Consider the following 69,977-nt stretch of genomic DNA (forward strand, 5'->3'; position numbering starts at 1 on the left):
ATAATTCAAAAATATTTGCATGTCGGGTTATGCGTTTGTAGGCATGAAGAGGAAGAGTTTCGTTGAGAACACTTTCTAGCCAACTAGGAATAGTAACCAATTCTGAAGAAATTGTCGAGAGTTCTCATAGAGCCAAACTTAAATTTAAAAATATGTAAGTTTTATTACTATTGCAGAAACAAGCTATACTTTGAGTATCTAACCTCATGATATTTACTATGCTATATGATTCTTTGTTTGTGATTGATTCTTCTAGACAAGCCCCGAGCACTGCCGTGCATACGATAGTTTACCGTACGACTTATGTACGATCCAAACCGAATCACCATTGAATTGCATCATTTTCTTGATCGGTATAGTTCAAAGTAAGTCCCGTACTAAAATCGGATACAGTGGTTTACCTTCGGATTTTTTTATGATCTAGACCGAATCACAGTTGGATTGCATCATTTTCTTGATTAGTGTCATTTAAAGTAAGCATCATACTAAAATCGGATGTGAACTGTGGTATGCACAATACTTTCGTTCAGGCCCCTGCCCCCCTATCACCTTTTTCTGGCTCCGTCGCTGTGCTGCTGCATATAAACATCAACAAATTCTGTGGTATAGGTTGGTGCATTCGCATGCATCTTTTGGGTTCAATAATTATTGTTTTACTGATAGATATCTGTATGAAACCTCACCATTCAGTGAAGTGGCATGTACTCTTTTTAAGAGTTGTTAGAATCTTATGCTTCGTTTCAAACTGATTGCCATGTTTTGTGCGTAGAGCACCATTTGGTTTTCTTTCTTTTGCTGCTCATCAACATCAAGTACAGCGTGTAAAAGCACATTTGGGGATCACCAATACTAGCACTCGGAGGAACCTGGCAATATATTGTAATAACTAAATCATTTCGAATAAATATAACCAGTTTGTAGATATGTGGACAAGTGTATCATGGCAAAGGAGGTGGTCGTGTGAGGAGGAGGCAGTGTGGTTGGGCTCACCGTCGATCTGGATCCCGTGCTGCTGGAGAGGTAGGAGAAGACAAGGCAATGTCCGCGATGACTGCTGTGATGGAGTAAGAAAGTGGTGTCGAGTTCGTACCGGGTGTGACGGATCTCAAGTTAGTTGCAGGCTATGGCACGCGTGCGGTTGCGGCCTGTTGGTTGTTGATCGCTGGTTCCGCTTCCTGCTAGTGCATTTGTGAGAGGGATTTGACTTTTTTCTTGCGAAACGAGGGATCTTTGACTTTGACTGCTGACATGGCAGGTGGGATTCCAAAACCAGTGACATGTCAGCATCAATACCACTTTGCTTCGGTTTTGGATGAAAATTTTCCGGTTTTGTGACATGCAGGACTAAATGTTGCCCAAAAATTCTTAAGGGACTAGATGTAGACTTTTGGTAAACTTAAGGGATCAAAAGCATACCTTTCTCTTTTCTTTTTTGATAGACGTATCATGCATGGAACATTCTCAGCTCATTTGGTGTTTCTAACTTCAAAGCTATCTACATCGTGTATGTCTGATTTTAAGTATTCATTCGTTGCACTGCTGGATCCATGCAGTCGGCTGTGTGGTGAAATGTCAGAACTAGCCTCAATCCCCTTCAGTTCCAAGAGCACGTGAGGCACCGATGATAGGAGCCTTCCCAACGAGCTGCTCCACCATGTGATGTCCTTCTGGTCAATGGTGGGGGCCATGCACACAAGTCTGCTCTCGACGAGGTGGCGCTATCTCCGGGCTTCTACGCCATTCATTTGCATCGATCACCAGAACTTCATGGATGGTGACAAGTTAGATAAGATCGGGGATCGCTTGCTCGTTGCTGCTCTTACGTGACAACACTGCTTCCTTGGATGAATCCCAGATCTTTGTCCATGAAGTTGATAGTATCATGTGTTGTGAGTGGATTCTTCATGTCATGATGCACAAAGTTCATCTCCTTCATGTTTCAGGACCCGTGTTTCTGGATAGCACAACCATGTTTTGTATACAACACCTCAAAATAGTCAGGCTCCAATCTCTCTTGTCGAGAGATGAGTTCTTTAGGTCGCTGAACTGCGACTGTCCAATCCTTGAGCATTTAGAGCTAGAGCATTGTTGTTTGGTGGACTTGATGGAGATCTCATCGAGGTCACTCAAGGTTCTACATATCATTAGCTACCTTATCACCAAGGTGTCCTGATTTGTGCTAGCAATCTTACCCATCTCTCTATCTTAGAATCATGATGTCATTTCTGTGCTATATTAACCAGGGATATGTTCTTTCTAGTAACAACTTCAGTTAGCCTGAGATATGACACATTTCAGTTTATGGAAAGCACAATACTTGGTCATGGTCTACTTCTGGGTCATGGTCTACTTATGGGTCATTGGTCTACTTGCTGGCCTCTCACATCCGACGCCTTGGAGTTGCAGACACCATTACCTGAGGTACAAACTAGTTTTCTTTTCATATCCATACGAGTCTAGGTGAATATATTTGCTTCCTTGGTTAGATTTTGTTATATAGTTTCTTCTCGGATGTAAATTCAAAGGATCTTCACTTTTTTCAGCTTACTTGTTTCCCCTCCTATATATGTGTATCTTAACAAGCTAGCTTAAAAGTATCGAATAATCAACTACTAAACTCACTGTCATCATTTTGATTTCATCAAAGTTCACATCTGAGAGAGGTTTGCAGACATGCCCGGTGTTCAGCAACCTGACAAGTCTGTTGTTGGGTGATTGGAGCCTAGCTGCTTACTTCTACCCGCCGCGTCGCCTCCTACATCGTTCGCCCAAGTTGAACGAGCTAAGTTTTAAACTCGAAATGGTAACCACCTGGAACCATCTCTAAATACCAATTGACCCGCTGGAACAGTAGGACCTCTTAGGCCCTTGCTAATATAGTACCTTAATGTTGACACTCTGCAGGAGAAATGTAGTACATGCAAGGGTGCTAAATCTGCTTTGTAGTCGACAAGAGAGCACCGTTGTCGGGCTCAGGCAACTACCCTTGTATCGAGAGAATCAAAATCCACTGCCATGAAGAAGATTCAAGGGCCAACTCGTTGGTGCAGGCGTTGCTACCGCTTTCCAGCGGTGTGAAAATCAGCATCGAGCATCGCCGATCTATGCTAATCAAGACCTTGTTTTGTTATGGGAACCTGCCACCTTGTTAGTGTTTTGTTAATTTGTTGGGACATAGTCTTTTGGAGACGCCGACATTAGTGAGAAGTGAGCCCAAGAGAAGAGCCACACTTATTATCAGAAAGTAGTGGCCAAATGAGTTTCAAGATCATGTCTGGATATTTTGTGCGCACACGTTGCAATCAAATTCGCTATATATGTGTGATGGTTGATTTGAGCTAGTTCATCAACGTAGTCTAGTTGAGTGTCCAATGTAGTTGTGTTCTAGCCAAATATTGGATTGTTTTTCTCATATATATACTGAGCTCAAAATAGTGGATGAAAGTGTTGTTGACGAAATGTCATGGCATCAGTTTTCACCTTGTGTTCTAGCCAAATTAACCGATCACTATTTCTACCATTTTAAATGAATCAATTCAAGGAGTTGATTTAAATATGCAGTGACATTGCAACCTTTCTCGTGATTGCTTGTATTTGTGATATTGGCACAACTCATTTGATTCAAACTAGACTATGTGAAGGATAATTTTTTTGTACTTTATTAGAGAGTTGTGCGAAGGATTATTGTAGATGGTATATGTTTTGGTTGTTTTCCGCATATCATTAGTTTTCTGGTCTAGCCCATCAAAATACCCAAAATCTCTCATGGAGCCGTGGACCACGCTTAGCATTCACCACCCCATAGAGAGGTTTCTCATTCAGCTCAAGACCAATTTTACTAGTGAATTCAAGAGAAATTGTTCTTCATCTCTCGTTTGGAATTGTCCTTTTGCATCAAGACGCTTAGCATTCTGTTTGGTTTGTGTGTTTATTATTATTTTAAAATATTTTAAATATTACATTAGTTATTTGTTTTAAATATCACTGAACATTTATAAAATGTTCATGTGGTTAAAAAAATTGTTCGTAGCATTCAAAAAGAATTATCAAGACATTTAAAAAACTGGTCATGCGTTCCAAAAAAATGTTCATGAAATTTTAAAAATGTTTAAGCAATGCAAAAAGTGTTTGCAAAATTAAAAAAATGTGTCACAACATTCTAAAAAAATCACGTGCTATTTGGAAAAGCTCATGTGTTTAAATAAACATTCATGAAATTTAAAAATTATATTTTTACAATTAAAAAAACAGTGTAGGTTGAAAAACGGTTTTGTTTCATTATAAAAATGTTCAATGCATACTTGAAAAATGTTTACTTGTACTTCAAAAATTGTTAAACGTATATATAAAATGTTTCAGATGTATAGGAAAAATGTACAATGTGTAAAAGTTAAACATCAAAACATAAATTCAAAAAAGGTTAATTACGAATTTATAAAATATTAAACTTGTCTAAAATGTCTCTAATATATATGAAAAATTTACAATGTGTTAAAAAAATGAGTTGAAAAAAATGAAAAAGGAAAAAGAAGAAATCAATTACCAGTGGACATCGAAGAAAAATTAAATAAAACAAAGAAACACTAAAAAATAAAATATTGTTTTAAAAGATAAATATAACCTATGCTAGCATCGAAAAAAGAGAAAAATGCAGAGAGAAAAAGCGATACATAGCTGAGAAAAAGCGCCTATAGCGTCGAATCGGGAACCGACGCTCATGCGAACGGAAGTGGGCTGTGGCCTATTAAACTTCACTCCTTCGCTTCACTTACTTGTCAGTTTTGTGGTGCTGCTGGTTCAGGATTTTGTGATTTTGAATATGTTCGTGAAATTAGAAAAGTTCATGGATTTATGAAATGTTGGTCGGTTTACAAAAAGTTCATGGATTTGAAAAAGCAAAATAAATTTGAAAAGGAAGTTCATAAAAATAAAAAATAAACACGTTTTTTGAAAAAATTTAACATTTTAAAAAAACTCATAATTATGAAAGAGTTCATGAATTTGAATTTTTTTCACAAAGTTTGAAAAATTTGATGAATTTGAGGAAAGTTCACAAAAAATGAAAACGTTTGTGAATTTGAAAAAAGTATCCACAGATTTGAGAAAAACATTCGTAAGTTTAAAAATATTTTAGTAAAAAGTTTGTGAGTTTGAAAAAAGTATGCAAATTTGAAAAAGTAAAAAATCAAAACTCAGAGTCATCATTTTGATTTGATCAAAGTTTACACTCGAGAGAGGTTTGCTGGCATGCTTGGTGTTCAACAACCTTTCTCATGCTTGTTTGTATTCTTGATATTGACACAACTCATTTGAGTCAAACTAGACTATGTGAAGGGTAAGTTTTTGTTCTTTATTAGAGAATTATGCGAAGGATCATTTGCAGATGTTATTTTTGGTTATTTTTTTGAATATCATTAGTTTTCTTTTCTAGCCCATCGAAATGCTCAAAATCCCTTCTGGAGTTGCAGTTTCAGCTCCAACTGGTGAACCTATGTTTCACATTCACCATCCCATGGAGAGGCTTGTCATTTAGCTCAAGACCAACTTTAACATGCCTTTCTTCTTCAAAGCCATAGCGGCTGCTGCTTCGAATATCTTGAAACCAAACAATCCAAAGATCTTCGACAATATTCACCCACAATGGCTTCTTGGTTTTCTAGTTTCAAAAGAGATCTATTCCTCTTTTCTTTCGGGTTGCGATGTCGATACCCCATGTCAGGGCATGTTTGGCCGTCGCGACAAGGTCATCCTTATCATCGCTCTCGCGCTTATGATTGTTGTTCCTCCTTGACAATCCGCGAGCGCTCTTGGATCTGGGAGACTCTGGTGGCTTTGGCCTTGGATGACTTGGGCGCTCCTCTATCTTTCCCCTCGTTGTACTTTTGCTTGTTGAGGACCACTTACATCCCGGTAGTGTAGTTTTTGGCAATGTCGAAGAGCTCTGGTGTCATCTGTGGGGACTTGCGCCTGATCTTTTGAGTCAACTCCGGGCATCGGAGCTCGGTAGAGAAGGTGGTGATCACGTCTGTGTCGTGCACTTTGGCCCATGAGTCCTTGACCCAAGAAAAGGGGGGGGGGGGGTCACTTCCTCTTTGCTAAGCTTTGGAAATGTGCTGCCCAACTTGAACACAAAGTTTTCTTCTGAATGTTGTTACATGGTTGTATAAATGTAGATATCTTCTTCACATAAAGCCATTCCATCATCAAAGCTTCAACCGTGCTGATATTGTGATAGTCAAGAGGGAACTCTTATTAATCTCTTCTGGAATTGTCCATTTGCACAAGATCAGTGGAAGAGAATTTTTCCAAATAAGCAGAGGGGACTTCTATCTAGAGTAAATTTTAGTTTTCACCCCCTACATTGATATTTCTGGCACTAATTACCTCATTTAACAACATTTCATCCGGGTTACCCTATTTAGCAAAAGGTATGCCAATTTTTACCTCTCTTTTCATGGGTATTGTTACCACCAAAGAGCTACTAGAAGGAAACTACCAACTCCACAACTATGTTGTCATGTACGCAACTACGTTCGCACTCAAACGGTAGTTTGGGAATAGTTTACTCTATTGGTTGCTAGGCAGACAGTAAACCAGGGAATTTAACTAAGTACTAACTTAAGAATAAAATAAGTAATAGCTAGTGGGGAGTATTATATAGTAGTATCTTAGCTAGGTGTCCCCGCAAAAAAAACTAGTATTTTAGGTGGTCTCATTTGTTGCCATGCATGACATATAATAATATACAATTTATTGTGATACAGTCTTATAATATGATACTCAACGCTTTCTTTATTCATTTAATTCTATATCACCTCATCAAAATTGCTTAGTTGGCATGCATGATACTAGCTAAAAGGAGAAATAGACTAAGGAGAATTAATGCAACATTTACTTGAGCAAAGGTGGTGTCTAGGTGATGGGTCTCTAGCACTCGGCGGCGTTTAGTGATGTTAATCTATCGACCACTAATACTAGCTAGGTAACCGCCTCTAGTTATTGCCCTCCTCCTCCACCACCCAATCTCTTCTTCTCCTTCTTCTTCTTCTTCTTCTTCTTCTTCTTCTTCTTCTTCTTCTTCTTCTTCTTCTTCTTCTTCTTCTTCTTCTTCTTCTTCTTCTTCTTCTTCTTCTTCTTCTTTAGAGAAAAGGCGACGGCCGAGCCCGAGAAAAGGCTCGAACCTAGCCCGGTTTTGAATTAACAAAGCCATCAATCGGCCAGGATTACAAACAGACAACTTACAAGAAAAACGGCAAAGATACAAGGTGCTAGAACAACTCACAACCTAACAGCAATACAGGCAAACGAAAAATAGAAGAGGGGTCCCAGCCTGAATTGTAAAGGCCAAACGTCTAGAACAACAGCTACACCGGCAACAGGGTGAGAACACAAGCAGCACCAGCGTCAGAGGCCAACGCCATCACCTACTCCTGCAGAGCCTGAAAGCATGCCATCCTAATCAACCTCCAAAGAAGACCACAATCCTCTCGCCCTGGCTCGAAGGGCGCCGAACCGTCGGAAGGTAGAAAGCTCACCGAGAGCGGCATGAACAGAACCAGCAGAGCATCCCAGACGTGAGGAACCAGAGCTTGAACCACACCCACAGGACTACCATGACCTCACCACCGGGCACAGCCAACTGCACATCCAAACGCGAGTTGAAGACGATACCACAGACGAAGACCGACGGAAGAGGATGAACATGAAGGCGCCACCATCCGCCCACAAACAAGTAGCAAGCGCCAACCTTGCAGCCATGCGCCCCGGACGACGCCTCCAAGAAGGGATGCGACGACAGCACGCCGCCGCTGTCCGCAAGGGGAGCTAGAGCTTTCACCACCAGGATGCAAAGCAGCGATTAGGAGGGGACCTCAACAAGGCCTCCAAGGAGGGAGTCGACGCCAATGGCGCCGTCAATGTCGTGGCCGCCGCCAATGACCAAGGGTTTCCCCCGGTCCCGCTCCACACCCCGCCCACACGGTCCCAGATCTGACCAGAAGGGCGCAAGCCAGCTGGGAGGGACGAAGGTCTTCATCAAAAGCAGGAACGCCGGCCGATGGGGCGTCCCGCCACCGTAGAACACGTCCGCCGCAACCTCGCCGCCCACACGCCAAAGTCACGGATTAGCACCCACAAGCGCCGCTCGCCGCAGAGACGACGATGTCCGCACAATCCGGGGTCGCCGCCTCGGCATCCAACCACCACACGCATCACATCTGCAGCCAGCCGACATCCCCGCCACACCCACCAGGAGCATCTCCGTAGACACCACGCGCCTCCCCGGAGAACAAAATCACGTCTGCAGCGTCCCCAAAGGCCAGATCCGGCAAAAGTCGATGGCCAGCAGCCGCCAGGGCCCTGGATCCGGCGACTCCAGAACGACCGCGGCAAGCCTAAACAGGCGCAAGGCCGCCACCCTGGCCCAGAGTGAGGCAGCCGGATCTAGCAGCCAGCCGCCGTCAGAGCCACCACCAGCACCGGATCCGGCGGATGGGGCGGTGCCAGGGACAGTCGACGAGGGAGAGCGCCGATGCAGAAAAGGGGAGAGGCGAAACCCACAGCGGCGACCAGGGAGGAGGGGCGGGCTAACCGACGCAGATGGCGCGAGTGGACGTCTCGCCGCCGCCAACCACCGCGCGAGCCAGGCCCGGCGAAGGCCGACGGCGGCGGTGGGGGAGGGAGACCAGGGGAGTGGGCTTGTGGCGGCGGGCTAGGGTTTCGCCCCTGAGTGAACCAGGGAGGGCGACCAGGGAGGAGGGGCAGGCTAACCGACGCAGATGGCGCGAGTGGACGCCCCGCCGCCGCCAACCACCGTGCGAGCCAGGCCCGGCGAAGGCCGACGGCGGCAGTGGGGGAGGGAGACCAGGGGAGTGGGCTTGTGGCGGCGGGCTAGGGTTTCGCCCCTGAGTGAACCAGGGAGGGCGACCAGGGAGGAGGGGCGGGCTAACCGACGCAGATGGCGCGAGTGGACGCCCCGCCGCCGCCAACCACCGCGCGAGCTAGGCCCGGCGAAGGCCGACGGCGGCGGTGGGGGAGGGAGACCAGGGGAGTGGGCTTGTGGCGGCGGGCTAGGGTTTCGCCCCCGAGTGAACCAGGAAGGACGACGCGGGGGGGGGGGGGGGGGGGGGGGAGGGGGGTATCTTCTTCTTCTTCTTAATTTTTTTCGAGAGTATGCCAATGGCGTACTGTTGTAAATTGCTTTCTCTCTTCTTCTTAATTTGACTGTTGCCAATCTTCACTCAAAAGAAAAAAAAGACTGTTGCCAATCGAACATGCAGTGTTTTGGCTAGTTTTAGCATAGTAACCAAGTTGTGACTACAAATATTTCTCCCAGCAGCTAGAGTCTTGACCTGCTTAACCATGTTCAAAATTTGTGACGGCTCAGCACGGTCTATCAGTCAACATGTTTATCTAGTGTTGTGTAGTCCAACACTCCAACTACTAGCCGCCCATGTGATCACTGACGCCTGAGGTTTTTCAAAAGAGTAGGCAGTGATATATGCTTAAAGATATTATTTGACCCTCGATTCTGTGCAAATATGGTGAGCTACATAATAGTTAGGCACTTAATACCTTTCAGTGCTATTTTCTCCTAGTCACTGTCATACAATTAAGTTGCAGACTCCAACTTGATTACCCGCCGAATACTAGTAGAACACAGTACGGTATCTATGCTAGCTACTGAAAAGAGTCAAAGCTCAATTTTGAACAGGAAGAAACACGTGCATGCATTAGTCACAGTGGATACTAGCTAAGCTTGGATGCTAGTTAAGCTAGAAGTAATGTTGGACTTCCCAAACTGTTACTACTAGCTAGCTTGCCCGTGTGGACCGTGCTGGTATAACAGTTAGTCATACATAGCTTGGTACCCTGCACTCACTCTCTCTATATATTCTAGCTATCCATGTTAAGTGTCCTTACCTCCTTCCTGTGTTTTCTATGTGCGGCGCTGAGGACGGTTCTAATTTACGATGCTACATGATATATATATGTGAGACACTAACCAGCTAGCAGGTAGTATACATACACTCATGAGCTCACAACCCTCTTTGCCGAGACATATTGAGGTATGTATGCATGCTAGCTAGATCTTCTTTCTAAAGTTAGCGCTGTGGATTAATTAATTTTAACTTGCCAGGTCTCCTATCTGCACGCTAAGTTGCTTCACGATTTGTGATTTTTTTTTCTCTTGGCATATATATCAGTAATATTGTCATGTCAGCTGCATGATATGGTACCTTGTTTTTTCCTTTTTATTTTTTACTCCAAGTCAATATTTGTAAGCCAAGCTAGCTAGATTTGTAGAAACATCCATATGTTATGTTCGGTTAGGCCCTGGGTGCTGTCCATCTTTTCAAAAAAGTAAGTTATATATGCTTGGTTATTCACTGAGTATATAAAAATGAAATTTGTTCTCAAGTAAATTTAAGCATCATGGTTATATAAGAAGTTTATTCAATTCTAAGTGTATAAAAGGACTTCTAGTCGTACAAGAAGTTTAACGAAAATGATAAGTACCTGACGTCAGGTACTTGCACATGGCAAAACAAACGATTTTTATGGCAATTTTAGTTGATGCGTGGATGTCCATTTTTCTTACAAGCACAGCAATTTTCCTAGCAAAAAGATAAACTAAGACAGATTTGCCATGCTTGCCCACTAAACTTGCCATCCTCAACAAATATAAAATGTCACAAAAAACGTTCCTTTTGCCATGTGCACGTACCTGACATCGGGTACTTTATCAGATTCCAAGTTTAATCGATTTGTTCTCAAGTAAATTTAAGCATCATATATAGTTCTATAAGCATCATGCATGGTGTACAATATATACTCTAACATCTTAACAGTCCATTTATGTGACGTCCATAAAAGGACTCCTAGTCAATCCAACTCATAGAGATGTGCCTAACAAAATGAAGGGGAGGGAGTAACTCATACTAATGTTCTTGCAGGCCAAATAACAACATGGACTTAACAAGTCTTACCGCAGTGTGGTGGGCCGTGGCTCTTCTTTTCATCACCGTGTTAGTCACCAAGATTTCAAGAGCAAGATTCACCACCGTTGATCTACATCGTACAACAGGTCAACTTCCTCCCCTGGTGAATGGAGTTGCTCTCCTCAAACTATTACCTACCCTTTTCAACAAGGGTCTACCGGCAATGACGAATGATCTATATGTCAAATATGGCAGTGTATTCATGGTAAGTTCATTTGGAGTGAAGGTAACACTGTTGATCGGGCCAGAGGTGACGGCTCATTTCTTCCAAGGTCTGGAGTCGGAGATTAGCCACGGTAATCTGTTTGAGTTCACTGTGCCCATGTTTGGTGAAGCAGTTGGTTATGGCAGAGATACCGCCACCCGAACTGAACAAATGCGCTTCCATATCGAAGCATTGAGACCATCAAGGTTGAGGAGCCATGTTTATCCCATGCTTCAAGAAGTGGAGGTGCGTAGCAAACAGGCTGTGCCCTTACTCATTTGTTATCACTAGTGCAGAACCGGGCAATAGCACCGGTTCGTAAGACCCTTTAGTGCCGGTTTAGGAACCGGCATTAAAGTTTCGGCACTAAAGCCCCCCCCCCCTTTAATACCGGTTCAGCACGAACCGGTGCTAAAGGGAAACCACGTGGCACGAGCTAGCTCCGGGGGCCGGGAGCCCTTTAGTACCGGTTGGTAACACCAACCGGTACTAAAATGTTTGGGGGGTTTTTGGTTTTATGATTTCTTTTTCATTTAATTTTGTGTTTTCCATTTTAATTTTTTTTCGTTTGCTGGTATTTTACGGTACTACACATTGTACACGTTATATATATATTGTAGCGCTAAAGTACACCCGAGCGTAGAATCGCTAATCATGCGCTCCGGCTAGGTGGGCGGACCGGACGTCCGCGCGCAGTGCCACAAATTAGCCAACCAACAGGCCTCCCTCCGCTTGATCGTAAAAAGGATGGAAACCATCGTAACATCAATAATTGATTAACTGGCTGCATAGACCACCACGCCCAGCCAAATTAGCTGACCACATCTCTTTTAGTTTAGACCCTCGTAACGGTTTGCAAAATATAGTAAAATGATTACCGCACTAGATTTGCCTTGTTAACTAGCCGGGTAAATGACTTCTGTACGTGCCAATTGTTGTTAGCTTTGGGTATGTGGTAATTTGATTATGACACCTCATTACTACTAGTATTAAATTTTAGTTTTCCCCATTACTAGAAGTACAACGTGGCGTTACCATAGATTTATAATTGAGCCCAACTTGGCGTTACCATGAATTACTAGATCTACCACTTGTTGTTACCATACATGCAAAAGTGAACATAACGTGGCTATATAAGACCCTCCATTCCAGAGAAATAAATAAATTACTAGAACTACTACTTTGTAACGTGGTTAGCATCGGTTACCATCGGTTACCACCAAATTAGAAACAAATAGAAGTGTGATCCTTGTAACGTGGTTAGTGTGTTTTACTACATGTTACTCATGCTTTACGATCAAGTGGGAAGCAACTGCATGCCGGTTAGCGTGCGCGCCTTGAGTTGTTTAGAGGAGCATGAGCGCGTGTTCTGGCCGGAGTGCAGAATAAGGAATTTGCGCTCAGGCTTAGTTTAGCATACCTAGTAGAACCAATTATATATATATATATATATATATATATATATATATATAAATAGAATTTTTAGTAGAACCAATCATATATATATCATCAATGTCTCACAAACCATCATATTAATTTACACATACACACATGTATAGCTATATACAATTTCTCCTACATATGTATGTTGCCTTCGGAGCCAGTGGCATTAGCCTAATTGGTGCCTTCGGAGCACGATGACAATTGGAAGTGGTTCATGACCATGGCACTATATGTATAACAAACAACGTACGGGTAAGATAATTATACGAGTAACTATATATCCAAATCACACAAATATCAATTTTTATATAAAATTTCATGAACAAGAGGCTCACCATAAGGTGGTGCCGGCGACGGGACGGTGCGGGCGATCGACGGTGGTTACGACGGAGATTTAGAAGGCACTAAGTAAACCACATCTACATATGCAAACTAAGTGTTATTTTTGACCTCAAATTGCATATAAATCAAATACTAGCACACACACACACACACACACACACACACACATATATATATATATATATATATCCTCCCAAATTACTAAAATCACAAATTAATCACTATATAAAGCATTGCAAGAGCTAATCTAGCAATGAGAGATGAAAGGACAAAGTTGCTAACCTTTGTGATCATTTGAATGGATGGGGGCCTTCAAATCTTGACAAATTTTGGGCAAAATGTGTGATGAGCTCGAGAGGAAGAGGGAAAGAACAGAGAGGAGAGGGGAAAGGGGAAGAACAGAGCGAGCTCGGGTGGACGAAGGGTTTATGTAGGACGACCTTTAGTACCGGTTCGTGCCAAGAACCGGTACTAAAGGGGCTGGAGGGGCCCCAGTCTGACAACATCCTGCCACCACTGTCATTAGTACCGGTTCGTGGCACGAACCGGTGCTAAAGGTTCGCCACAAACCGGTACTAATGAAAGCGGCCCGGCTAGCCGTTGGAACCGGCACTAATGTATACATTAGTGCCGACTCAAATACAAACCGGCACTAATGTGCTTCACGTTTGACCCTTTTTCTACTAGTGTATTTTTGCCCCGAAAAGGGCCTCTAGCTCGGTTTATGCATGCACAGGCATCTTTTCGTTACAAAGTTTAAACCATAAATTACTCATCTGTTCTAGAGTACATGTTTACATACAAGTTGCACAAAACTTATGTTGTATCGATGCATTCATGCAGGGTTACTTTGCAAAATGGGGAGATGAAGGCATAGTTGATCTAAAGCTTGAGTTCGAGAAGTTACTCATGTTGATCTCAAGCAGGTGTTTGCTCGGAAAAGAGGTTCGGGAGAACATGTTCGATGAAGTCTACACACTATTTCACGAGATTGAAGACAATGGTGTGACTTTGATCAGCTTCTTGTTCCCATATCTCCCATCTCCAGCAAACCGGCAGCGAGATAGAGCGCGCATAAGGCTAACACAAATCCTTTCCGATGTCGTCAATTCCCGTAAGAACTCTGGCAGAGTTGAGGAGGACACGCTGCAGAAATTGATCGACTCTAAGTACAAAGATGGTCGCCCTACAACGGTAGAAGAGGTAGTCGGGCTAATCATTGGCTTGTTGTTTGCTGGAAAACACACCAGCTCTCACACTAGTACTTGGACTGCAGCTTGTTTACTCAGCCATCCAACTTTCTTGAGAGCTGCCATTGAGGAGCAACAACAAATCAGTAGCAAATACAAGGACATGGGGCTAGACTACAATGCATTTATAGAGATGGATACACTACATAGTTGCATCAAGGAGGCACTAAGGAAGCACCCTCCAACACCAATGCTGGTCCGCAGAGCACATAAGAGCTTCATGGTGAAGACGAAAGAGGGCAAAGAATATGACATCCCGCAAGACCACATCGTAGCAACTCCCACTATAGTCAACAATAACATCTCTTATATCTATAAGGACCCTCAGGTATATGATCCATGCCGGTTTGGCCCCGAAAGAAGAGAAGACAAAGTAGGTGGCAAGTTCTCTTACACGTCATTTAGCGGTGGACGACACATTTGCACCGGGGAGGCCTATGCTTACATGCAACTTAAAGTGATATGGAGCCATTTGCTGAGGAACTTTGAGCTCGAATTGATCTCCCCTTTCCCCAAGACAGACTGGAGCAAGTTCTTGCCAGAGCCACAAGGAAAACTACTCGTAAAATATAAGAGGAATGGCATTTTGCAGTCACTTAATTAGTTGATCTACTGCAACCTATATGTGTATATGTACGCTTACTTCTGTGTAATATCAATGCAATCGTGTTTGGATGCCACATTTAGTGGCGGACTTGGCTTTGAGTGCTAGTAGTTCCGTACCCACAATTATGTTCATCAAGAAATAAATACATAGTCTTGGTTGGTTTCTATGTCATCCGTCCTTTTGTGTCCTTCCACTACTTTTTTCTGTTGCATTTGAAAAGATTCCTGGTTGGCAGATTTTGTGAGGCTTGCACTAAATGGAGTATTCACCCCTAAAAAAACCAAATGGAGCACTCACTATTCACTACTGAAATGGCCCGGATTGGTAGTGCGTCCTGTTGGACACTCGGCAAAGGATCTCATAAACCGAGTGCAAAAAAAGGCCCTCGGCTAAGGTTGGACACTCGGCAAAGCCTGTTCTTTGACAAGTGCCATTCAGAAAGCACTCGGCAAAGACATGGACTCTCGGCAAAGGCCTAGACACGTATGGTGGCCTTCATCTGAAAAGGATATTCCTACCATGCATCTGTGATCTTTTGTCAGTAATAGCATAATCTGTAGAAGTGTGCGTGTTTCAAGTTCTTGTTGAAAACCACGGCCTCTTTCTCCCCGATTATTGTGTTTTGCGAATTTTACGAACCAAAGAGGCCCTATGCATGCCCAATTATTATTCCTTACAAAAAGGGTCGCTGATTATTTACACACACACACAGAGAGAGAGAGAGAGAGAGAGAGAGAGAGAGAGAGAGAGAGAATATTTTGCTAGTTAAATTCATAGTCAAAACGTGGCCTAAGATACAAACCAGAAGCGAGGGAGTAGTATTTTCTCTGGTAGTCATTGCCAGACCCAGACTATTAGGTTGCAAACTCCAACTCGGGCACGAAACCATGGATTACGACTAGCTAGGACTTGACGTTCCATACGTGGGGAGTACGGCAGCACTGGTTCTAGACACCACACTATGTACTCAAAAGTCAGAGATATTTCCAACCAAGAAGAACCAACGGTCGGGCTCGGGCATTAGTCACAGTGTGGCTGCTAGCTAGGAGTAGCTGTAATTGATGTTGGACTTCCCAGACTGCACTCACTCACTCTCTCTGTATATATTCTATATATCGATGTTCATATCCTTAGTTGCCTTCCTGTGTGTTACTCCGCACAGATCTCGCACTCACTCACTGCTAGTTAGCTAGCTAGCAGAGATTGCAGCCCTAATTTGATGATAGTGCAGACATACCATTTAACTAGCTGCTACTAGCTAGTACGTGAAAGAGACGAATAAGCCTCTACGTATTGACGTATGCATGCATGCTGCCACCTCTTCTGTTCATTAGAGTTTGGTGCATGCGCGTTGTTGAGGCAATATAATGAAACCATGCATAGTCTATTCTACTAGTATTCTGTACTTTTAATCAGTGCCGTTAGCGATTTATTCATTCTCCTTTTTTGGCTTTTTTTTTATTTTCTACTCTCAGTCAGTATTTGTATGCCACTAGCTAGATCCGCATAAACATCGATATGTTATGCTTGGGTGTTCACCGAGTCCATAAGAATGTGATTTGTTCTCAGGTAAATTTAAGCTTCAAGCATGCGTGGTTATATAAAAAGTTTATTCAGCTGTTGTACATGTAGGGAAGTGTACAATATATGTACTGTCAACAGAACAACAACAGTCTATTTAGAGATGGGCCTAATAAAATGAATGGGAGGGAGAGTAACTCATACTAATGTTCTTGCAGGTCAAATAAACATCACCATGGACTTGACAAGTCTCACTACGATGTGGTGGGCCATAGCTCTTCTTTTCATTACTGTATTGGCCACCAAGATCACAAGAGCAAGAATCACCAACATTGATCCACAGCGTACAACAGGCCAACTTCCACCCATGGTGAATGGACTTGCTCTCCTAGGATTATTACCTACCCTTCTGAAGAAGGGTCTACCACCTATGTTCAATTATCTATATGTTAACTATGGCAGTGTCTTCAGTGTAAGTTGCTTTGGAGTGATCAAGGTAACACTCTTGATCGGGCCAGAGGCGACGACTCATTTCTTCCAAGGTTTGGAGTCAGAGATTAGCCATGGTAATCTGCTTGAGTTCACAGTGCCCATGTTTGGCAAGGCAGTTGGTTATGGTAGAGATACCGCCACCCGAATGGAACAAATGCGCTTCCACAGTGAAGCACTGAGGGCATCCAGGTTAAGGAGCCATGTTTCTCCAATGCTTCAAGAAGTGGAGGTGCGCCTTTTTACTCTGTGTGTGTGTGTGTGTGTGTGTGTGTGTGTGTGTGTGTGTGATGGACGTGTGGTGTATTAATTGACTCATGTATATGCACAGGATTTCTTTGCAAAGTGGGGAGAGGAAGGCGTAGTTGATCTAAAGCTTGAGTTCGAGCAGCTACTTATGTTGATATCAGGCCGATGTTTGCTTGGAAAAGAGGTCCGGGAGAATATGTTTGATGAAGTCTACACACTTTTTCGCGAGATCGAAAAGGGTGTGACCTTGATCAGCTTCTTGTTCCCATATCTCCCAACTCCAGCAAACCGGCAGCGTGATAGGGCACGTATAAGGCTAACAGAGATCCTCTCTAATGTTGTCGAGTCCCGTAAGAGCTCTGGGCGAGTGGAGGAGGACACGCTGCAGAAACTGATTGACTCCAAGTACAAAGATGGTCGCCCTACAACAGTAGAAGAGGTAGCCGGGTTGATCATTGGCTTGCTGTTTGCTGGAAAACACACCAGCTCTCATACTAGTACTTGGACTGGAGCTTGTCTTCTCAGCCATCCAGCCTTCTTAAGAGCTGCCATTGAGGAGCAACATCAAGTCGCCAAGAAATACAAGGACGGACCAGAATACAATGCCTTCTTAGAGATGGATACGCTGCATAATTGCATCAAGGAGGCGCTGCGGAAGAACCCTGCAACACCACTGCTGGTTCGCAGGGTCCATAAGCGCTTCACGGTGCAGACGAAAGAAGGCCAACAATATGACATCCCGCAGGACTACATCGTAGCAACTCCTACTATAGTAAACAATTATATCCCTTACATTTATACGGACCCTCAGGTGTATGATCCAAATCGGTTTGGCCCAGAAAGAAGAGAGGACAAAGTGGGTGGCAAGTTCTCTTACACATCATTTGGTGGTGGAAGGCACGTTTGCACTGGAGAGGCTTATGCTTACATGCAACTCAAAGTGATATGGAGCCATTTGCTGAGGAACTTTGATCTCGAATTGGTCTCTCCCTTCCCTAACACAGACTGGAGCAAGTTCTTGCCAGATCCACAGGGAAAATTACTCGTGAGATATACGAGAAATGGAATTTAATTTGCAGTCGCTTAACTATATGATCTACTTCTACTTGTATTCATGCAATCAATATGTACTGTATGCATATGTCTTTTGATATGTGTAACATACAAAAAAGTATGTTAGTATTTGTATGACACATACTTGTATTGGGAGACAATGATGTTACGTTCAGTAGCGGACTAGGGTTTGAGTATGGTCAATACCCACAACTATGTCCATAATAAATAAATATATTGTCTTTGTTGCTTTCAATGTCTTTCCTCTTTTTTATCCTTTCACTTCTCCTTTGTTCATTCGAAAAAATTCGTGGTAGGCACACTATCTTACGCTGATATTTCTTGCAATCTTGCACTGATATTGACAATGACGGAACGAGAGCGCGGAGGGGAGGGGAGGGGTGGTCACTCGTCAGTGGTGACTCCGATGAATAGTCTATTTTCACTTGGAAAACTTATCACCGATGAGCCCATGGGTTCCTCCATGTCCCATCACTACCCATATATATATATATATATATATATATATATATATATATATATATGAGACATACTATAATTTCTTAGTGTCCCAATCATGCACACAATGGCAACCATGTACGTCAACCCAAGGTTAAACTTGAACTGATTCTTAAATCTTAATTTTTTTTGCGAAAGATTCTTAAATCTTAATTACAATACTCCCCCCGTCCGTAAATATTTGCCGGACAAATGGATAAAAATTGATGTATTTAAAACTAAAATACGTCTAGATACATTCATTCTTTCGACAAATATTTTCGGACGGAGGGAGTACTAAATTTGGGTAGTACATTCAGCATTCTCATACGACTGAGTAGATTCCTTTCTCACGTAGCAGCCCAGGTGTGCACTAAAAACATCTTCCCAACCATCAGAAATAAGACCTGCATGTCTTTCTTTTTGTTTACTTATACAATTGTCTACTCTGTCCACAAAAGAGTAGCATGAGTGCATGCCAGTCTAAGCTAAAACTTGAAACGAATCATAGATACACGCAATTTCCTTGCTCGTGACGTGACAAGCAGAGTAGAAAATTGTCCCCAGTTAGCAGTATCATTAAATTTGCATGGTAGAATGGTCATGTTTGTCGCATAGTAATATACTAGCGTGGATTGGTATCTACGTAGCAGCTCAATTGATATCTCCCGAACCACCACAAATACGACTTGCATGCATTTCTTTTGTTTATTTATATTATACTCCCTCCGTCCGAGAGTATAGTGTATACTAGATTTTTTTTTTCAAGGTCAAACCTTATCAACTTTGATCAAGTTTATATAGAAAATTATCAACATCTAGAATACGAAAACAATACCATTATATTCATCATGAAATACTTTTTTATATGGTATATATTCTTTTATTGTAGATGTAGATGATTTTTTCAGCAAACTTGATCAAAGTTTACGAAGCTTGATTTTCATGAAAACCAATGTTCACTATACTATGGGACGAATGGAGTACAATTAAAAAATGTAGGCCAACAAATGTCACATGCAATGAAGCATACTTTTGTCTATTTTTAGTCCACAAAAGAGTAGCATGCATGCATGCATGTCAGTCTAAGCTAAAACTCGAAACCATTCTTAGATACGTGTAGCTTTCTCGCTCATGACGTGCCTAGTAGAGTAGACTAGAAAATTATGCCCAATTCTATTATTATTGAATTTGCACAGTTTTACCTATATATATATATATAGTTCGCATTAAAATATTTAATTAAAATGGTTTATATTTAGAAACGGAGGGAGTAGATTGCACTCCACAGAGCAGCCTAGCTGTGCACTGAAAATGATCGCATGCTGAGCTCCTCCAACTGTGCAAAAAAGCCCTTCAGGATCTGATATTTACGCATAAGTCCAGAATTTCGGCCGCTGCAGTTGGATCTCAAATCCAAGGGCTCTCGGGATCCCGTATTATTTGAGCACGGGACGCCTCGTATCATCTGATACTTTCCACACTGGAGGCATCTTCCCAACCACCACGAATATGACTTGCTTGCTTGCCTTTCTTTTATTTATTTATATAATTAAATAAAGTTAGGTCAATAAACATCACACACAATGAAACATACTTTTGTCTACTCCTAGTCCACAAAAGTGTTGCATGCATTTACACAGTAGGAGCATGTCCTACTGTTTTCAGGGTAAAAAAGAAGATTTGCATGCATGCAATACCGGTCTGAGCTAAAACTTGAAATGAGTCTAGATACAAGTAGTTTTCGTGCTGGTGACATGCCTAGCAGAGTAGAAAGTTGTGCCCGCCTAGCACTACTATTAATTTTGCGTGGTAGAATGGTCATGTTTGTCATATAATACACGTATTGAGCAGGTTGCTTTCCACCTAGCAGACTAGGCGTGCACTGAAAGTATCCTCCCAACCACCACAAATACGACTTGCATCCCTTTCTTTTGTTTATTTAAACAATTAATAAAGGTAGGTCAACAAACGGCACATGCAATGAAACCGACTTCCTTCTAGTCCTAGTCCACAAAAGAGTAGCACATATTCATGATAGTCTAAGCTAAAACTTGAACCAAATCTTAGATCTGCATAGTTTCCTCGCTCGTGATGTGACTGCTAGAGTAGAAAATTATGCCCAGTTATAGCGGCCCATAAATGTGACCTAATGGCCAACAATTAATAAAGGTAGGTCAACAAACGGCACATGCAATGAAACCGACTTCCTTCTAGTCCTAGTCCACAAAAGAGTAGCACATATTCATGATAGTCTAAGCTAAAACTTGAACCAAATCTTAGATCTGCATAGTTTCCTCGCTCGTGATGTGACTGCTAGAGTAGAAAATTATGCCCAGTTATAGCGGCCCATAAATGTGACCTAATGGCCAAAGTATTTCGTTATTTAGACAATTCAAGGATAGCTATTCTTTCAAAGGTCTTAACCGACCTTGTACCTTCGACATATTGGTTTAGAGGACCAACCGACCAGGTAGTCATCTCCTCTTGGCGGGATTACCTTCACGTGCTACCATAACCTTGTAATTTCCAACCTTAATTGGTTGTCTTTTTTTCAAATATCAAATACCACAGATGTTTGGATCCAGGATATGGTTACTGAAGGGACGAATGGTTATGAAGATCATGCCTTACTATAGCGCTTTAGCATCAAAAGTCACTTGCATGGTTACACCCAGAGAGTTTTGGGAACCGTCTATCGTGAAGTTGTCTCAAATGATAGTAGTTGATGGATGACAGACAACAATACTATATTTTCCTATTTCTGTACGACAAAACACTAGCTGAGTAATATCATGAATTTGTTTAAATGTCCCTTCTCTACTAGAGAACGTAGCCAATTAGACACCTTTTGGCTAGTTAATGTTTGTACTTATACCATGTCGTGTGATGAATTTTTAGACTAGTAGCATGCTAGAGGTTGTTTGCAATATCATGAAAAGTATATGTTAGCAGTGACATGGATTAGACTCACTAGTAAAAAAATGCCCATTTGTCCTGGTTCCAGATGCCCATTTGTCCCGGTTCCGGAACCGGGACTAAAGGATCGGTACTAAAGCCCAATACCTTTAGTCCCGGTTCGCCTACGAACCGGGACAGATGGGGCTCCATGTGGCCGCTGCGGCTTGCCCAGGCAGGAGGGCCTTTTGTCCCGGTTGGTAGCACCAAACGAGACCAAAAGGCATCCACGCGTCAGCAGTTCAGGGGCTGGGGTTTTTGTTTTTTTTTGAAAGGGGGGAGGGAGTTTGGGGTTTTGGGGTTTTGTAGGGTTAATTTAGGGGTTTCATATATTGTGTTAGCTAGCTAATAGAGAGAAGTGTCATCTCTTATCTCCGTGCTTGGTCGACGCTACGTACTATACGTATAGAGAGGACTCGACACGCTAGCTAGTAAGCAAATGAAGGAAACCATTAAGTACAGAAGATCGTCATGAACATATACACAGAGAAGTGATCAGCCTCTCCTTTTCCGAGAGATTGGTCCGACAACAAGTTTTCGTATATCTATCCGACGCTACTGGCTACATATATACAATATAAGATCTCTTACAATCCCCTAACATCTGAACTCAACTTCCACATGGTATTCTTCGGCTTTATTGATGACGTGGTCAAGAAAGAATCCCACCAATTCCTCTTGAATTGCTCGTATGTGATCTTGTGGTAGGAGTTCATTCCGCATTTGCCACATCTAATTTGAAGAAGGGGGCCAATACATATATATGAATGAAACTCAACACAAATGATGGTAATAAAATAAAATTATGAATATTATTGCTTACGCACTTCATATTGTTTTTTAGAGTAGCCCCGCTTATTCTTGGTCGTTGTGTTGTAGATAAACTCGCAAACGTAGTATCCACAGTAATCATTCCCAGGTTCCTGCCACAAGCACTTTACGAGAAATAGAGGTCAATCAAATTGATAATCAAGCATTATAAATGTTATTGATGAAACTAGCTAGAATCAATGGGAGATGCGCGGAACTAGCTAGTAGTACTTACTTTGGGGTGTGTAAATCGCAGCTCCCCCTGCAGTCCCGGAGCTTGTGCGGTGAACTCTTTCAAAACCCCGCCAGACAAAGAAAACAATTACTTGATATCAGGAAATGAACAAAGTTGCCGATATGGTGCGATAATGATCGATTGAACTTATTTCTCGAGCATTTTAGTCATGGTCGCATACTCCTCGGGATTTTTTCGTCTCGAGTCTAAGACGTTTACTAGTCCCTGCTCAAGCTTAATCTCTAGGAGAATAAAGTGGAAGCTGCGCACGCATGCATAACTCATCAATTACATTACTATAACCTCGAGTAACAAGGGAAACCGAATATGCACAAGACAGTAAGAGCATCTCCAGCCATTGGCCCCCCAGGAGGGGCTAAAAATCGCCCCCTGGGGGCGCACCGGCGCTAAACCGCGCACTGGGGCATGATGCCCCCCAGTCGCGGCGCCCACGTTTTTTTGAAAAAGTCAAATACAGGGCAAACAAGGCTCAAATTTAATGCAAACATCGGCGAGCTCGTTCAAATTTAAACATATTTTACAAAAAAAGAAAAAAATTAGTACGGGCTGCCCCCGCCGTCTCCATCGCTGCACCTCGCCGTCTACCTCACCGCTCCCCGCCGCCCGCCGCCCGCCTTTGCAGTTCTACATGCCGAGGAGGCGGTAGAAGCGCGTGTAGTCGCCGTCTCCACCGCCGCCGTCGTCGTCGTCCCCGCCTCCGCCGCCGCCGTCCCTGCTGCATCCCTCCCCCGGTTGGCGCGGCGGGTTGGACGGTCCGGAGGCGTCGTCGTTGTCGTCGCTGTCGAGGAAGACGATGCTGTGCTCGTCCTCGCGCCCACACTTGAGGGCGGAAATCTCCTCCAGGGCCAGGCTATCTCCTCGTACTCCACCGCAGGGCGTCCTCGTCGGAGAAGCCGCGCCGGGCTATCTCCTCATACTCCGCGGGGAGGACGGGCTCCGGCTTGGGCTCGACGAGGACGAAGCGGCCGGTGGGTGGGGGGGGGGGCGGAGTCGCCGATGCGGACGCCGGAGCTGCGGGTACGCGCGCTGACAGGCGTGTCCTGGGGCTCCGGCTTGACGGGGCGGAGGCAGGGAGAGCCCGACGAGCGGCCGGACGAGGAGGAGGACGCCCCGGGCCGCTCCATGCGCCTCGGCGCCCAGGAGCTTTCACGGCGGCGTGAGAAGGATGGGGGAGCAGGGTACTCGAGGCGCGGCGTGTTGCCGCCCTTGATGTACTTGAGGACGGCCTCCAACGTGCAGCCGGGCACGCCCCACCACCGGCGACGGCCCTCGGAGTTGAGCCGCCCGAAGGGCACGACGCCGTTGGTGGCCTCGAGCTGCTCGGCGTGACGGCGGCGGAAGTAGGGCTCACAGAGCGGGCTGTCGGGGACGTACCGTGGCCTCTCCCTCGCCGCCCGCGGCAGGGACGCGCGGATACGTGCGATCTCCGCACGCCGCGCCGTCCCGGTGGGTGGTGGTGGCACCGGCACGCCGCTGGCGCTGATCCTCCAAGCCCCGGGCACCCGCATGTCCGGCGGGACTGGGTACTCGGCCTCGAAAAGGAGGCGAGCCTCGTCCTCGTGAAGATGGCGGCGCCCGAAGCCGTTCGCCGCCGCGCCGTCGCCTGGAAAGCGCTCGGCCATTCTTCTCAACTGGAGACGGCGAGAAGAGGAAGGGGGGGGGGCAGAAATGGGCGCGTCGGCATGGAGTATCTGTGCGTGTCTCCGGCGCACTGGCGGTCGGCTTATATAGGCGGAGGCGCCGCGTGGTAGGCTTGGCCGGCACGTTACGCGTGGCGTGATGGCGTGGCGGCCGAGGGGACGCGCGTTGCCCGGCCTTCACTGCGCCGCCCGTGAGGCATCAATGGAGGCTGACTGGTGCGGCAGCGCGCGCAGCTTTGGCATTGATTCGCCACGGGAAACGAGGCGATGAGGACGACGAAGCGGCGAGAAGAGAGTTGAGTCACTGACGCGGCTGGCCCGTGGCTCTTCGCGCCAAAAACGATTCGCCCGGCGCCCCCGAGCGACCCCCAGCGCGCCGGGTTCGGGTTGGGTCCGCCGGCGCCAATTTCGGCCCGAGCCAGCGAAAACTGGGCCCTTGGGGGCGCGACTGGGCCGATTTTTTGGCGCCGGCGGCCGAAAAATCACCTGGGTGGCCTTCTTGGGGGCGCGGCTGGAGATGCTCTAACACTCACTTGAAGTTGTAAGGAAAGAGTATTTTATCTTTGTTTTGATTTTGAAGCAACGACCGTAGCAAGTTGGCCTCGATTTCTTTGGCTTGCTATTTAACCGTCCATTCATCTATGAGATTTGTGTTAATGAACCAAATATCCTAGATTTCTGCTTTTCTGCATTTGATGATCTTCAATTTGCATAATATAGTAAGGATAATTATATATACATGCAATGAAAGAGTTGTGCTATATATAGAGACTTAATTAAAGAAGCAGTACTTACAGACAGTAGCAAGTGATGATTATTTTATCGAGGGTCTTTTGATTGAAAAACTGGAAGAACTCCTCAAATGGAACAGACAACAGATCAATTCCAACGAGGTCGTGCTCCTTTTTAACTCTCAGCGTCAAAATATCCTTCCCAGACTCGTTGCAGGTTTTCATGTACCACTCATGGAATCTTCGCATCATCGTTGTTAGAGGAGGATGACCAGGTTTGACGAGAGGCTTCCCGTGCCGGTATTTGAATTCGTCCACCTCCATTGTATCAAAATGTGCATCGTCGGGCAGGTAATCTGCAGGATTGGTACCGGGCACCATCCCCGGATTATTAGCGACGATATCGCTAGACACCTTGAGCGGGGGGCACGATTGGTTCGCTTGTTTACCAAGCCGGGGATTTTTTCCCACTTCTTCGTTCTGCTAACCTTCAATCACTGCAAGTACTTCCCGACCGCTCCGCTTCCTGATATGACCTTTCAATAATGCGCTTATAGTTGGTTTGCGGCGGAGACGGTGGTGGTCGCTTTAGGGCATCGATAGTGTGCTGAACTTTCATGGGATCTATCTTCTCCTCCGGAGGTGGATGTTTCATAGCTTTTCGCGTTTCAAAGAAGTCCTTAACATAGGCTGGATAGATCTCCGTGTTTTCCTCCACGGTCCTCTCGTATGGTAACTTCTCTAGAGGCCTGAGAGATGGACCGAGTTTGTATTGCCTCCCGCCTCTGACTGTACTGCTAGACGCCAGAGCAGCCAGAGTGGCAGCGACTGTCTTCTTTTGTTTCTTACGAGGCAGAGAAGGAGGCGGAGTGCTACGACGCGCTGGAGCAGCCGGAGCGGCGGCGGCTGTCTTCTGCCGTTGCTGACGAGGCGGAGGAGGAGGCGGGCTGCTCGGACGCGCCGGAGAAGGAGGAGGAGGAGGCAGAGTGCCGCCACACGGCGGAGCAGCCGGAGAAGGAGGAGGAGGAGGCGGAGTGCCGCCACGCGGCGGAGCAGCCGGAGAAGGAGGCGGAGTGCCCTGATCACTCGCCGGAGGAGGAGGCGGAGGAGGAGGTGGAGTGCCCTGACTCGCCAAAGGAGGAGGAGGAGGCATCCAGTTCGGAAGGTTGATGAGCTCCTTCCGCCATAGACATGGAGTCTTCAGAGCAAGACCCAGCTGAGTCTCCCCTTCACCGGTAGGGTGGTCAAGCTCGAGCTCCTCAAATCCCTTCGTTATTTCATCCACCTTCACAACAACATAGCCTTGTGGAATCGGAAGGCAGTGAAAAGTTGTGTCGGGTTGAGGAGGTGCAACAGAGCCGACAGCCGCCTTGACTTTGAGGTGCTGCCAATGCGTCATAAGGTGGCAATCTTGAGCCTCCGTGATAGCATCCACGGGGTAGCTAGGAGAAGTCAGGCTGCTGAAGGAGCTCGGTGGAAGCCACGCTGCTTCTCCGCTGAGATGGTGGGGTAACTTCTGGGGTAGCTCCGTGCCGCTAAGATGGTTGGTCGGCTCCTCGCTGGCTCTCAACTTGTTCCTCTAGCTTTAGTACTCTTGTATTGAGCTTCTGCAGATCGCTCAGCTCCTGTTTCCTCTTCCTCTCCTGGGTTTTGTAACCGCCTGCGTCGGGAAACCCAACCTTCCATGCAACGGAGCCTGCCGTGCCTCGTGTTCGTCCTGGGTGCTCAGGATTGCCGAGGTCCTCTGTGAGCTCGTCGTTCTCTCTGTCGGGAACGAACGTCCCTTGTTGCGCTGCGGCGATATACTTTTGAAGCTTCTTGACCGGTATTTCAAGTTGCTTGTCCGTCCAAACTCAGCCTGGTACTTTCTCTCAATTTTTCTCCATTGCGACCCATCAGCGGGTGCTCTCAACTTCTCGTCTTTCTTACGATCCTCTCTGTGCCATCGCATCAACTTGGCATGCTCTTTGTTTCTGAACAGACGTTTCAACCGTGGTATTATAGGAGCATACCACATCACCTTGGCAGAAACCCTCTTCCTGTGGGGCTCGCCTTCGACATCACCAGGGTCATCTCGTCTGATCATATACCGCAATGCACCGAATACTGGGCATGCGTTCAAATCCTCGTACGCACCGCGATAGAGGATGCAGTCATTAGAGCATGCATGTATCTTCTGCACCTCCAATCCTAGAGGGCATACAACCTTCTTTGCTGCGTACGTACTGTCGGTCAATTCGTTATCCTTTGGAAGCTTCTTCTTCAATATTTTCAGTAGCTTCTCAAATCCTTTGCCAGGCACATTATTCTCTGTCTTCCACTGCAGCAATTCCAGTACGGTACCGAGCTTTGTGTTGCCATCTTCGCAATTGGGGTACAACCCTTTTTGTGATCCTCTAATATGCGATCGAACTTCAGTTTCTCCTTTTCACTTTCGCACTGTCTCTTTGCATCAACAATGACCCGGCGGAGATCATCATCGGGCACATCGTCTGGTTCCTCTTGATCTTCAGCTTCCCCCATTGCAGCATCACCGTATTCAGGGGGCACATAGTTGTCATCATCCTATTCTTCTTTGCTGTCTTTCATCATAATCCCTATTTCTCCATACTTGGTCCAAACATTATAGTGTGGCATGAAACCCTTATAAAGCGGGTGGGTGTGAAGGATTTTTCGGTCAGATTTCGTACTCCCACATATAGGGCATGGACAACACATAAAACCATTCTACTTGTTTGCCTCAGCCACTTCGAGAAAATTATGCACGCCCTTAATATACTCGGAGGTGTGTCTGTCACCGTACATCCATTGCCAGTTCATCTGCGTGCATTATATATAATTAAGTGTGTCAAAAACCATTACAGAACATCATGAATAGATAAGTCACCAAATTAATAGAAGTTCATCATCACATTAAAACCAAAGTACATACATAGTTCTCATTGAACAACATATAGCTCTCCAGAGCATCAAATTAAACCATACATTGAAACTATGTAAAACATTTCAATGCAACAACAAATGCGATCATAATCGCAACCAAGGTAACAATTGATCCAACGGCATAATGATACCAAGCCTCGATATGAATGGCATATTTTCTAATCTTTCTAATCTTCAAGCGCATTGCATCCATCTTGATCTTGTGATCATCGACGACATCCGCAACATGCAACTCCAATATTATCTTCTCCTCGTCAATTTTTTTATTTTTTCCTTCAACTTATTGTTTTCTTCTTCAACTAAATTTAACCTCTCGACAATAGGGTCGGTTGGAATTTCTGGTTCACATACCTCCTAGATAAATAAAATCTATGTCACGTTGGTTGGCATAATTGTCATAAACAATAAGTGAACCAAATATTTATAAAAGATAATATATACCACATCCGAATCATAGACAGGACGAGGGCCGACGGGGCGGATATGAAAACCATCGCACTATATAATAACAAACAATAATAAAAGTAAGAAAATTATACAAGTATCTATCTAATCATACAAGTAAGATTTTTTTTCCAGAAAGAAGATAAGAACAAGAGGCTCACCACGGTGGTGCCGGCGATGAGATCGGCGGCGGCGATCGACGGCGGTGAAGACGGGGACGGGACGTGACGGACCGCTAAACCTAGACAAATCTTGTGGAAAATGGAGCTTGGAGAGGAGAAAGCTTAAGTAGTGTGGCTCGGGGATTTCATCGAACACCTCATGTGCATAGGAGGTGAGATAGAGCACCACAAAGCCCTCCCCTCGCCGGTCAGAAAAAAACAAAGCAGTGCAGTGCTCTGCTCGCGGGCGAGGGGTATATATAGCCACATCATTGGTCCCGGTTCGTGGCTGGAACCGGGACTAAAGGCAACCCTTTTGTCCCGGTTCCAGCCACGAACCGGGACCAATGGATGTGGGCCAGGAGCGAGGCCCATTGGTCCCGGTTCGTGTCTGGAACCGGGACAAAAGGGTCCAGACGAACCGGGACCAATGCTCCACGAGGCCCGGCCGCCCCCCTGGGCGCACGAACCGGGACGTATGCCCCATGGGTCCCGGTTCATGACTGAACCGGGACTAATGGGCCGGCCAGGCCTAAACCAAAGCCCTGTTTTCTACTAGTGCTACTAAATGTCCCCTTCTCTATGAGAGAACGCAGTCATCTGGACATCTTTGGATTAGTACTATGTCACAGGCTAAATATTTATACTAGTAGGATATTACAGGCTATTAGGTCAATGCTCCTTGTCTGGAGTTGATGCAAAGTTGAGAAGATACTTCCGCTCTTAATTTCTCTAAGATCATTTGAGTGAAATGGGGTAGCCTCATTTGTTGTGCTCGATAAACAAAGCTCAAACGATGTGTAGTCTTGTTATACACATACCAACTGTAAACTATTTTTGCGCTATCTTGGCGCAATGATCGGAAACATGCCATGCATCAAATAAAGTGATATCACATACATATGTCCGGCTACTAATAGATATGAGACATCGATGCACATCCACCACATTTTATTATTTCTTGATGATGGTCAATATATTTTCAGGTATATCATAATATAGAGAAATACAATGCAACCAGAGATTGCCCTAGATTGTTTTGCAAGCATAGAGGTTGAAATAAAAAATGGTACATGCTTGGAGAGCTAGTGTCAATACACACGAGGTAACTCCTTGGGCAGCATTGAAACAAATAAATAAACCTTCTTCTTCTTCTTCTTCTTCTTCTTCTTCTTCTTCTTCTTCTTCTTGAAGTGGAATAGAGAAGTGTTAGAAGTTTCATTTTCTGAAGTTTATTTTAAAATGGAGTTTCCAAATACATAAAATGATAGTGGCTAAAGTTGATCCAATGTCTATTCTCTTGTATCGGGAAAATGCATTTTTGAAGAGTCTAGATCATGATAAGGACACACAAAAAATATGAACTTCGTCAATTATTTGTACATTTATTCTTCACGTTGGGTAGGTTGAAGAGAACAAGGCACATAAGAGTTTCGAAAGACATAAAACATAGCCTTAAATGATTTTTCGAGAATACCCATTGAGGATGCAAATTCGTAGTTATTTAGTTAAATATGTTTCTTTGTGGTTAAATTTTCATCTCGTTTTTGTCTATTTAGGCATGATTTGTTATTGTATAGTATACGACACGAAGCCTAATGATACATGACAAAAGCTTTCTTAAATTTCGTCATCAAGAGTCACTTCTGTGACATTTTTTTCTTGATTGCCAAGGATAACACCTAATCGTCCTAGACCCTAAGTATCGTCAACTTGAATCTACTTGGCTCAGAGGTAGATTATCTGCAGGCATGCCTACGATGCTTTTGGAAAGTTTTGTGACGAACCAACAACCGTCATGCACACCAACAGGGTCATGTATATATCATTCGTAGCACCTCTGAGCAAACAAGTTTAGTCATAAAACTTTTTGAGCATGTTTATGCCCATCTAACGTCGACTGTAAATTAAAGCACCACTTACGGTCTTGCCACATGACCCATCACACTCACTCGGTTGGTCTGAACACGTGGAATAGAAGCGACACAGACTAGCTACTTCAGTTCCTCGAGCATATTTTATTATATACAGGAGACGATGACGTCAGTATAGAGTAAAACTTGGACCTGATTTCTTGTCTTAGTAACAGGCAGCTTGGTTAGACATGTAGACTAGAGTAGTAGTAATGAGCAAGCTAAGTTGTTTAGGTGATGCCATTGGGTTTTGGTCTCACCACATAAAAGTTAGGCAGAAATGGTTGGCGCACACTGAGCCATGTTGCCAGCCTGAGCTGAAACTTGAATCCACAACGGCGCAGCGTCTTCGTGGTCACGTGCATAATTATAGAGCAGATAATATTGACCATTCATGCACTGACTGGACCAAAATGAGAATATTTGTCAATAATGCACCGACTAGACTAAAATGAGAATATTTGCCAATAATGCACTGACTAAAATGAGAAGACAACAATGAGAATATGTCTACTCTTAGGTCACATGCAGTGAAACTTACTTCTGTCTAGTCTTAGTCCACACAAGAAAAGACTTAAGAGTAGCCTGCATGCATGTGATGAGTCTAACCTTAAACTTGAAATGAACCTTAGGTACACGAGTTCCACGCTCACGAGTACCTAGTAGGGTAGAAAATTGTGCCCAGTTTGGAATATTACTAAAATTTCCATGGTAAAAAGTACAGGGCCATCGACTAGATTGCTTTCCACATACCAGCCCAACTATGCACTGAAAGCATCCTCCCACTCACGACAAACATGAATTGCGTGCCTCTCTTTTATTTATTTATTTATATAATTAAGCAAGATAAGTATACAAACGCCACACGCAATGAAACTGACTTATGTCTACTCTTAGTCCATCAAAGAGTAGCTCGCATGCATGTAAGTCCAAGCTAAAACTGGAAACGTATCTTAGATACACATATTTTCCTTGCTCGTGGAGTAGAAAATTATGCCATGCTATAGAATTCCATGCATGGGTCAATCATGAGTGCAACCTACTGGAGAATCTCGTGTATTATGTAATGGTGACAAATAAATCTTTTTTACACTCAGACCACGATCATGAAAGAGAGGGATGTGGCTGCAGACTTCATAGACCACGTGGGCTGCTGATGAAAAAATTAAGCTGACTACTCCTGTGTTGGACCCACGTCAAACTTTTATTTAGCAATCGAGTTCACTTCTATTAACCAAATAAACAAAATATAAATACAGATCTTGTACTATATGAACATTAATGAACACAAGCATGGGACAATATAACGTTTCTGTGACATCACATGGAAATCCGCAGTGGCACGCATGTGCACGGGTACGCACCTGCCAGCTGGGCCCGGCCACATGATTGCTTCACGATTCACAAAAATGTTTGTTTTCTTGCATGATTGTAAGTTTTAGTTTTTGACACTTAGTGAATTGGTTGTTCATTTATATTAAGTTTCAGTAGTTGAAACTTCATCAAGTTTTCAAAACTTCTTGAAACATACTCAAAAGTTGTCTTATTTCAAAGCCCTCGGCACAATGAATACAAATATGGAAATCAAACTTAAATTGGACCTCCAGTTCAAAAGATATAATGGATTCAAATGACCAAGTCAAAAGAAAAATGGGGTTGATTTCCCTCACCGGCGTGCCATAAGTCGCCTCCCGATATTACATCAAGTTTTATCGAGTAGTTACCTCTGTTTTCACTTTTGCATATTGAATTTTTTTCATGCTTAGAACCAATAATGGGCAACCTATGTACAAGCTAGAGTAACCTCATATGTGTCAGATCAAACATTCTAGATTTCAAATTTAAGTGACATCAAACGGCGGGGGAGACGGTATGGGCACTGTGTCACAATCAAAATAAGGTTGGTGATAGCTTAGCTAAATTTGGTAGACTTGAGGGCAGAACGATGCCCTGGATTGATTCTGGCCCAGTAGATTCCGTAGAGCTAGCCAATGTTGATTGTATGGGCACTGTGATTGGAGTAATGCAATGAATTTACCCACAATTTTTTGAGTGGCATCAAATGGTGAGGGAGACCTTTGATGCTAATGTGGTCCTTTTGTTTTTGATTGTAGGATAGTAGGCAACGAGTATGGATTTTTGAAGCATGGGTGCATTGGAGGACCTTATTTTAAGTAGTTTAAAAATCACATTTAAAGTTTCAAAATATTCCAAAAAGAATTCTACATGATCATATGGATGTATATTACACACGTGTAAAGTTTGATGATGAAATAAGTGAACGTGTGAGGTATATAAAAATGACAAAATGGTGATTTCTAAATAGTGAATAATACATGGACAATTCATATTTCCAAAGTTATGGGTTTGCCATTTTTGTGTAGCTCACATGGTTACTCATGTCATCATCGGAATTTGCATGTGTGTAATATACATCCATATGAACATGTTGATTTTTTAAAACTTCAAAATGGCATTTTGACACTATTAAAAATAATAGGGCTAACTAAAACTAGTCCACCAAAGTGACTTTTTGTATAGTAGAGTAGTAATCGGAAACGGTGCAGTCTTTTCGTGGTCACATGCATAGTTAATACAACAAAGAATTTTGACCGAAGATGCTCTGTCTAGACTAAAATGATGATAGAGAGAATATTTCTGCTCTTAGTCCACGGAAGAGTATAGCATACACACATGTCAGTCTAAGCTTAAACTTCAAACCAATCTTAGGTACTCCCTCTGTCTCGATGCATTAGTTGCATGCATATTAATTAGACTCCATCTATTAATTGAAGGACCAATGCATGCAATTTCTGCGGCACGCAATTGTGATTTGAAGGAGCCCCCTAATTAATAGCACATTTTTAGTTGAGAAAGGAATGATGTGATTGGCTTTCTCTGCAGTACATAACGAGACTCCACTCAGTTTCGTATCCCTTCCTTGCATGCCCGTGACGTATTAATGATCCCAGTATATGAAAAGAAAAGCTGATTTACAAAGGGAGGCCTTAAATTTTACGTTGGTACCTGTAATATAAGTTTGTGGCCTTGTATATAAAAATGGAGAGAGTATTAAGAAAGATAAGTATACAAATGCCACTTGCAATGAAACTGACTTGTGTCTACTCTTAGTCCATCAAAGAGTACCTCTCATGCATATAAGTCTAAGCTAAGACTGGAAATGTATCTGAGATATGCGTAGTTTCCTCGCTCGTGCCGTGCCTAGCGGAGTAGAAAATTATGCCAAGATATAGAAGTCCATGCATGGGTCAATCACGAATGCGACCTATTGGAGAATCTCGTGTATTATGTAATGGTGACAAATAAATCGTTGGTACACTCAGACCACAATAATGAAAGAGATGGATGTGGCTGCAGACTTCCTAGACCACGTTGGCTGCTAATGAGAAAATTCAGCTGACTACTTCTGCGTTGGACCCACGTCAAACTTTTATCTAACAATCAACTTCACTTTTATTAACCAAGTATAAACACATGCTGGAAGGACCTGAAACTCCAGATTTCAAATTTATATAAGTGCGCGAAGAGGAAATGAGGGCGTCTAGGTAATCTGCCACGTCGGACATGGCCCACCTAGACCATTTTATCTTTTCCCCTTTTTTCTTTCTCTTTTTCTCTTCATCCCCATTAGTCATATGCATGTGTCCGTATAATTTAGCACGGGGACACAGCTAAATGCACATCCATACGAGGGTTCGAAATGGACACTGCTATCCACACGTATTCATGGAAAATGAGGGGCTAAATTAGCCCAGGTCGGTTGGATTGGCCTCTTGCCTTCCATGACGATTTTTTTTGGGAGGATCTGTTTCTGCCTCCACCCGACCAACGGATAGCACAACCCTATAGGCTATAGGATAACTAAAGATGTACTAGAGGAAATGGATTGTTCCAGCCTCCATAGGCGAGCAGGATCTCATCAACCACGTCCATGGCTTTGGCTTGTGGCATAGTGTTTTCGGTCACCTCGATATTCTCCTAATGGAATCTACAACGGTAGACACTTGTGGAGATGCTAAAAGAGAAAATAATACATGTTATAGAATTTAGAAAGTGTCTAAGCACCTTAGGTTGCAACAATAGTTGCTAATGACATGGACCGACTAAACTACCTAGGCGCTTCCTTTGGGAAGAAAAACAGTGAAATACTCAATGCAAGGTCTACAACTGATGCTACACATATTGTTGGGATTCAGGGGATATCTTCTAACCGGTCTGGAATCTGATCACCGCGCCCATCTAAGCGTCCGGCGTTGGAGCTACCCTAAACAACCACAATAGGTGCTCATGACCGTGCATTGGACTATTAAAAGCATCATTACTGCTGCCCAACTCTGAGTTGATCGCCATGATCCTATGTATGGGTGTGGATGACAACGTAGTGCTTGCCACCTTCTCGACACCCTTCATGGCAGTCGACGCACACACCCTGACCATGGCTCATCACCCTGTTGATGGCTCCGCGTCCATCATCTGGAGACCCTTCGCCCCGAGTAGGTTTGAGTTATTCATTTGACTCTGCTATAGGGTCATTGCCTCCCGTGTGCTAGCATGCTTCATCATCCTTGTATTATATCCACTGCAAGTTGTGTCTTCTGTGGGGAGGAGGAGGCCATCCAGTACCTATTCTTCGGGTGCGATCATGCCCATGCCATCAGGGCCGGGGGTTGTGCTTCCAGGTGGCATGTCCCATGCTCCCATCGTCGAAGCCCTCTGCACGCCTGTCTCCATGGCATGATTTCCGGCTCGACCTTGCCTCTGCTGCACAACTGCGATGGTTGTGCTATGAGGAATCTGGAAAACATGCAATGCTAAGGTAATTTCCGATGACCACCATCTCATTGTGACCATGGCTCCCAACATCGCTGTCTACGTGCTCTTGTGGTGATGCGATGATTCCGGTCAATCTGCAAGTCCATCCTAGAGGAGTGGGTCAAAAATGTTTTTTTACCAAAAACTTTAAGAATTTCCTACTGCATGTACTTTTATTAATCTTTTATAAAGTTTCACAGTATTTACAGAAAAGGGAAAAAAAGGAAAAAGACCAGCTAATGGGTGAATCCGCTGAGTTAATGGAAACCAACCAAATGTTTACTAGTGGCACACACTATGAGAAGACCATATATAGCTCATCCAAGGGTTACTGAAAATTATTACAATCATAAAAACATACACAAATACAAGTAATAAGTGATGCACCCATACAAACACAAGCATGCAAGCCGGTGCTCCTCATGCAAATGATATATATAGCAAGCTAGCCTAGCAGCTGGCGTCTCTTGTAGCTAACCATCATATTCCCTTGAGGCTCTGGGATTAACTTACTCCAGTCAGTCTTGGGATAAGGAGATAATAATTTGAGATCAAAGTTGTTGAGCAAGTGGCTCCATATAACTTTAACTTGCATGTAAGCATAGGCATCCCCACTGCAAAAATGCCTTCCACCACCAAAGGATGTATAAGAAAACTTGCCGCCAACCACGTCCTCCTGCCTTATGGGACCAAACCGATCTGGATCATATACCTCGGGGTCCTTATAAATGTAAGGCAAGTAATTGTTTTGTATTATGGGACTTGCAAGAGTATGCCCCTTGGGAATGCCATACTCTTGGCCTTGTCTTGTCCGCACTGTGAAATGTTTAAGTGCCTTGCGAACCAACATTGTTGTTGGTGGGTTCAACCGAAGTGCCTCTTTGATACAATTATGAAGGGTATTCATCTCTAACAAGGCATCATATTCTATTTTCTCCTCGTATTTCATCATGATTTCCTTTTGCTCCTGGGATGCAGCCGCTAAGAACTTTGGATGGGTGAGTAGGCAAGCTCCGGTCCAGGTACTAGCGAGGGAACTTGTGTGCTTTCCACCAAAGATCAATGCAATGATCATCCCGGCTACCTCTGTTTCCGTTGTGGAGCGGCCGTCTTTATACTTGGAATCTATCAATCTTTGTAGCACATCTTCCTCCACTGAGGGGGAGCTCTTACGTGACCTCACAGTTCCAGAAAGTAATTCGATGAGCTTAAGACGTGCTTTGTCACGCCTACGGTTTGCAGGAATTGGAATATATGGGAAGAAGACACTGATCATGTTCAGTCCATTTTCGACATCACGAAATAGTTTATAGAACTCATCAAACATCTTCTCCCGAACCTCTTTTCCTAGTAGACATCGGCTCGATATCAACATGAGCAACTCTTCAAACTCATGTTTTAAATCAACTTCTCCTTCCAGGCCCCATTTGCCAAAGTAGCTCTACGGACAAAAGAACATTGATCAATACTAGAAATTTGCAAATCTAGCTAGCATCCTTAAGCATAAATTCAAACTAACTCTCTACACAATATAATCTGTAAGTATGCTGAAGGAAAAAAAATAGTAGTATGCTATAGCAAAATAGCGCACGCCTCAAAATACACTATTAGCGAGGCATTGTACAATAATTTATTTAGCGAGATAATTCTCAGCACGCTCTAGCGTGCTATTAACGAAGCTATAGAACGCTATTGTTAATCAGTGATGCTGATAGGTTACGAGTACGGAGTACGGACAAATATTTCAATTTTCACAACTCTTCTCAGTTGGAAACTAATAATGTTATTGTTCCATCTTATCTACAAATTCTAATGAGGTAGAAAAAGTTCCATGGTAACTTCTCTTGTAGTTATGAATTCAGAAGACAACACTAGCTAGACTAGTCTCAAGACAGGAGTTTGCAAGCTGCAATATATAAATTATGTTTGGAAGAGTAGTAAATATATAAGTAACAATTAGCCGCTTCCTCATGGTACATTATATAACCACATGATGATGTATTAAAGCTTCTGAATGGAATGAAGGTTACAGAAGATAGCGTGCACACCTCGACCTCTTGAAGCATTGGATCAAGATGTCTCCTCAACTTGGATTGCTTTAATGCATCGAGATAAAAGCGGGACTGCTCAGTCCGAGTGGCTGCATCGACCCCTTGACCTATCTCTTGTCCAAACATCGGCACAAGGAACTCAAGAAGATTGCCATGGTTAATCTCTGACTCCAACCCTTGAAAGAAATGGGATTGGACCTCCGGGCCGATCAGAAAGGTTACATTAGTTAGTCCAAAAGGACTAACTGTGAACACACTGCCATACTTATCGTGCAGGCAATTTATCTTAGTTCGAAGGTCCATTGTAAGAAGCCTAGGTAGAAGTCCTAGTAAAGCAAAACCATTCACCACAGGTGGAGGTGGTTTCTCACTGGCTGGAGCAGCGGCCATCCTCCTTCCTCTTATGACCCTGAGTAGGATCACAGTGATGAAAACAAGAGCCACAGCAAACCACTTGGCGCTACTTGCCATCTCCATGCTGACAATCACCAACCAGAATATTGGTTTGTACTGCAAAAATTAATTAACGTGCAGATTAGCAGACTTGCGTAGAATAAAAAGTAAACGTCCAGTCATGTATGGCGCCTCAGTAGCTCAGTCTCCGCATCTACATCTCACCCAGCGGTCAAATAAATTGACTTAGACTTTATATATGAGGAACATGTAGGAATATACTTTATATATGCCGTACCACCTCGCTACCTGCTAGTACAAGGTCAGCACGCTATTCCTCCAGCTCGTTCTGTGTTTCTCACAATACGGCGACCGGAGGGCGAAACCCTAACACTATTTCTTTTCCCTACCCAACTTTAACTAAATCCACAGTACCTATGCATACATACGTGCTTCGGATGATTCCATCGGTCAAAACTCTAGGTTGATATATATCATCGTGCGTTTTGCAAAACATAGGAATGGTTCCGATGTTGCCGGGACTCTCCTATGCTGCTGCAGGGATGATTCTAAGGGGGAGCGATGGGGGGCTAGACCCGGGACCTCCTATTTTACGCATTCTAAGTCAAACAGAGCAGCGACGCACAAGGGCAAACATGACTGGGCTGGCCCATTAGAGGCTCCCGCGAGCAGGCTACTGTGTACCAGCTTCGGTACCGTAGCGCTAAAATGCAAAAGTAATGCACTGACCTAGATTCGATCAGAAGATCTCATGTTCATGTGAGAGTGTTGCTAGCCACAGGAGCCAATGTGGGTTCTTGACTATGTATCGGTGCGAGACTGTAAGACTAACGATGGCGGCAAATCCGAAACCTTTTAAATTTTGAACGGAAACATTTTCCCAAAAAGGGAGCCAAAATTCTTTTGAAACACAAATACTTTTCATGTCTCTTGACCAAAAGTTTACAAAACATTTCACGTTCGCGGATTTGCGGCAAAAAAATTGTTCGTGTTTCCAACAATTTTGGACGGATTCAATGTGGGTTAATATTCTCACGTTTTTCAAATCAGAAACATTTCACATTTTAAATTTTAGAAACACAAACATTTTTCAAATCCGTGAACAAAAATTTACAAACTGAAAACACCAAACTGTTTTGAATCCCTGAACAAGATTGAAATTCTGAACAAAATTTGAAAATGTGAACAGTTTTTTCAAACACTAACATTTTCTTAAAACAGGAAAGTATTTTGAAACTCATAATCAAAATTTGAAAATTCAAACAATTTTATAATTTTTCAAACAAATTCTGAAAGCATGAAGATTTTGGGTATTTGTGAACAAATTTTAACGGGAACATTTTTGGAAATGCCCAAACATTGGTATTATTTGTGAGTAAATTATGAAAAAACATGAACAGTTATTACAAATATGAACATTTTTTAAAATCTAACAAATATGAACATGCGGACAATTTTTGGAAAAAGGAACATTTTTTAAAATTTGTGACTTTTTGTCGAAAACATCAATATTTTTCCTTCAAATTTATAAAAATCAGTTTTTTTTTCCAAAAAAACTATTGTTTATCAAACCTGCGCACTTTTCAAATTTTGAGAACAATCAAACATTTTAAAAAATATGACGATTTTTTTGAATATATGAGCAATTTTTAAATTGGATTTTTTAGAAAAGTATTTACAAAATTGGAAAATGAGAACAATTTTTGGAAAGGAGCACATTTTTTTAAACATTCCCGTGTAAAATTGCTAACACAATTTTTTTCCAAATTTGTGAACAATTTTTGAAAACAAGAAATTCTTTTGGAAACGTGAACATTTTTGAAACCCCAAAATTTTTGAAAACATGAATGAGTTTTGGTAATGCGAATAGTTTTAGATATTAGTGAATAATTTTTGAAAAACATGAACATATAAACAAACAATTGGAAAAGTTAAAAGAAATTGAAAGCAAAAGAAACAAAAAAGAGAGAAAAGGAGAGAAAAGAGTAACCGGGAAGAATAAAATCGAAAAAGAAACAGAAACAAAAAAAAACAGATCAGGAACCTCCTAGAAGGTTCCCCAAACCAGAGAAAACCGTCTGGAACCTCCTGTAGTGTCGCCCCCCTATTGCGCTGCTGTATGATGAAGAAGCCCATTAGAGCCATTAGTCCAAATATCACAAATAGATAATTATAAAGCAGCCAACTTTGGGTGTAATCAAGCCGTGCAAGCAAGACAATCGCTGCTGATCATTATTCAACCACGCCGCAAGCTGATCGATCGCTGATCTCTTCCGTTTTCCACCACTCGCCGCCGGCTCGTCCACTCGGCGGTTGCGGACGCGAGTTGCGCCTGTACAGGCCTAGCCTCCTCGCGGTACAAAAGATTCTCGAACCTGTGGGATCCCATATGATTTTTTTTTCTGTGGCTGTCAGCGACTTCGTTTTTGGTTAGTCTTCATTTCGAACTCCATCTTTCAATCTAGGATTTATTTTGATGTACCATAAAAACAATATAACCAGAAACTATAACTATGAAATAATTCAAAAATATTTGCATGTCGGGTTATGCGTTTGTAGGCATGAAGAGGAAGAGTTTCGTTGAGAACACTTTCTAGCCAACTAGGAATAGTAACCAATTCTGAAGAAATTGTCGAGAGTTCTCATAGAGCCAAACTTAAATTTAAAAATATGTAAGTTTTATTACTATTGCAGAAACAAGCTATACTTTGAGTATCTAACCTCATGATATTTACTATGCTATATGATTCTTTGTTTGTGATTGATTCTTCTAGACAAGCCCCGAGCACTGCCGTGCATACGATAGTTTACCGTACGACTTATGTACGATCCAAACCGAATCACCATTGAATTGCATCATTTTCTTGATCGGTATAGTTCAAAGTAAGTCCCGTACTAAAATCGGATACAGTGGTTTACCTTCGGATTTTTTTATGATCTAGACCGAATCACAGTTGGATTGCATCATTTTCTTGATTAGTGTCATTTAAAGTAAGCATCATACTAAAATCGGATGTGAACTGTGGTATGCACAATACTTTCGTTCAGGCCCCTGCCCCCCTATCACCTTTTTCTGGCTCCGTCGCTGTGCTGCTGCATATAAACATCAACAAATTCTGTGGTATAGGTTGGTGCATTCGCATGCATCTTTTGGGTTCAATAATTATTGTTTTACTGATAGATATCTGTATGAAACCTCACCATTCAGTGAAGTGGCATGTACTCTTTTTAAGAGTTGTTAGAATCTTATGCTTCGTTTCAAACTGATTGCCATGTTTTGTGCGTAGAGCACCATTTGGTTTTCTTTCTTTTGCTGCTCATCAACATCAAGTACAGCGTGTAAAAGCACATTTGGGGATCACCAATACTAGCACTCGGAGGAACCTGGCAATATATTGTAATAACTAAATCATTTCGAATAAATATAACCAGTTTGTAGATATGTGGACAAGTGTATCATGGCAAAGGAGGTGGTCGTGTGAGGAGGAGGCAGTGTGGTTGGGCTCACCGTCGATCTGGATCCCGTGCTGCTGGAGAGGTAGGAGAAGACAAGGCAATGTCCGCGATGACTGCTGTGATGGAGTAAGAAAGTGGTGTCGAGTTCGTACCGGGTGTGACGGATCTCAAGTTAGTTGCAGGCTATGGCACGCGTGCGGTTGCGGCCTGTTGGTTGTTGATCGCTGGTTCCGCTTCCTGCTAGTGCATTTGTGAGAGGGATTTGACTTTTTTCTTGCGAAACGAGGGATCTTTGACTTTGACTGCTGACATGGCAGGTGGGATTCCAAAACCAGTGACATGTCAGCATCAATACCACTTTGCTTCGGTTTTGGATGAAAATTTTCCGGTTTTGTGACATGCAGGACTAAATGTTGCCCAAAAATTCTTAAGGGACTAGATGTAGACTTTTGGTAAACTTAAGGGATCAAAAGCATACCTTTCTCTTTTCTTTTTTGATAGACGTATCATGCATGGAACATTCTCAGCTCATTTGGTGTTTCTAACTTCAAAGCTATCTACATCGTGTATGTCTGATTTTAAGTATTCATTCGTTGCACTGCTGGATCCATGCAGTCGGCTGTGTGGTGAAATGTCAGAACTAGCCTCAATCCCCTTCAGTTCCAAGAGCACGTGAGGCACCGATGATAGGAGCCTTCCCAACGAGCTGCTCCACCATGTGATGTCCTTCTGGTCAATGGTGGGGGCCATGCACACAAGTCTGCTCTCGACGAGGTGGCGCTATCTCCGGGCTTCTACGCCATTCATTTGCATCGATCACCAGAACTTCATGGATGGTGACAAGTTAGATAAGATCGGGGATCGCTTGCTCGTTGCTGCTCTTACGTGACAACACTGCTTCCTTGGATGAATCCCAGATCTTTGTCCATGAAGTTGATAGTATCATGTGTTGTGAGTGGATTCTTCATGTCATGATGCACAAAGTTCATCTCCTTCATGTTTCAGGACCCGTGTTTCTGGATAGCACAACCATGTTTTGTATACAACACCTCAAAATAGTCAGGCTCCAATCTCTCTTGTCGAGAGATGAGTTCTTTAGGTCGCTGAACTGCGACTGTCCAATCCTTGAGCATTTAGAGCTAGAGCATTGTTGTTTGGTGGACTTGATGGAGATCTCATCGAGGTCACTCAAGGTTCTACATATCATTAGCTACCTTATCACCAAGGTGTCCTGATTTGTGCTAGCAATCTTACCCATCTCTCTATCTTAGAATCATGATGTCATTTCTGTGCTATATTAACCAGGGATATGTTCTTTCTAGTAACAACTTCAGTTAGCCTGAGATATGACACATTTCAGTTTATGGAAAGCACAATACTTGGTCATGGTCTACTTCTGGGTCATGGTCTACTTATGGGTCATTGGTCTACTTGCTGGCCTCTCACATCCGACGCCTTGGAGTTGCAGACACCATTACCTGAGGTACAAACTAGTTTTCTTTTCATATCCATACGAGTCTAGGTGAATATATTTGCTTCCTTGGTTAGATTTTGTTATATAGTTTCTTCTCGGATGTAAATTCAAAGGATCTTCACTTTTTTCAGCTTACTTGTTTCCCCTCCTATATATGTGTATCTTAACAAGCTAGCTTAAAAGTATCGAATAATCAACTACTAAACTCACTGTCATCATTTTGATTTCATCAAAGTTCACATCTGAGAGAGGTTTGCAGACATGCCCGGTGTTCAGCAACCTGACAAGTCTGTTGTTGGGTGATTGGAGCCTAGCTGCTTACTTCTACCCGCCGCGTCGCCTCCTACATCGTTCGCCCAAGTTGAACGAGCTAAGTTTTAAACTCGAAATGGTAACCACCTGGAACCATCTCTAAATACCAATTGACCCGCTGGAACAGTAGGACCTCTTAGGCCCTTGCTAATATAGTACCTTAATGTTGACACTCTGCAGGAGAAATGTAGTACATGCAAGGGTGCTAAATCTGCTTTGTAGTCGACAAGAGAGCACCGTTGTCGGGCTCAGGCAACTACCCTTGTATCGAGAGAATCAAAATCCACTGCCATGAAGAAGATTCAAGGGCCAACTCGTTGGTGCAGGCGTTGCTACCGCTTTCCAGCGGTGTGAAAATCAGCATCGAGCATCGCCGATCTATGCTAATCAAGACCTTGTTTTGTTATGGGAACCTGCCACCTTGTTAGTGTTTTGTTAATTTGTTGGGACATAGTCTTTTGGAGACGCCGACATTAGTGAGAAGTGAGCCCAAGAGAAGAGCCACACTTATTATCAGAAAGTAGTGGCCAAATGAGTTTCAAGATCATGTCTGGATATTTTGTGCGCACACGTTGCAATCAAATTCGCTATATATGTGTGATGGTTGATTTGAGCTAGTTCATCAACGTAGTCTAGTTGAGTGTCCAATGTAGTTGTGTTCTAGCCAAATATTGGATTGTTTTTCTCATATATATACTGAGCTCAAAATAGTGGATGAAAGTGTTGTTGACGAAATGTCATGGCATCAGTTTTCACCTTGTGTTCTAGCCAAATTAACCGATCACTATTTCTACCATTTTAAATGAATCAATTCAAGGAGTTGATTTAAATATGCAGTGACATTGCAACCTTTCTCGTGATTGCTTGTATTTGTGATATTGGCACAACTCATTTGATTCAAACTAGACTATGTGAAGGATAATTTTTTTGTACTTTATTAGAGAGTTGTGCGAAGGATTATTGTAGATGGTATATGTTTTGGTTGTTTTCCGCATATCATTAGTTTTCTGGTCTAGCCCATCAAAATACCCAAAATCTCTCATGGAGCCGTGGACCACGCTTAGCATTCACCACCCCATAGAGAGGTTTCTCATTCAGCTCAAGACCAATTTTACTAGTGAATTCAAGAGAAATTGTTCTTCATCTCTCGTTTGGAATTGTCCTTTTGCATCAAGACGCTTAGCATTCTGTTTGGTTTGTGTGTTTATTATTATTTTAAAATATTTTAAATATTACATTAGTTATTTGTTTTAAATATCACTGAACATTTATAAAATGTTCATGTGGTTAAAAAAATTGTTCGTAGCATCCAAAAAGAATTATCAAGACATTTAAAAAACTGGTCATGCGTTCCAAAAAAATGTTCATGAAATTTTAAAAATGTTTAAGCAATGCAAAAAGTGTTTGCAAAATTAAAAAAATGTGTCACAACATTCTAAAAAAATCACGTGCTATTTGGAAAAGCTCATGTGTTTAAATAAACATTCATGAAATTTAAAAATTATATTTTTACAATTAAAAAAACAGTGTAGGTTGAAAAACGGTTTTGTTTCATTATAAAAATGTTCAATGCATACTTGAAAAATGTTTACTTGTACTTCAAAAATTGTTAAACGTATATATAAAATGTTTCAGATGTATAGGAAAAATGTACAATGTGTAAAAGTTAAACATCAAAACATAAATTCAAAAAAGGTTAATTACGAATTTATAAAATATTAAACTTGTCTAAAATGTCTCTAATATATATGAAAAATTTACAATGTGTTAAAAAAATGAGTTGAAAAAAATGAAAAAGGAAAAAGAAGAAATCAATTACCAGTGGACATCGAAGAAAAATTAAATAAAACAAAGAAACACTAAAAAATAAAATATTGTTTTAAAAGATAAATATAACCTATGCTAGCATCGAAAAAAGAGAAAAATGCAGAGAGAAAAAGCGATACATAGCTGAGAAAAAGCGCCTATAGCGTCGAATCGGGAACCGACGCTCATGCGAACGGAAGTGGGCTGTGGCCTATTAAACTTCACTCCTTCGCTTCACTTACTTGTCAGTTTTGTGGTGCTGCTGGTTCAGGATTTTGTGATTTTGAATATGTTCGTGAAATTAGAAAAGTTCATGGATTTATGAAATGTTGGTCGGTTTACAAAAAGTTCATGGATTTGAAAAAGCAAAATAAATTTGAAAAGGAAGTTCATAAAAATAAAAAATAAACACGTTTTTTGAAAAAATTTAACATTTTAAAAAAACTCATAATTATGAAAGAGTTCATGAATTTGAATTTTTTTCACAAAGTTTGAAAAATTTGATGAATTTGAGGAAAGTTCACAAAAAATGAAAACGTTTGTGAATTTGAAAAAAGTATCCACAGATTTGAGAAAAACATTCGTAAGTTTAAAAATATTTTAGTAAAAAGTTTGTGAGTTTGAAAAAAGTATGCAAATTTGAAAAAGTAAAAAATCAAAACTCAGAGTCATCATTTTGATTTGATCAAAGTTTACACTCGAGAGAGGTTTGCTGGCATGCTTGGTGTTCAACAACCTTTCTCATGCTTGTTTGTATTCTTGATATTGACACAACTCATTTGAGTCAAACTAGACTATGTGAAGGGTAAGTTTTTGTTCTTTATTAGAGAATTATGCGAAGGATCATTTGCAGATGTTATTTTTGGTTATTTTTTTGAATATCATTAGTTTTCTTTTCTAGCCCATCGAAATGCTCAAAATCCCTTCTGGAGTTGCAGTTTCAGCTCCAACTGGTGAACCTATGTTTCACATTCACCATCCCATGGAGAGGCTTGTCATTTAGCTCAAGACCAACTTTAACATGCCTTTCTTCTTCAAAGCCATAGCGGCTGCTGCTTCGAATATCTTGAAACCAAACAATCCAAAGATCTTCGACAATATTCACCCACAATGGCTTCTTGGTTTTCTAGTTTCAAAAGAGATCTATTCCTCTTTTCTTTCGGGTTGCGATGTCGATACCCCATGTCAGGGCATGTTTGGCCGTCGCGACAAGGTCATCCTTATCATCGCTCTCGCGCTTATGATTGTTGTTCCTCCTTGACAATCCGCGAGCGCTCTTGGATCTGGGAGACTCTGGTGGCTTTGGCCTTGGATGACTTGGGCGCTCCTCTATCTTTCCCCTCGTTGTACTTTTGCTTGTTGAGGACCACTTACATCCCGGTAGTGTAGTTTTTGGCAATGTCGAAGAGCTCTGGTGTCATCTGTGGGGACTTGCGCCTGATCTTTTGAGTCAACTCCGGGCATCGGAGCTCGGTAGAGAAGGTGGTGATCACGTCTGTGTCGTGCACTTTGGCCCATGAGTCCTTGACCCAAGAAAAGGGGGGGGGGGGTCACTTCCTCTTTGCTAAGCTTTGGAAATGTGCTGCCCAACTTGAACACAAAGTTTTCTTCTGAATGTTGTTACATGGTTGTATAAATGTAGATATCTTCTTCACATAAAGCCATTCCATCATCAAAGCTTCAACCGTGCTGATATTGTGATAGTCAAGAGGGAACTCTTATTAATCTCTTCTGGAATTGTCCATTTGCACAAGATCAGTGGAAGAGAATTTTTCCAAATAAGCAGAGGGGACTTCTATCTAGAGTAAATTTTAGTTTTCACCCCCTACATTGATATTTCTGGCACTAATTACCTCATTTAACAACATTTCATCCGGGTTACCCTATTTAGCAAAAGGTATGCCAATTTTTACCTCTCTTTTCATGGGTATTGTTACCACCAAAGAGCTACTAGAAGGAAACTACCAACTCCACAACTATGTTGTCATGTACGCAACTACGTTCGCACTCAAACGGTAGTTTGGGAATAGTTTACTCTATTGGTTGCTAGGCAGACAGTAAACCAGGGAATTTAACTAAGTACTAACTTAAGAATAAAATAAGTAATAGCTAGTGGGGAGTATTATATAGTAGTATCTTAGCTAGGTGTCCCCGCAAAAAAAACTAGTATTTTAGGTGGTCTCATTTGTTGCCATGCATGACATATAATAATATACAATTTATTGTGATACAGTCTTATAATATGATACTCAACGCTTTCTTTATTCATTTAATTCTATATCACCTCATCAAAATTGCTTAGTTGGCATGCATGATACTAGCTAAAAGGAGAAATAGACTAAGGAGAATTAATGCAACATTTACTTGAGCAAAGGTGGTGTCTAGGTGATGGGTCTCTAGCACTCGGCGGCGTTTAGTGATGTTAATCTATCGACCACTAATACTAGCTAGGTAACCGCCTCTAGTTATTGCCCTCCTCCTCCACCACCCAATCTCTTCTTCTCCTTCTTCTTCTTCTTCTTCTTCTTCTTCTTCTTCTTCTTCTTCTTCTTCTTCTTCTTCTTCTTCTTCTTCTTCTTCTTCTTCTTCTTCTTCTTCTTTAGAGAAAAGGCGACGGCCGAGCCCGAGAAAAGGCTCGAACCTAGCCCGGTTTTGAATTAACAAAGCCATCAATCGGCCAGGATTACAAACAGACAACTTACAAGAAAAACGGCAAAGATACAAGGTGCTAGAACAACTCACAACCTAACAGCAATACAGGCAAACGAAAAATAGAAGAGGGGTCCCAGCCTGAATTGTAAAGGCCAAACGTCTAGAACAACAGCTACACCGGCAACAGGGTGAGAACACAAGCAGCACCAGCGTCAGAGGCCAACGCCATCACCTACTCCTGCAGAGCCTGAAAGCATGCCATCCTAATCAACCTCCAAAGAAGACCACAATCCTCTCGCCCTGGCTCGAAGGGCGCCGAACCGTCGGAAGGTAGAAAGCTCACCGAGAGCGGCATGAACAGAACCAGCAGAGCATCCCAGACGTGAGGAACCAGAGCTTGAACCACACCCACAGGACTACCATGACCTCACCACCGGGCACAGCCAACTGCACATCCAAACGCGAGTTGAAGACGATACCACAGACGAAGACCGACGGAAGAGGATGAACATGAAGGCGCCACCATCCGCCCACAAACAAGTAGCAAGCGCCAACCTTGCAGCCATGCGCCCCGGACGACGCCTCCAAGAAGGGATGCGACGACAGCACGCCGCCGCTGTCCGCAAGGGGAGCTAGAGCTTTCACCACCAGGATGCAAAGCAGCGATTAGGAGGGGACCTCAACAAGGCCTCCAAGGAGGGAGTCGACGCCAATGGCGCCGTCAATGTCGTGGCCGCCGCCAATGACCAAGGGTTTCCCCCGGTCCCGCTCCACACCCCGCCCACACGGTCCCAGATCTGACCAGAAGGGCGCAAGCCAGCTGGGAGGGACGAAGGTCTTCATCAAAAGCAGGAACGCCGGCCGATGGGGCGTCCCGCCACCGTAGAACACGTCCGCCGCAACCTCGCCGCCCACACGCCAAAGTCACGGATTAGCACCCACAAGCGCCGCTCGCCGCAGAGACGACGATGTCCGCACAATCCGGGGTCGCCGCCTCGGCATCCAACCACCACACGCATCACATCTGCAGCCAGCCGACATCCCCGCCACACCCACCAGGAGCATCTCCGTAGACACCACGCGCCTCCCCGGAGAACAAAATCGCGTCTGCAGCGTCCCCAAAGGCCAGATCCGGCAAAAGTCGATGGCCAGCAGCCGCCAGGGCCCTGGATCCGGCGACTCCAGAACGACCGCGGCAAGCCTAAACAGGCGCAAGGCCGCCACCCTGGCCCAGAGTGAGGCAGCCGGATCTAGCAGCCAGCCGCCGTCAGAGCCACCACCAGCACCGGATCCGGCGGATGGGGCGGTGCCAGGGACAGTCGACGAGGGAGAGCGCCGATGCAGAAAAGGGGAGAGGCGAAACCCACAGCGGCGACCAGGGAGGAGGGGCGGGCTAACCGACGCAGATGGCGCGAGTGGACGTCTCGCCGCCGCCAACCACCGCGCGAGCCAGGCCCGGCGAAGGCCGACGGCGGCGGTGGGGGAGGGAGACCAGGGGAGTGGGCTTGTGGCGGCGGGCTAGGGTTTCGCCCCTGAGTGAACCAGGGAGGGCGACCAGGGAGGAGGGGCAGGCTAACCGACGCAGATGGCGCGAGTGGACGCCCCGCCGCCGCCAACCACCGTGCGAGCCAGGCCCGGCGAAGGCCGACGGCGGCAGTGGGGGAGGGAGACCAGGGGAGTGGGCTTGTGGCGGCGGGCTAGGGTTTCGCCCCTGAGTGAACCAGGGAGGGCGACCAGGGAGGAGGGGCGGGCTAACCGACGCAGATGGCGCGAGTGGACGCCCCGCCGCCGCCAACCACCGCGCGAGCTAGGCCCGGCGAAGGCCGACGGCGGCGGTGGGGGAGGGAGACCAGGGGAGTGGGCTTGTGGCGGCGGGCTAGGGTTTCGCCCCCGAGTGAACCAGGAAGGACGACGCGGGGGGGGGGGGGGGGGGGGGGGGGAGGGGGGTATCTTCTTCTTCTTCTTAATTTTTTTCGAGAGTATGCCAATGGCGTACTGTTGTAAATTGCTTTCTCTCTTCTTCTTAATTTGACTGTTGCCAATCTTCACTCAAAAGAAAAAAAAGACTGTTGCCAATCGAACATGCAGTGTTTTGGCTAGTTTTAGCATAGTAACCAAGTTGTGACTACAAATATTTCTCCCAGCAGCTAGAGTCTTGACCTGCTTAACCATGTTCAAAATTTGTGACGGCTCAGCACGGTCTATCAGTCAACATGTTTATCTAGTGTTGTGTAGTCCAACACTCCAACTACTAGCCGCCCATGTGATCACTGACGCCTGAGGTTTTTCAAAAGAGTAGGCAGTGATATATGCTTAAAGATATTATTTGACCCTCGATTCTGTGCAAATATGGTGAGCTACATAATAGTTAGGCACTTAATACCTTTCAGTGCTATTTTCTCCTAGTCACTGTCATACAATTAAGTTGCAGACTCCAACTTGATTACCCGCCGAATACTAGTAGAACACAGTACGGTATCTATGCTAGCTACTGAAAAGAGTCAAAGCTCAATTTTGAACAGGAAGAAACACGTGCATGCATTAGTCACAGTGGATACTAGCTAAGCTTGGATGCTAGTTAAGCTAGAAGTAATGTTGGACTTCCCAAACTGTTACTACTAGCTAGCTTGCCCGTGTGGACCGTGCTGGTATAACAGTTAGTCATACATAGCTTGGTACCCTGCACTCACTCTCTCTATATATTCTAGCTATCCATGTTAAGTGTCCTTACCTCCTTCCTGTGTTTTCTATGTGCGGCGCTGAGGACGGTTCTAATTTACGATGCTACATGATATATATATGTGAGACACTAACCAGCTAGCAGGTAGTATACATACACTCATGAGCTCACAACCCTCTTTGCCGAGACATATTGAGGTATGTATGCATGCTAGCTAGATCTTCTTTCTAAAGTTAGCGCTGTGGATTAATTAATTTTAACTTGCCAGGTCTCCTATCTGCACGCTAAGTTGCTTCACGATTTGTGATTTTTTTTTCTCTTGGCATATATATCAGTAATATTGTCATGTCAGCTGCATGATATGGTACCTTGTTTTTTCCTTTTTATTTTTTACTCCAAGTCAATATTTGTAAGCCAAGCTAGCTAGATTTGTAGAAACATCCATATGTTATGTTCGGTTAGGCCCTGGGTGCTGTCCATCTTTTCAAAAAAGTAAGTTATATATGCTTGGTTATTCACTGAGTATATAAAAATGAAATTTGTTCTCAAGTAAATTTAAGCATCATGGTTATATAAGAAGTTTATTCAATTCTAAGTGTATAAAAGGACTTCTAGTCGTACAAGAAGTTTAACGAAAATGATAAGTACCTGACGTCAGGTACTTGCACATGGCAAAACAAACGATTTTTATGGCAATTTTAGTTGATGCGTGGATGTCCATTTTTCTTACAAGCACAGCAATTTTCCTAGCAAAAAGATAAACTAAGACAGATTTGCCATGCTTGCCCACTAAACTTGCCATCCTCAACAAATATAAAATGTCACAAAAAACGTTCCTTTTGCCATGTGCACGTACCTGACATCGGGTACTTTATCAGATTCCAAGTTTAATCGATTTGTTCTCAAGTAAATTTAAGCATCATATATAGTTCTATAAGCATCATGCATGGTGTACAATATATACTCTAACATCTTAACAGTCCATTTATGTGACGTCCATAAAAGGACTCCTAGTCAATCCAACTCATAGAGATGTGCCTAACAAAATGAAGGGGAGGGAGTAACTCATACTAATGTTCTTGCAGGCCAAATAACAACATGGACTTAACAAGTCTTACCGCAGTGTGGTGGGCCGTGGCTCTTCTTTTCATCACCGTGTTAGTCACCAAGATTTCAAGAGCAAGATTCACCACCGTTGATCTACATCGTACAACAGGTCAACTTCCTCCCCTGGTGAATGGAGTTGCTCTCCTCAAACTATTACCTACCCTTTTCAACAAGGGTCTACCGGCAATGACGAATGATCTATATGTCAAATATGGCAGTGTATTCATGGTAAGTTCATTTGGAGTGAAGGTAACACTGTTGATCGGGCCAGAGGTGACGGCTCATTTCTTCCAAGGTCTGGAGTCGGAGATTAGCCACGGTAATCTGTTTGAGTTCACTGTGCCCATGTTTGGTGAAGCAGTTGGTTATGGCAGAGATACCGCCACCCGAACTGAACAAATGCGCTTCCATATCGAAGCATTGAGACCATCAAGGTTGAGGAGCCATGTTTATCCCATGCTTCAAGAAGTGGAGGTGCGTAGCAAACAGGCTGTGCCCTTACTCATTTGTTATCACTAGTGCAGAACCGGGCAATAGCACCGGTTCGTAAGACCCTTTAGTGCCGGTTTAGGAACCGGCATTAAAGTTTCGGCACTAAAGCCCCCCCCCCCTTTAATACCGGTTCAGCACGAACCGGTGCTAAAGGGAAACCACGTGGCACGAGCTAGCTCCGGGGGCCGGGAGCCCTTTAGTACCGGTTGGTAACACCAACCGGTACTAAAATGTTTGGGGGGTTTTTGGTTTTATGATTTCTTTTTCATTTAATTTTGTGTTTTCCATTTTAATTTTTTTTCGTTTGCTGGTATTTTACGGTACTACACATTGTACACGTTATATATATATTGTAGCGCTAAAGTACACCCGAGCGTAGAATCGCTAATCATGCGCTCCGGCTAGGTGGGCGGACCGGACGTCCGCGCGCAGTGCCACAAATTAGCCAACCAACAGACCTCCCTCCGCTTGATCGTAAAAAGGATGGAAACCATCGTAACATCAATAATTGATTAACTGGCTGCATAGACCACCACGCCCAGCCAAATTAGCTGACCACATCTCTTTTAGTTTAGACCCTCGTAACGGTTTGCAAAATATAGTAAAATGATTACCGCACTAGATTTGCCTTGTTAACTAGCCGGGTAAATGACTTCTGTACGTGCCAATTGTTGTTAGCTTTGGGTATGTGGTAATTTGATTATGACACCTCATTACTACTAGTATTAAATTTTAGTTTTCCCCATTACTAGAAGTACAACGTGGCGTTACCATAGATTTATAATTGAGCCCAACTTGGCGTTACCATGAATTACTAGATCTACCACTTGTTGTTACCATACATGCAAAAGTGAACATAACGTGGCTATATAAGACCCTCCATTCCAGAGAAATAAATAAATTACTAGAACTACTACTTTGTAACGTGGTTAGCATCGGTTACCATCGGTTACCACCAAATTAGAAACAAATAGAAGTGTGATCCTTGTAACGTGGTTAGTGTGTTTTACTACATGTTACTCATGCTTTACGATCAAGTGGGAAGCAACTGCATGCCGGTTAGCGTGCGCGCCTTGAGTTGTTTAGAGGAGCATGAGCGCGTGTTCTGGCCGGAGTGCAGAATAAGGAATTTGCGCTCAGGCTTAGTTTAGCATACCTAGTAGAACCAATTTTATATATATATATATATATATATATATATATATATATATATAGAATTTTTAGTAGAACCAATCATATATATATCATCAATGTCTCACAAACCATCATATTAATTTACACATACACACATGTATAGCTATATACAATTTCTCCTACATATGTATGTTGCCTTCGGAGCCAGTGGCATTAGCCTAATTGGTGCCTTCGGAGCACGATGACAATTGGAAGTGGTTCATGACCATGGCACTATATGTATAACAAACAACGTACGGGTAAGATAATTATACGAGTAACTATATATCCAAATCACACAAATATCAATTTTTATATAAAATTTCATGAACAAGAGGCTCACCATAAGGTGGTGCCGGCGACGGGACGGTGCGGGCGATCGACGGTGGTTACGACGGAGATTTAGAAGGCACTAAGTAAACCACATCTACATATGCAAACTAAGTGTTATTTTTGACCTCAAATTGCATATAAATCAAATACTAGCACACACACACACACACACACACACACATATATATATATATATATATATATCCTCCCAAATTACTAAAATCACAAATTAATCACTATATAAAGCATTGCAAGAGCTAATCTAGCAATGAGAGATGAAAGGACAAAGTTGCTAACCTTTGTGATCATTTGAATGGATGGGGGCCTTCAAATCTTGACAAATTTTGGGCAAAATGTGTGATGAGCTCGAGAGGAAGAGGGAAAGAACAGAGAGGAGAGGGGAAAGGGGAAGAACAGAGCGAGCTCGGGTGGACGAAGGGTTTATGTAGGACGACCTTTAGTACCGGTTCGTGCCAAGAACCGGTACTAAAGGGGCTGGAGGGGCCCCAGTCTGACAACATCCTGCCACCACTGTCATTAGTACCGGTTCGTGGCACGAACCGGTGCTAAAGGTTCGCCACAAACCGGTACTAATGAAAGCGGCCCGGCTAGCCGTTGGAACCGGCACTAATGTATACATTAGTGCCGACTCAAATACAAACCGGCACTAATGTGCTTCACGTTTGACCCTTTTTCTACTAGTGTATTTTTGCCCCGAAAAGGGCCTCTAGCTCGGTTTATGCATGCACAGGCATCTTTTCGTTACAAAGTTTAAACCATAAATTACTCATCTGTTCTAGAGTACATGTTTACATACAAGTTGCACAAAACTTATGTTGTATCGATGCATTCATGCAGGGTTACTTTGCAAAATGGGGAGATGAAGGCATAGTTGATCTAAAGCTTGAGTTCGAGAAGTTACTCATGTTGATCTCAAGCAGGTGTTTGCTCGGAAAAGAGGTTCGAGAGAACATGTTCGATGAAGTCTACACACTATTTCACGAGATTGAAGACAATGGTGTGACTTTGATCAGCTTCTTGTTCCCATATCTCCCATCTCCAGCAAACCGGCAGCGAGATAGAGCGCGCATAAGGCTAACACAAATCCTTTCCGATGTCGTCAATTCCCGTAAGAACTCTGGCAGAGTTGAGGAGGACACGCTGCAGAAATTGATCGACTCTAAGTACAAAGATGGTCGCCCTACAACGGTAGAAGAGGTAGTCGGGCTAATCATTGGCTTGTTGTTTGCTGGAAAACACACCAGCTCTCACACTAGTACTTGGACTGCAGCTTGTTTACTCAGCCATCCAACTTTCTTGAGAGCTGCCATTGAGGAGCAACAACAAATCAGTAGCAAATACAAGGACATGGGGCTAGACTACAATGCATTTATAGAGATGGATACACTACATAGTTGCATCAAGGAGGCACTAAGGAAGCACCCTCCAACACCAATGCTGGTCCGCAGAGCACATAAGAGCTTCATGGTGAAGACGAAAGAGGGCAAAGAATATGACATCCCGCAAGACCACATCGTAGCAACTCCCACTATAGTCAACAATAACATCTCTTATATCTATAAGGACCCTCAGGTATATGATCCATGCCGGTTTGGCCCCGAAAGAAGAGAAGACAAAGTAGGTGGCAAGTTCTCTTACACGTCATTTAGCGGTGGACGACACATTTGCACCGGGGAGGCCTATGCTTACATGCAACTTAAAGTGATATGGAGCCATTTGCTGAGGAACTTTGAGCTCGAATTGATCTCCCCTTTCCCCAAGACAGACTGGAGCAAGTTCTTGCCAGAGCCACAAGGAAAACTACTCGTAAAATATAAGAGGAATGGCATTTTGCAGTCACTTAATTAGTTGATCTACTGCAACCTATATGTGTATATGTACGCTTACTTCTGTGTAATATCAATGCAATCGTGTTTGGATGCCACATTTAGTGGCGGACTTGGCTTTGAGTGCTAGTAGTTCCGTACCCACAATTATGTTCATCAAGAAATAAATACATAGTCTTGGTTGGTTTCTATGTCATCCGTCCTTTTGTGTCCTTCCACTACTTTTTTCTGTTGCATTTGAAAAGATTCCTGGTTGGCAGATTTTGTGAGGCTTGCACTAAATGGAGTATTCACCCCTAAAAAAACCAAATGGAGCACTCACTATTCACTACTGAAATGGCCCGGATTGGTAGTGCGTCCTGTTGGACACTCGGCAAAGGATCTCATAAACCGAGTGCAAAAAAAGGCCCTCGGCTAAGGTTGGACACTCGGCAAAGCCTGTTCTTTGACAAGTGCCATTCAGAAAGCACTCGGCAAAGACATGGACTCTCGGCAAAGGCCTAGACACGTATGGTGGCCTTCATCTGAAAAGGATATTCCTACCATGCATCTGTGATCTTTTGTCAGTAATAGCATAATCTGTAGAAGTGTGCGTGTTTCAAGTTCTTGTTGAAAACCACGGCCTCTTTCTCCCCGATTATTGTGTTTTGCGAATTTTACGAACCAAAGAGGCCCTATGCATGCCCAATTATTATTCCTTACAAAAAGGGTCGCTGATTATTTACACACACACACACAGAGAGAGAGAGAGAGAGAGAGAGAGAGAGAGAGAGAGAGAGAGAGAGAATATTTTGCTAGTTAAATTCATAGTCAAAACGTGGCCTAAGATACAAACCAGAAGCGAGGGAGTAGTATTTTCTCTGGTAGTCATTGCCAGACCCAGACTATTAGGTTGCAAACTCCAACTCGGGCACGAAACCATGGATTACGACTAGCTAGGACTTGACGTTCCATACGTGGGGAGTACGGCAGCACTGGTAAAAGACACCACACTATGTACTCAAAAGTCAGAGATATTTCCAACCAAGAAGAACCAACGGTCGGGCTCGGGCATTAGTCACAGTGTGGCTGCTAGCTAGGAGTAGCTGTAATTGATGTTGGACTTCCCAGACTGCACTCACTCACTCTCTCTGTATATATTCTATATATCGATGTTCATATCCTTAGTTGCCTTCCTGTGTGTTACTCCGCACAGATCTCGCACTCACTCACTGCTAGTTAGCTAGCTAGCAGAGATTGCAGCCCTAATTTGATGATAGTGCAGACATACCATTTAACTAGCTGCTACTAGCTAGTACGTGAAAGAGACGAATAAGCCTCTACGTATTGACGTATGCATGCATGCTGCCACCTCTTCTGTTCATTAGAGTTTGGTGCATGCGCGTTGTTGAGGCAATATAATGAAACCATGCATAGTCTATTCTACTAGTATTCTGTACTTTTAATCAGTGCCGTTAGCGATTTATTCATTCTCCTTTTTTGGCTTTTTTTTTATTTTCTACTCTCAGTCAGTATTTGTATGCCACTAGCTAGATCCGCATAAACATCGATATGTTATGCTTGGGTGTTCACCGAGTCCATAAGAATGTGATTTGTTCTCAGGTAAATTTAAGCTTCAAGCATGCGTGGTTATATAAAAAGTTTATTCAGCTGTTGTACATGTAGGGAAGTGTACAATATATGTACTGTCAACAGAACAACAACAGTCTATTTAGAGATGGGCCTAATAAAATGAATGGGAGGGAGAGTAACTCATACTAATGTTCTTGCAGGTCAAATAAACATCACCATGGACTTGACAAGTCTCACTACGATGTGGTGGGCCATAGCTCTTCTTTTCATTACTGTATTGGCCACCAAGATCACAAGAGCAAGAATCACCAACATTGATCCACAGCGTACAACAGGCCAACTTCCACCCATGGTGAATGGACTTGCTCTCCTAGGATTATTACCTACCCTTCTGAAGAAGGGTCTACCACCTATGTTCAATTATCTATATGTTAACTATGGCAGTGTCTTCAGTGTAAGTTGCTTTGGAGTGATCAAGGTAACACTCTTGATCGGGCCAGAGGCGACGACTCATTTCTTCCAAGGTTTGGAGTCAGAGATTAGCCATGGTAATCTGCTTGAGTTCACAGTGCCCATGTTTGGCAAGGCAGTTGGTTATGGTAGAGATACCGCCACCCGAATGGAACAAATGCGCTTCCACAGTGAAGCACTGAGGGCATCCAGGTTAAGGAGCCATGTTTCTCCAATGCTTCAAGAAGTGGAGGTGCGCCTTTTTACTCTGTGTGTGTGTGTGTGTGTGTGTGTGTGTGTGTGTGTGTGTGTGATGGACGTGTGGTGTATTAATTGACTCATGTATATGCACAGGATTTCTTTGCAAAGTGGGGAGAGGAAGGCGTAGTTGATCTAAAGCTTGAGTTCGAGCAGCTACTTATGTTGATATCAGGCCGATGTTTGCTTGGAAAAGAGGTCCGGGAGAATATGTTTGATGAAGTCTACACACTTTTTCGCGAGATCGAAAAGGGTGTGACCTTGATCAGCTTCTTGTTCCCATATCTCCCAACTCCAGCAAACCGGCAGCGTGATAGGGCACGTATAAGGCTAACAGAGATCCTCTCTAATGTTGTCGAGTCCCGTAAGAGCTCTGGGCGAGTGGAGGAGGACACGCTGCAGAAACTGATTGACTCCAAGTACAAAGATGGTCGCCCTACAACAGTAGAAGAGGTAGCCGGGTTGATCATTGGCTTGCTGTTTGCTGGAAAACACACCAGCTCTCATACTAGTACTTGGACTGGAGCTTGTCTTCTCAGCCATCCAGCCTTCTTAAGAGCTGCCATTGAGGAGCAACATCAAGTCGCCAAGAAATACAAGGACGGACCAGAATACAATGCCTTCTTAGAGATGGATACGCTGCATAATTGCATCAAGGAGGCGCTGCGGAAGAACCCTGCAACACCACTGCTGGTTCGCAGGGTCCATAAGCGCTTCACGGTGCAGACGAAAGAAGGCCAACAATATGACATCCCGCAGGACTACATCGTAGCAACTCCTACTATAGTAAACAATTATATCCCTTACATTTATACGGACCCTCAGGTGTATGATCCAAATCGGTTTGGCCCAGAAAGAAGAGAGGACAAAGTGGGTGGCAAGTTCTCTTACACATCATTTGGTGGTGGAAGGCACGTTTGCACTGGAGAGGCTTATGCTTACATGCAACTCAAAGTGATATGGAGCCATTTGCTGAGGAACTTTGATCTCGAATTGGTCTCTCCCTTCCCTAACACAGACTGGAGCAAGTTCTTGCCAGATCCACAGGGAAAATTACTCGTGAGATATACGAGAAATGGAATTTAATTTGCAGTCGCTTAACTATATGATCTACTTCTACTTGTATTCATGCAATCAATATGTACTGTATGCATATGTCTTTTGATATGTGTAACATACAAAAAAGTATGTTAGTATTTGTATGACACATACTTGTATTGGGAGACAATGATGTTACGTTCAGTAGCGGACTAGGGTTTGAGTATGGTCAATACCCACAACTATGTCCATAATAAATAAATATATTGTCTTTGTTGCTTTCAATGTCTTTCCTCTTTTTTATCCTTTCACTTCTCCTTTGTTCATTCGAAAAAATTCGTGGTAGGCACACTATCTTACGCTGATATTTCTTGCAATCTTGCACTGATATTGACAATGACGGAACGAGAGCGCGGAGGGGAGGGGAGGGGTGGTCACTCGTCAGTGGTGACTCCGATGAATAGTCTATTTTCACTTGGAAAACTTATCACCGATGAGCCCATGGGTTCCTCCATGTCCCATCACTACCCATATATATATATATATATATATATATATATATATATATATATATATATATATATATATATATATATATATATATATATATATATATATATATGAGACATACTATAATTTCTTAGTGTCCCAATCATGCACACAATGGCAACCATGTACGTCAACCCAAGGTTAAACTTGAACTGATTCTTAAATCTTAATTTTTTTTGCGAAAGATTCTTAAATCTTAATTACAATACTCCCCCCGTCCGTAAATATTTGCCGGACAAATGGATAAAAATTGATGTATTTAAAACTAAAATACGTCTAGATACATTCATTCTTTCGACAAATATTTTCGGACGGAGGGAGTACTAAATTTGGGTAGTACATTCAGCATTCTCATACGACTGAGTAGATTCCTTTCTCACGTAGCAGCCCAGGTGTGCACTAAAAACATCTTCCCAACCATCAGAAATAAGACCTGCATGTCTTTCTTTTTGTTTACTTATACAATTGTCTACTCTGTCCACAAAAGAGTAGCATGAGTGCATGCCAGTCTAAGCTAAAACTTGAAACGAATCATAGATACACGCAATTTCCTTGCTCGTGACGTGACAAGCAGAGTAGAAAATTGTCCCCAGTTAGCAGTATCATTAAATTTGCATGGTAGAATGGTCATGTTTGTCGCATAGTAATATACTAGCGTGGATTGGTATCTACGTAGCAGCTCAATTGATATCTCCCGAACCACCACAAATACGACTTGCATGCATTTCTTTTGTTTATTTATATTATACTCCCTCCGTCCGAGAGTATAGTGTATACTAGATTTTTTTTTTCAAGGTCAAACCTTATCAACTTTGATCAAGTTTATATAGAAAATTATCAACATCTAGAATACGAAAACAATACCATTATATTCATCATGAAATACTTTTTTATATGGTATATATTCTTTTATTGTAGATGTAGATGATTTTTTCAGCAAACTTGATCAAAGTTTACGAAGCTTGATTTTCATGAAAACCAATGTTCACTATACTATGGGACGAATGGAGTACAATTAAAAAATGTAGGCCAACAAATGTCACATGCAATGAAGCATACTTTTGTCTATTTTTAGTCCACAAAAGAGTAGCATGCATGCATGCATGTCAGTCTAAGCTAAAACTCGAAACCATTCTTAGATACGTGTAGCTTTCTCGCTCATGACGTGCCTAGTAGAGTAGACTAGAAAATTATGCCCAATTCTATTATTATTGAATTTGCACAGTTTTACCTATATATATATATATAGTTCGCATTAAAATATTTAATTAAAATGGTTTATATTTAGAAACGGAGGGAGTAGATTGCACTCCACAGAGCAGCCTAGCTGTGCACTGAAAATGATCGCATGCTGAGCTCCTCCAACTGTGCAAAAAAGCCCTTCAGGATCTGATATTTACGCATAAGTCCAGAATTTCGGCCGCTGCAGTTGGATCTCAAATCCAAGGGCTCTCGGGATCCCGTATTATTTGAGCACGGGACGCCTCGTATCATCTGATACTTTCCACACTGGAGGCATCTTCCCAACCACCACGAATATGACTTGCTTGCTTGCCTTTCTTTTATTTATTTATATAATTAAATAAAGTTAGGTCAATAAACATCACACACAATGAAACATACTTTTGTCTACTCCTAGTCCACAAAAGTGTTGCATGCATTTACACAGTAGGAGCATGTCCTACTGTTTTCAGGGTAAAAAAGAAGATTTGCATGCATGCAATACCGGTCTGAGCTAAAACTTGAAATGAGTCTAGATACAAGTAGTTTTCGTGCTGGTGACATGCCTAGCAGAGTAGAAAGTTGTGCCCGCCTAGCACTACTATTAATTTTGCGTGGTAGAATGGTCATGTTTGTCATATAATACACGTATTGAGCAGGTTGCTTTCCACCTAGCAGACTAGGCGTGCACTGAAAGTATCCTCCCAACCACCACAAATACGACTTGCATCCCTTTCTTTTGTTTATTTAAACAATTAATAAAGGTAGGTCAACAAACGGCACATGCAATGAAACCGACTTCCTTCTAGTCCTAGTCCACAAAAGAGTAGCACATATTCATGATAGTCTAAGCTAAAACTTGAACCAAATCTTAGATCTGCATAGTTTCCTCGCTCGTGATGTGACTGCTAGAGTAGAAAATTATGCCCAGTTATAGCGGCCCATAAATGTGACCTAATGGCCAACAATTAATAAAGGTAGGTCAACAAACGGCACATGCAATGAAACCGACTTCCTTCTAGTCCTAGTCCACAAAAGAGTAGCACATATTCATGATAGTCTAAGCTAAAACTTGAACCAAATCTTAGATCTGCATAGTTTCCTCGCTCGTGATGTGACTGCTAGAGTAGAAAATTATGCCCAGTTATAGCGGCCCATAAATGTGACCTAATGGCCAAAGTATTTCGTTATTTAGACAATTCAAGGATAGCTATTCTTTCAAAGGTCTTAACCGACCTTGTACCTTCGACATATTGGTTTAGAGGACCAACCGACCAGGTAGTCATCTCCTCTTGGCGGGATTACCTTCACGTGCTACCATAACCTTGTAATTTCCAACCTTAATTGGTTGTCTTTTTTTCAAATATCAAATACCACAGATGTTTGGATCCAGGATATGGTTACTGAAGGGACGAATGGTTATGAAGATCATGCCTTACTATAGCGCTTTAGCATCAAAAGTCACTTGCATGGTTACACCCAGAGAGTTTTGGGAACCGTCTATCGTGAAGTTGTCTCAAATGATAGTAGTTGATGGATGACAGACAACAATACTATATTTTCCTATTTCTGTACGACAAAACACTAGCTGAGTAATATCATGAATTTGTTTAAATGTCCCTTCTCTACTAGAGAACGTAGCCAATTAGACACCTTTTGGCTAGTTAATGTTTGTACTTATACCATGTCGTGTGATGAATTTTTAGACTAGTAGCATGCTAGAGGTTGTTTGCAATATCATGAAAAGTATATGTTAGCAGTGACATGGATTAGACTCACTAGTAAAAAAATGCCCATTTGTCCTGGTTCCAGATGCCCATTTGTCCCGGTTCCGGAACCGGGACTAAAGGATCGGTACTAAAGCCCAATACCTTTAGTCCCGGTTCGCCTACGAACCGGGACAGATGGGGCTCCATGTGGCCGCTGCGGCTTGCCCAGGCAGGAGGGCCTTTTGTCCCGGTTGGTAGCACCAAACGAGACCAAAAGGCATCCACGCGTCAGCAGTTCAGGGGCTGGGGTTTTTGTTTTTTTTTGAAAGGGGGGAGGGAGTTTGGGGTTTTGGGGTTTTGTAGGGTTAATTTAGGGGTTTCATATATTGTGTTAGCTAGCTAATAGAGAGAAGTGTCATCTCTTATCTCCGTGCTTGGTCGACGCTACGTACTATACGTATAGAGAGGACTCGACACGCTAGCTAGTAAGCAAATGAAGGAAACCATTAAGTACAGAAGATCGTCATGAACATATACACAGAGAAGTGATCAGCCTCTCCTTTTCCGAGAGATTGGTCCGACAACAAGTTTTCGTATATCTATCCGACGCTACTGGCTACATATATACAATATAAGATCTCTTACAATCCCCTAACATCTGAACTCAACTTCCACATGGTATTCTTCGGCTTTATTGATGACGTGGTCAAGAAAGAATCCCACCAATTCCTCTTGAATTGCTCGTATGTGATCTTGTGGTAGGAGTTCATTCCGCATTTGCCACATCTAATTTGAAGAAGGGGGCCAATACATATATATGAATGAAACTCAACACAAATGATGGTAATAAAATAAAATTATGAATATTATTGCTTACGCACTTCATATTGTTTTTTAGAGTAGCCCCGCTTATTCTTGGTCGTTGTGTTGTAGATAAACTCGCAAACGTAGTATCCACAGTAATCATTCCCAGGTTCCTGCCACAAGCACTTTACGAGAAATAGAGGTCAATCAAATTGATAATCAAGCATTATAAATGTTATTGATGAAACTAGCTAGAATCAATGGGAGATGCGCGGAACTAGCTAGTAGTACTTACTTTGGGGTGTGTAAATCGCAGCTCCCCCTGCAGTCCCGGAGCTTGTGCGGTGAACTCTTTCAAAACCCCGCCAGACAAAGAAAACAATTACTTGATATCAGGAAATGAACAAAGTTGCCGATATGGTGCGATAATGATCGATTGAACTTATTTCTCGAGCATTTTAGTCATGGTCGCATACTCCTCGGGATTTTTTCGTCTCGAGTCTAAGACGTTTACTAGTCCCTGCTCAAGCTTAATCTCTAGGAGAATAAAGTGGAAGCTGCGCACGCATGCATAACTCATCAATTACATTACTATAACCTCGAGTAACAAGGGAAACCGAATATGCACAAGACAGTAAGAGCATCTCCAGCCATTGGCCCCCCAGGAGGGGCTAAAAATCGCCCCCTGGGGGCGCACCGGCGCTAAACCGCGCACTGGGGCATGATGCCCCCCAGTCGCGGCGCCCACGTTTTTTTGAAAAAGTCAAATACAGGGCAAACAAGGCTCAAATTTAATGCAAACATCGGCGAGCTCGTTCAAATTTAAACATATTTTACAAAAAAAGAAAAAAATTAGTACGGGCTGCCCCCGCCGTCTCCATCGCTGCACCTCGCCGTCTACCTCACCGCTCCCCGCCGCCCGCCGCCCGCCTTTGCAGTTCTACATGCCGAGGAGGCGGTAGAAGCGCGTGTAGTCGCCGTCTCCACCGCCGCCGTCGTCGTCGTCCCCGCCTCCGCCGCCGCCGTCCCTGCTGCATCCCTCCCCCGGTTGGCGCGGCGGGTTGGACGGTCCGGAGGCGTCGTCGTTGTCGTCGCTGTCGAGGAAGACGATGCTGTGCTCGTCCTCGCGCCCACACTTGAGGGCGGAAATCTCCTCCAGGGCCAGGCTATCTCCTCGTACTCCACCGCAGGGCGTCCTCGTCGGAGAAGCCGCGCCGGGCTATCTCCTCATACTCCGCGGGGAGGACGGGCTCCGGCTTGGGCTCGACGAGGACGAAGCGGCCGGTGGGTGGGGGGGGGGGGGGGCGGAGTCGCCGATGCGGACGCCGGAGCTGCGGGTACGCGCGCTGACAGGCGTGTCCTGGGGCTCCGGCTTGACGGGGCGGAGGCAGGGAGAGCCCGACGAGCGGCCGGACGAGGAGGAGGACGCCCCGGGCCGCTCCATGCGCCTCGGCGCCCAGGAGCTTTCACGGCGGCGTGAGAAGGATGGGGGAGCAGGGTACTCGAGGCGCGGCGTGTTGCCGCCCTTGATGTACTTGAGGACGGCCTCCAACGTGCAGCCGGGCACGCCCCACCACCGGCGACGGCCCTCGGAGTTGAGCCGCCCGAAGGGCACGACGCCGTTGGTGGCCTCGAGCTGCTCGGCGTGACGGCGGCGGAAGTAGGGCTCACAGAGCGGGCTGTCGGGGACGTACCGTGGCCTCTCCCTCGCCGCCCGCGGCAGGGACGCGCGGATACGTGCGATCTCCGCACGCCGCGCCGTCCCGGTGGGTGGTGGTGGCACCGGCACGCCGCTGGCGCTGATCCTCCAAGCCCCGGGCACCCGCATGTCCGGCGGGACTGGGTACTCGGCCTCGAAAAGGAGGCGAGCCTCGTCCTCGTGAAGATGGCGGCGCCCGAAGCCGTTCGCCGCCGCGCCGTCGCCTGGAAAGCGCTCGGCCATTCTTCTCAACTGGAGACGGCGAGAAGAGGAAGGGGGGGGGCAGAAATGGGCGCGTCGGCATGGAGTATCTGTGCGTGTCTCCGGCGCACTGGCGGTCGGCTTATATAGGCGGAGGCGCCGCGTGGTAGGCTTGGCCGGCACGTTACGCGTGGCGTGATGGCGTGGCGGCCGAGGGGACGCGCGTTGCCCGGCCTTCACTGCGCCGCCCGTGAGGCATCAATGGAGGCTGACTGGCGCGGCAGCGCGCGCAGCTTTGGCATTGATTCGCCACGGGAAACGAGGCGATGAGGACGACGAAGCGGCGAGAAGAGAGTTGAGTCACTGACGCGGCTGGCCCGTGGCTCTTCGCGCCAAAAACGATTCGCCCGGCGCCCCCGAGCGACCCCCAGCGCGCCGGGTTCGGGTTGGGTCCGCCGGCGCCAATTTCGGCCCGAGCCAGCGAAAACTGGGCCCTTGGGGGCGCGACTGGGCCGATTTTTTGGCGCCGGCGGCCGAAAAATCACCTGGGTGGCCTTCTTGGGGGCGCGGCTGGAGATGCTCTAACACTCACTTGAAGTTGTAAGGAAAGAGTATTTTATCTTTGTTTTGATTTTGAAGCAACGACCGTAGCAAGTTGGCCTCGATTTCTTTGGCTTGCTATTTAACCGTCCATTCATCTATGAGATTTGTGTTAATGAACCAAATATCCTAGATTTCTGCTTTTCTGCATTTGATGATCTTCAATTTGCATAATATAGTAAGGATAATTATATATACATGCAATGAAAGAGTTGTGCTATATATAGAGACTTAATTAAAGAAGCAGTACTTACAGACAGTAGCAAGTGATGATTATTTTATCGAGGGTCTTTTGATTGAAAAACTGGAAGAACTCCTCAAATGGAACAGACAACAGATCAATTCCAACGAGGTCGTGCTCCTTTTTAACTCTCAGCGTCAAAATATCCTTCCCAGACTCGTTGCAGGTTTTCATGTACCACTCATGGAATCTTCGCATCATCGTTGTTAGAGGAGGATGACCAGGTTTGACGAGAGGCTTCCCGTGCCGGTATTTGAATTCGTCCACCTCCATTGTATCAAAATGTGCATCGTCGGGCAGGTAATCTGCAGGATTGGTACCGGGCACCATCCCCGGATTATTAGCGACGATATCGCTAGACACCTTGAGCGGGGGGCACGATTGGTTCGCTTGTTTACCAAGCCGGGGATTTTTTCCCACTTCTTCGTTCTGCTAACCTTCAATCACTGCAAGTACTTCCCGACCGCTCCGCTTCCTGATATGACCTTTCAATAATGCGCTTATAGTTGGTTTGCGGCGGAGACGGTGGTGGTCGCTTTAGGGCATCGATAGTGTGCTGAACTTTCATGGGATCTATCTTCTCCTCCGGAGGTGGATGTTTCATAGCTTTTCGCGTTTCAAAGAAGTCCTTAACATAGGCTGGATAGATCTCCGTGTTTTCCTCCACGGTCCTCTCGTATGGTAACTTCTCTAGAGGCCTGAGAGATGGACCGAGTTTGTATTGCCTCCCGCCTCTGACTGTACTGCTAGACGCCAGAGCAGCCAGAGTGGCAGCGACTGTCTTCTTTTGTTTCTTACGAGGCAGAGAAGGAGGCGGAGTGCTACGACGCGCTGGAGCAGCCGGAGCGGCGGCGGCTGTCTTCTGCCGTTGCTGACGAGGCGGAGGAGGAGGCGGGCTGCTCGGACGCGCCGGAGAAGGAGGAGGAGGAGGCAGAGTGCCGCCACACGGCGGAGCAGCCGGAGAAGGAGGAGGAGGAGGCGGAGTGCCGCCACGCGGCGGAGCAGCCGGAGAAGGAGGCGGAGTGCCCTGATCACTCGCCGGAGGAGGAGGCGGAGGAGGAGGTGGAGTGCCCTGACTCGCCAAAGGAGGAGGAGGAGGCATCCAGTTCGGAAGGTTGATGAGCTCCTTCCGCCATAGACATGGAGTCTTCAGAGCAAGACCCAGCTGAGTCTCCCCTTCACCGGTAGGGTGGTCAAGCTCGAGCTCCTCAAATCCCTTCGTTATTTCATCCACCTTCACAACAACATAGCCTTGTGGAATCGGAAGGCAGTGAAAAGTTGTGTCGGGTTGAGGAGGTGCAACAGAGCCGACAGCCGCCTTGACTTTGAGGTGCTGCCAATGCGTCATAAGGTGGCAATCTTGAGCCTCCGTGATAGCATCCACGGGGTAGCTAGGAGAAGTCAGGCTGCTGAAGGAGCTCGGTGGAAGCCACGCTGCTTCTCCGCTGAGATGGTGGGGTAACTTCTGGGGTAGCTCCGTGCCGCTAAGATGGTTGGTCGGCTCCTCGCTGGCTCTCAACTTGTTCCTCTAGCTTTAGTACTCTTGTATTGAGCTTCTGCAGATCGCTCAGCTCCTGTTTCCTCTTCCTCTCCTGGGTTTTGTAACCGCCTGCGTCGGGAAACCCAACCTTCCATGCAACGGAGCCTGCCGTGCCTCGTGTTCGTCCTGGGTGCTCAGGATTGCCGAGGTCCTCTGTGAGCTCGTCGTTCTCTCTGTCGGGAACGAACGTCCCTTGTTGCGCTGCGGCGATATACTTTTGAAGCTTCTTGACCGGTATTTCAAGTTGCTTGTCCGTCCAAACTCAGCCTGGTACTTTCTCTCAATTTTTCTCCATTGCGACCCATCAGCGGGTGCTCTCAACTTCTCGTCTTTCTTACGATCCTCTCTGTGCCATCGCATCAACTTGGCATGCTCTTTGTTTCTGAACAGACGTTTCAACCGTGGTATTATAGGAGCATACCACATCACCTTGGCAGAAACCCTCTTCCTGTGGGGCTCGCCTTCGACATCACCAGGGTCATCTCGTCTGATCATATACCGCAATGCACCGAATACTGGGCATGCGTTCAAATCCTCGTACGCACCGCGATAGAGGATGCAGTCATTAGAGCATGCATGTATCTTCTGCACCTCCAATCCTAGAGGGCATACAACCTTCTTTGCTGCGTACGTACTGTCGGTCAATTCGTTATCCTTTGGAAGCTTCTTCTTCAATATTTTCAGTAGCTTCTCAAATCCTTTGCCAGGCACATTATTCTCTGTCTTCCACTGCAGCAATTCCAGTACGGTACCGAGCTTTGTGTTGCCATCTTCGCAATTGGGGTACAACCCTTTTTGTGATCCTCTAATATGCGATCGAACTTCAGTTTCTCCTTTTCACTTTCGCACTGTCTCTTTGCATCAACAATGACCCGGCGGAGATCATCATCGGGCACATCGTCTGGTTCCTCTTGATCTTCAGCTTCCCCCATTGCAGCATCACCGTATTCAGGGGGCACATAGTTGTCATCATCCTATTCTTCTTTGCTGTCTTTCATCATAATCCCTATTTCTCCATACTTGGTCCAAACATTATAGTGTGGCATGAAACCCTTATAAAGCGGGTGGGTGTGAAGGATTTTTCGGTCAGATTTCGTACTCCCACATATAGGGCATGGACAACACATAAAACCATTCTACTTGTTTGCCTCAGCCACTTCGAGAAAATTATGCACGCCCTTAATATACTCGGAGGTGTGTCTGTCACCGTACATCCATTGCCAGTTCATCTGCGTGCATTATATATAATTAAGTGTGTCAAAAACCATTACAGAACATCATGAATAGATAAGTCACCAAATTAATAGAAGTTCATCATCACATTAAAACCAAAGTACATACATAGTTCTCATTGAACAACATATAGCTCTCCAGAGCATCAAATTAAACCATACATTGAAACTATGTAAAACATTTCAATGCAACAACAAATGCGATCATAATCGCAACCAAGGTAACAATTGATCCAACGGCATAATGATACCAAGCCTCGATATGAATGGCATATTTTCTAATCTTTCTAATCTTCAAGCGCATTGCATCCATCTTGATCTTGTGATCATCGACGACATCCGCAACATGCAACTCCAATATTATCTTCTCCTCGTCAATTTTTTTATTTTTTCCCTCAACTTATTGTTTTCTTCTTCAACTAAATTTAACCTCTCGACAATAGGGTCGGTTGGAATTTCTGGTTCACATACCTCCTAGATAAATAAAATCTATGTCACGTTGGTTGGCATAATTGTCATAAACAATAAGTGAACCAAATATTTATAAAAGATAATATATACCACATCCGAATCATAGACAGGACGAGGGCCGACGGGGCGGATATGAAAACCATCGCACTATATAATAACAAACAATAATAAAAGTAAGAAAATTATACAAGTATCTATCTAATCATACAAGTAAGATTTTTTTTCCAGAAAGAAGATAAGAACAAGAGGCTCACCACGGTGGTGCCGGCGATGAGATCGGCGGCGGCGATCGACGGCGGTGAAGACGGGGACGGGACGTGACGGACCGCTAAACCTAGACAAATCTTGTGGAAAATGGAGCTTGGAGAGGAGAAAGCTTAAGTAGTGTGGCTCGGGGATTTCATCGAACACCTCATGTGCATAGGAGGTGAGATAGAGCACCACAAAGCCCTCCCCTCGCCGGTCAGAAAAAAACAAAGCAGTGCAGTGCTCTGCTCGCGGGCGAGGGGTATATATAGCCACATCATTGGTCCCGGTTCGTGGCTGGAACCGGGACTAAAGGCAACCCTTTTGTCCCGGTTCCAGCCACGAACCGGGACCAATGGATGTGGGCCAGGAGCGAGGCCCATTGGTCCCGGTTCGTGTCTGGAACCGGGACAAAAGGGTCCAGACGAACCGGGACCAATGCTCCACGAGGCCCGGCCGCCCCCCTGGGCGCACGAACCGGGACGTATGCCCCATGGGTCCCGGTTCATGACTGAACCGGGACTAATGGGCCGGCCAGGCCTAAACCAAAGCCCTGTTTTCTACTAGTGCTACTAAATGTCCCCTTCTCTATGAGAGAACGCAGTCATCTGGACATCTTTGGATTAGTACTATGTCACAGGCTAAATATTTATACTAGTAGGATATTACAGGCTATTAGGTCAATGCTCCTTGTCTGGAGTTGATGCAAAGTTGAGAAGATACTTCCGCTCTTAATTTCTCTAAGATCATTTGAGTGAAATGGGGTAGCCTCATTTGTTGTGCTCGATAAACAAAGCTCAAACGATGTGTAGTCTTGTTATACACATACCAACTGTAAACTATTTTTGCGCTATCTTGGCGCAATGATCGGAAACATGCCATGCATCAAATAAAGTGATATCACATACATATGTCCGGCTACTAATAGATATGAGACATCGATGCACATCCACCACATTTTATTATTTCTTGATGATGGTCAATATATTTTCAGGTATATCAT

General features: G+C 44.1%; 6 protein-coding genes and 3 pseudogenes across 20 annotated transcripts; 6 read left to right on the top strand and 3 right to left on the bottom strand.

The window, feature by feature from the left end:
• Window positions 1-1,446: 1,446 nt before the first annotated feature.
• On the top strand, window positions 1,447-2,946 carry LOC125555667 (uncharacterized; annotated as a pseudogene).
• Window positions 2,947-9,884: 6,938 nt separating this feature from the next.
• Window positions 9,885-15,018, top strand: LOC125506823 (obtusifoliol 14-alpha demethylase). 5 transcript variants are annotated; one of them, XM_048671524.2, is made up of 4 exons: window positions 9,885-10,067; window positions 10,139-10,234; window positions 10,956-11,205; window positions 13,834-15,018. In XM_048671524.2, exons 2-4 carry the CDS (start codon window positions 10,227-10,229, stop codon window positions 14,842-14,844), a joined length of 1,269 nt encoding a protein of 422 aa, XP_048527481.1. In that variant the 5' UTR covers window positions 9,885-10,067; window positions 10,139-10,226; the 3' UTR covers window positions 14,845-15,018. The 5 variants fall into 5 exon arrangements, with proteins under 5 accessions (XP_048527481.1, XP_048527479.1, XP_087381363.1 ...); XM_048671522.2 differs by having other exon boundaries at window positions 9,890-10,067; window positions 10,956-11,451; XM_087525237.1 differs by lacking the exon at window positions 10,139-10,234 and having other exon boundaries at window positions 9,890-9,973; window positions 10,036-10,067; window positions 10,956-11,451.
• A 949-nt stretch (window positions 15,019-15,967) lies between these two features.
• On the top strand, window positions 15,968-18,415 carry LOC125506824 (obtusifoliol 14-alpha demethylase-like). Of its 4 annotated transcripts, none has more exons than XM_087525239.1 (3): window positions 15,968-16,416; window positions 16,587-17,089; window positions 17,189-18,415. In XM_087525239.1, the coding sequence occupies exons 2-3, from the start codon at window positions 16,604-16,606 to the stop codon at window positions 18,176-18,178; spliced, it is 1,476 nt and encodes a 491-aa protein (XP_087381365.1). In that variant the 5' UTR covers window positions 15,968-16,416; window positions 16,587-16,603; the 3' UTR covers window positions 18,179-18,415. The 4 variants fall into 4 exon arrangements, with proteins under 4 accessions (XP_087381365.1, XP_048527483.1, XP_048527484.1 ...); XM_048671527.2 differs by having other exon boundaries at window positions 15,969-16,145; XM_048671528.2 differs by having other exon boundaries at window positions 15,981-16,108.
• Window positions 18,416-23,584: 5,169 nt separating this feature from the next.
• On the bottom strand, window positions 23,585-24,303 carry LOC147967373 (uncharacterized; annotated as a pseudogene).
• An 11,341-nt stretch (window positions 24,304-35,644) lies between these two features.
• On the bottom strand, window positions 35,645-37,987 carry LOC125506825 (obtusifoliol 14-alpha demethylase). The gene is made up of 2 exons (XM_048671530.2): window positions 37,395-37,987; window positions 35,645-36,787 (listed from the first exon to the last, which is right to left on the bottom strand). The coding sequence occupies exons 1-2, from the start codon at window positions 37,872-37,874 to the stop codon at window positions 35,792-35,794; spliced, it is 1,476 nt and encodes a 491-aa protein (XP_048527487.2). The 5' UTR covers window positions 37,875-37,987; the 3' UTR covers window positions 35,645-35,791.
• Window positions 37,988-41,775: 3,788 nt separating this feature from the next.
• On the top strand, window positions 41,776-43,275 carry LOC147967374 (uncharacterized; annotated as a pseudogene).
• Window positions 43,276-50,197: 6,922 nt separating this feature from the next.
• LOC147967375 (obtusifoliol 14-alpha demethylase-like) lies at window positions 50,198-55,339 on the top strand. 5 transcript variants are annotated; one of them, XM_087525242.1, is made up of 4 exons: window positions 50,198-50,388; window positions 50,460-50,555; window positions 51,277-51,526; window positions 54,155-55,339. In XM_087525242.1, exons 2-4 carry the CDS (start codon window positions 50,548-50,550, stop codon window positions 55,163-55,165), a joined length of 1,269 nt encoding a protein of 422 aa, XP_087381368.1. In that variant the 5' UTR covers window positions 50,198-50,388; window positions 50,460-50,547; the 3' UTR covers window positions 55,166-55,339. The 5 variants fall into 5 exon arrangements, with proteins under 5 accessions (XP_087381368.1, XP_087381366.1, XP_087381367.1 ...); XM_087525240.1 differs by having other exon boundaries at window positions 50,201-50,388; window positions 51,277-51,772; XM_087525244.1 differs by lacking the exon at window positions 50,460-50,555 and having other exon boundaries at window positions 50,211-50,294; window positions 50,357-50,388; window positions 51,277-51,772.
• A 957-nt stretch (window positions 55,340-56,296) lies between these two features.
• On the top strand, window positions 56,297-58,746 carry LOC147967376 (obtusifoliol 14-alpha demethylase-like). 4 transcript variants are annotated; one of them, XM_087525248.1, is made up of 3 exons: window positions 56,297-56,745; window positions 56,916-57,418; window positions 57,520-58,746. In XM_087525248.1, the coding sequence occupies exons 2-3, from the start codon at window positions 56,933-56,935 to the stop codon at window positions 58,507-58,509; spliced, it is 1,476 nt and encodes a 491-aa protein (XP_087381374.1). In that variant the 5' UTR covers window positions 56,297-56,745; window positions 56,916-56,932; the 3' UTR covers window positions 58,510-58,746. The 4 variants fall into 4 exon arrangements, with proteins under 4 accessions (XP_087381374.1, XP_087381371.1, XP_087381373.1 ...); XM_087525247.1 differs by having other exon boundaries at window positions 56,298-56,474; XM_087525249.1 differs by having other exon boundaries at window positions 56,310-56,437.
• Window positions 58,747-63,963: 5,217 nt separating this feature from the next.
• Window positions 63,964-64,686, bottom strand: LOC147967377 (uncharacterized). Its single transcript, XM_087522884.1, has one exon. It carries the CDS (start codon window positions 64,684-64,686, stop codon window positions 63,964-63,966), a length of 723 nt encoding a protein of 240 aa, XP_087379010.1.
• Between the last annotated feature and the right edge of the window lie 5,291 nt (window positions 64,687-69,977).

Source organism: Triticum urartu, chromosome 5A (assembly GCF_056163025.1).
Source record: "Triticum urartu cultivar PI428250 chromosome 5A, HENAU_Tu73, whole genome shotgun sequence".
NCBI classification, from domain to species: domain Eukaryota; kingdom Viridiplantae; phylum Streptophyta; class Magnoliopsida; order Poales; family Poaceae; genus Triticum; species Triticum urartu.

Excerpts from the sequence above, each read along its gene's own strand:
- LOC147967377 (XM_087522884.1), bottom strand. The coding sequence starts at position 64,686 with ATGGCCGAGCGCTTTCCAGGCGACGGCGCGGCGGCGAACGGCTTCGGG.
- LOC125506823 (XM_087525237.1), top strand. The coding sequence starts at position 9,905 with ATGTTAAGTGTCCTTACCTCCTTCCTGTGTTTTCTATGTGCGGCGCTG. Across the intron at positions 9,974-10,035 it reads GGACGGTTCTAATTTACGAT|GCTCACAACCCTCTTTGCCG; the intron begins GCTACATGATAT and ends ATACACTCATGA. Across the intron at positions 10,068-10,955 it reads CTTTGCCGAGACATATTGAG|GCCAAATAACAACATGGACT; the intron begins GTATGTATGCAT and ends ATGTTCTTGCAG.
- LOC147967376 (XM_087525245.1), top strand. The coding sequence starts at position 56,879 with ATGGGAGGGAGAGTAACTCATACTAATGTTCTTGCAGGTCAAATAAAC. Across the intron at positions 57,419-57,519 it reads CAATGCTTCAAGAAGTGGAG|GATTTCTTTGCAAAGTGGGG; the intron begins GTGCGCCTTTTT and ends GTATATGCACAG.
- LOC125506825 (XM_048671530.2), bottom strand. The coding sequence starts at position 37,874 with ATGGAGATGGCAAGTAGCGCCAAGTGGTTTGCTGTGGCTCTTGTTTTC. Across the intron at positions 36,788-37,394 it reads CAATGCTTCAAGAGGTCGAG|AGCTACTTTGGCAAATGGGG; the intron begins GTGTGCACGCTA and ends TTTTGTCCGTAG.
- LOC125506824 (XM_048671526.2), top strand. The coding sequence starts at position 16,550 with ATGGGAGGGAGAGTAACTCATACTAATGTTCTTGCAGGTCAAATAAAC. Across the intron at positions 17,090-17,188 it reads CAATGCTTCAAGAAGTGGAG|GATTTCTTTGCAAAGTGGGG; the intron begins GTGCGCCTTTTT and ends GTATATGCACAG.
- LOC147967375 (XM_087525244.1), top strand. The coding sequence starts at position 50,226 with ATGTTAAGTGTCCTTACCTCCTTCCTGTGTTTTCTATGTGCGGCGCTG. Across the intron at positions 50,295-50,356 it reads GGACGGTTCTAATTTACGAT|GCTCACAACCCTCTTTGCCG; the intron begins GCTACATGATAT and ends ATACACTCATGA. Across the intron at positions 51,773-54,154 it reads CCATGCTTCAAGAAGTGGAG|GGTTACTTTGCAAAATGGGG; the intron begins GTGCGTAGCAAA and ends GCATTCATGCAG.